The 72,089-nt window shown below is 36.3% G+C and overlaps 2 protein-coding genes across 2 annotated transcripts; one reads left to right on the forward strand and one right to left on the reverse strand.

The window, feature by feature from the left end:
• Positions 1–9,609: 9,609 nt before the first annotated feature.
• Positions 9,610–13,523, forward strand: UV8b_03744 (uncharacterized protein; the record flags this gene model as incomplete). The annotated part of the gene is made up of 4 exons (XM_043141242.1): positions 9,610–9,640; positions 9,704–9,781; positions 9,845–9,903; positions 9,957–13,523. The coding sequence occupies 4 exons, from the start codon at positions 9,610–9,612 to the stop codon at positions 13,521–13,523; spliced, it is 3,735 nt and encodes a 1,244-aa protein (XP_042997176.1).
• A 651-nt stretch (positions 13,524–14,174) lies between these two features.
• UV8b_03745 (uncharacterized protein) lies at positions 14,175–16,307 on the reverse strand (the record flags this gene model as incomplete). Its single annotated transcript, XM_043141243.1, has 3 exons — positions 14,175–14,256; positions 14,348–15,165; positions 15,261–16,307. The coding sequence occupies 3 exons, from the start codon at positions 16,305–16,307 to the stop codon at positions 14,175–14,177; spliced, it is 1,947 nt and encodes a 648-aa protein (XP_042997177.1).
• Between the last annotated feature and the right edge of the window lie 55,782 nt (positions 16,308–72,089).

The following is a 72,089-nucleotide window of genomic DNA, read 5'->3' on the forward strand; positions in this document are numbered from 1 at the left end:
ATAATGGCTATATGGTTGATATAGCAGTAGTGTATCTATTCCTTTCTATGGAAGGAAAAAGCCGTGTTTTTTAAAGTTAAAAATGCCGATGCATTTACAGCTTACTGACTAAAGCTGATTTTTAATTAATACCCCTTTAGCGGCATAGTGCTTTACACCGCTAATAATATTAATATCCAAGGTAGGAATATATAGGGCATTTTTAAGCTCTATAATACCCCATTTCGTAGGATTAATGCCCTATAGCATAGTAAATCGTACTATGCCCCAACCAGTAGGGGAAATAGGGCCGCCACTAGTAGTAATTACAGGCTTATCATTCTTCTCAAAATAGTGAAAAATAGTGAAATGCTTCTTATCATTAACAATATAACAAGTGGAACCTATATCGTAAAGGAGGGCATCTTTCGGGGTCCTACCGCCTAATTTAGCATTATAGCTTATATTAGTGGATATAGTGGAAGAAGAAGAATAGGATATATTAGTATCCTAGGTATTATAGTTGCCTATAATAAAGGCCTTAACATCTTGCTGTTTGCTGCTATTATTAGAGTCTTGTTTCTTCTTCTGTCGCTGCTTCTTTTTCCTATTATTAGTAGAATTATTCTTACTATTATTAGTAGTAGAAGCGGCATTAGTAGACCCTTTATTTTTAGAGTCCTTAGAAGCCTTAAGCTATTTAGGGTTATTATTAGCAGCCACCTTATTAGACCCTTTAAAACGCTATTCTTCTAGTAGGTCAACTATAAAATACTAGAGGTTAAATTTGCTGCTATTAATAATACCCTGGGCGCTATATGCCCTAATCATAGAGCGTTAGCGTTCTATCTAGTGGGTAAATACCCCCTCTACAGCCCAAAGATACTAATTAACTTAGTCGAAAGAGTCGATCTTAGAACCTAGAATTCTAAGGCGAGAAATATAGCTATTAAATTCGCTATTAAAAGCCTCTAAAGTGCCTTTATAACCGGTAAATATAAGGGTGTGAAAGGTAGGGTATAAGTATGCCCGCTGTACTTCTGGTGAGTGGCAATACTGGGCCACTAATAAAAGGTAAGCTTCCTCTAGGTTATTATACTAATCTATAGCCTCTATAGCTTCTTCACTATAGCTATTCTTTAGCATTAGTAGTAAAAGTGCTTGCTCAGACTTATTAAAGTGCCTTGCTATAAAGGGGTCGTTGACAAAATTAGCTATTTTAAAGGCCCTAAGTTGTATTATAAGGGCCTGCTTCTATTAGTCGAAATTATAGGAGCTTTTTAGCTTTTGGGACTCTTTAAAGCGGTTAGCAGTTTTAGCTAATTCCTTAATAGCCCTATTACTAATTTAGTTATTGATAGTTATTAGTGGCGTTGTATAAATAGGCTCTTTACCCTTATATTTTATAAGGGTAGAAAGTTAGTCGATTTCCATAATGTTAGCTTCACTATTATTATCTTTAGTGGTAGTCTTAATGGAAGGTCTAGCTTTAGTGGCTTTAGTAGGCTTCTTATTAGTAGCCTAGGTAGCCTAGGTGTTATTATTTTGCCTACTAATTAGGCCCTATATAAGGTCAGTTAGTATATTCATCTGGGATTTTATATCGTCTATATCTAGCTATAGCTGTGCATTAGTATCAACTTCAGTATCGGATTTAGGGACCTTATAGGATTCTGACTCTGCTATAGTGGGCAAAAAGGGTTTAAAAATCCATTAAAAAATAGTACCAATAGTTATAATAATAGAGGAATAATTAGTAGAAAAATAACTAGCTAAATAGCTAGCAAAATAGTCGAGTAACTAGTAAAATAGCTAGTAAAATAGTCGAATAACTAGTCGGATTGCCAGTATATATAGTGGCTAGTAGCCTACTATAAAAATAGCCGCAGATTATAGCGGCCGGTCTCAGTATAAAAGCATAGATACCGTAGGCGTTATGCAAGTCCGTATTATAGCGTTGGTATTTAAGATGCTTATATAGTGCCGTAATATAAAGGTGCCGTAAGTGCTGTAGGTGCCGTGGGTGCTATAGGTGCCGTAATATAAAAGGTGCCGTAAATACCATACCAAAAGTGCTATAAGTAGGAGAGTATAATAGGTGCCGTATAGTGCAGTAGGTGTCGTGCACTAGAGGCAAAAGTGTTATACAGTGGTATAGTGTAGTAAATATCACACTATAAAATCCGTAGGTGCCGTAGGTTACGCCGAAAGTAACGTAAGGTTACGCTAAAAGTGCCGTAAGGTTACGCCATAAGTTGCCATTAGGTACGCCATTAATTGCCGCAGGGTAATACCGTAGGTAATAAGGGTAAGCCAAAGGTAATAATAGGTAAGCCGAAGTTAATAAGGGTAAGCCGAAGATACCAAAGGATAGCTATATTAGTAGTACTAATAAGCAAAAGAGACTAAAGGGTGAATATAAAAAAGTAGGGTTAAAACAAAGAAGTAAAACCCAGGCTTATAACCTATTGCAATTCTTAAGGTCACTATAAAAGCAGAGTCTTATTAGCTAGCTAGATGGCATAAGACTGTCTGCGACTTGTGAACTAATCTTAGTATAAATACTAGATTTTTCACCAAGTCCTAAGACTATACAAATGCTATAAAGCAGGGCAAGTATAAAGGCAAGGCAAATATAAGATAACTAGAAACGCAGGGAAGGTGGAAGTTAAGAGGCATATAGTGCATTAACAGACTCGATTGTGCTGCCCTTCTACTATTTAGAAAGAAGGGGGAAAGCTATCCTATATATACACGAAGGAGGGGTAGGCCTAGGCATCCAAGGTAGCTAGTAAGAAAGCTCCCCGTAATGCTCGCTATGCTACGTATATAATACGTCAGCAAACCCACTATATCCGGCCTTTCCAACCACCCTAACCACCGCACTAGTAACTAGCCATTACGCTAGTAGACTAACCACCACGCTAGTATACTAGCCACCACACTAGTAGACTAGCCACCACGCTAGTGACTAACCACCACACTAGTAGACTAGCCACCACAGTAGTAGGCCGCCACCACGCTAATGGGCTACCACGCTAATTTAGCAATGCCACACCTTTTTAACAAGGCCTACCTTACTTGATATACAGTAAATAATCCACTGAAAATCCTTAAGGTAAAAGGCAAAGGCCTAAGGTAAGACTACCATAAGTCCAAGAGGCGGTATAAAGGCCAGAAGGTTAGTAGACCAGTAGGGCATTAGGCCAGCAGCCTAGTAGGCTACTATAGGATTTTAACAGGGTATAATATACCTATATAAGAACCCCTAAAAAACTTTAAAGATTTAGCAGCACAAAAGACATTTAAAATTAAATAGGGTGATATTCGTATATATAATAAGCCTGCCTAGCTATCGAAATAAGGTCTATCCGACTTATAAATAACGCCTAAATGCCTACTTACAAAAAAAAAAAATTCTAAATACCCTTTAAATCAAAAAAAAAAAAATAATTATAATATTGGCGCTAATATGCCCCTCCCTTAGGTTAGTACTATCTATCCCCCTCTCCGGCTCTATAGCTATATTATTCGCCCCTATATAGGCCCTCCTTAGTATTATATAGGTCGGTATACTCTAGCGGCAGCTATAGCTGCTATAAATAGCCCCTAGGATAATACCCCTAGGGGTTTAGACGCGCATATAGCGAATAGTTTAAGCGTAAATAATTGCCTATCCGCCTATAATAGGATAGTATCCCGGGAGATATACTATAGGGCAAATAAAGAGGGGGCTATAATAAGGCCCGAACCGAATACTATAGGGTATATAGCGGGGGATAGGGCGGTAGCGGCTAAGACTACTACGATAGCAGCTAAAACTACTGCAGTAGCAGCTAAGACTACTACAATAGCGGCTATAATAGCGGTATTAGCGGCGGCAGCTAATATAAAAATAGCTATAGATACTGCATATAAGCTTCTAAATAAGCCTATACTTCCTGCCTATATATAGGCAGCGCCTTAAAGTAGTATAATAATATAGGGCGAGCTGGCAGGGGTTTTAGATAAGGATATATAAGGGCCGCTAAAAACCGCTTTATATAGGAATAATACTCCTAGGCTTCTCTTTAGGTATCCTATATTATGCTTAATATAGGAGCTAGATTGATAATCGACCCGGCCTATCGGTAGGAGGGAGTTATAGCCTAAAAGATACCAGCCGATACCTCCCTAGCAGCACTATAAGACTTGAAGGTAAAACGTAAAATATAGGGGGTTATTTAGTCGGTAGCTATAATATAATACTATTAGTTATTAAAAGCTTAAAAAGAAGGCGAAAGGATAGCAGCCTAGGCTTTAGTCGTTACTATCGTAGGTTATATATACTTAATAATAGCTATCCTATCCTTATAGGCTTTCACTTATACTTAGTAGATCTATTAGAGCCTTAAATTCCCAGCTAGCTTAAAGTCTAACTATATATATAAGCTATATATACTCTAGCAGTAGGTGTATACCTTACTTTTACCCCTTTGCTTGCAAATAGGGAAAACTTTAGTCGATTATATTTTCTTATTATACTACTCGCAGAAGAACTCTTTATTATAGGCGTATTTATACTCCTTATTGGATAAATTACCCTTAAGTAGGTAATCGCCCGCAGTATATTATGGTTTTAGCCTAGTCTCTAATAAGTTAGGATATATAGAAGATAGTCTGCTCGTAGGTCGTAGGATCTCTATAATATTAGGATCCATAGGGGTATTAATACTACCTATAGTAGGACCGCTACTAAGATTCGAATCGGATATAATCAGGTCTTAATATAGTTAATCGAGAGAATTTATAAAGTTAGATCGGGTTAGAATTAATATATAGGCTTACGAAAACGGGAATAGAGTATAGTCTTATCGACGATTAGCTCTAACGTTTAAACCCTAGGCAAAAGATAATACTTATAAATTATAATGCCGATAATAATTATAGTGGCTATAGGAAGGAAGAGGGAAGAAAAAGAGGTAGGAAGAATAGGCGTAAAGGGAAAAATACCCTTGTCTAAGGGGATCTCTTACTAATAGCTAGCAGAAAATTTTTTATAATACTTCTAATTGCTATAGGCGGTTTTTAGCTAGTAATGCGATGCCAGACTTCTACATATTTCCACTATATTATACCTAGGTTGACCATTCTATGAATCCTCCAATTGCATAAGCCGAGCCCGATACCTATATAGATATATACCGCTCCTACAACTTGAGGGTATTGCGATAAAAATCCCGGCGACCTTATTAGTCTCCGCAGAGGAAGGAGGGATTATAGGATATAATTAATCTGATTGCGATATAGAGGAGGGGGGTATATTACAGGCTCGGGCTATACCCATGCTACAATATAGCTAGGACTCGGGCTGTGCCTGTGCCTAGCTTAGGCAGGGTCAGATGGGTTAATAGCACGGGGTCATAAGACCACGCTAAGACCCCGACCCGTACTATATAGGGATAAATAGGCATTCGAGAAGCCCCTATTTAGGTCCTCTCTCTTTCCTCCTTAGTCTATTTAATATATTCATTCGACGCCTATTCGCAGTAGCCTTAGGGCCAGTCCTTTACAACTAACTTAATTAATTTTAGCTTATTTAATCCCTTTAGTATAGTATAGCTAAAGGCGCTATTAAATACCCCTACGTAGCCCCTATATAATACTTATAGTAATCCTATAGTAGGAATAAGAAGCATTAGGAATAAGTAAATCTCTTAGGCCTTATAGGCTAAAATTAGTTAATAGTTATTATATTAGTAATAAAGGTTTTCTCCTCTTTTTCCCCTTTTTTGCTTTTTTTACTGCCTTTTCCCCCTTTATTTTTATCTTGCCCCCCCTCTAAAGCCTCTTTCCCCTCCCTTTAGGCTAAAAGCACTTATAGCGATATAGCGATATCCTCTTATATATAAGCTTAGTGCTCTAAAGTTAGCATTTTCCGCTCCTTTAGGTCTAATATCTTTTAGATTGCCTTAGGAAAGCTAAAGCCCCCTACTGCTATTACTACTACTACTATTACCCGACTATACCCCTAAGAGGCAGATACTTATTTAGCCTTCTACCAAAAGGCCTTATAGTTATCTACTTAAAAGATAATTAGCCGGCGACCTATACTATATATAAATTAGAAATATACTTTTACCCCCCTAGCTAGTATCTTTTATACGTTAAGGAGCTCTTATATTAAGATCCGGTTCTCTAGGGTCCGCTTAAGCGGCACATAAGTCTTACCTATAAAGGCATAAGGGTAATACGCTATATTAGTCCCTATATATATTAGTATCGCCTGAGAGTAGGTATAACCCGGCCTATACCTTATTGGCTCAAGTACTAATAATTAGGATCCTCCGATCGCATAAGGTATAGCCTATAAGGCTATATATACAGCTCTTCTAGCTATTATATAAGGGTTAGCTGCGGCCCTATCGCGCGTAAGATTCGTACTTACCCCCTTATCTAATATAGCTAAGCGTTTAGGCATTTTATCGCTATTATTATTATTGTTACTATTATTATTGCTATTACTATTGCTGCTATTGCTTCTATTGCTGCTGCTACTGTTCTGTTATAGGGGTTAGTATCGGCCCTATACTGCGATAGAGGGGTCATTACATACCTTAAAATTAGCGCTATAGAGGAAAAGAAGAAAAGAAGAAAAGGCATTAAGTCGGGGGGTATTACTAACCTATATACTAATATAGTGCCTAAGGCCGCTTACTTTAACCCTTAGAATTAGCTTACTTCCTCTTCCGACCTAAAGACTAATATATACTAAGAAGCGCTTAGGCTACTATAGATATGCGCCTAGCGAGAATATGCCTATCGCAAGTGTATTACTGGCCCTACCCCTCTGACTTTACCCTCCCTTTACTTTTTGCCCGATAAGACTACCGACTTAGACCCGATACTCTAAGACTTCTCGCTTATACTCTTCTTATATAATACCGCTAGATATAGTCTTAAGCAGTTATATACCCTACTCTTTTACGCACTAAATACCCGCCGCCCCTGCTATAGGGCGATATAAAATAGAAATTAAGAATGCCACAAGGGTTTTCCTCCTAGCTATTAGGTTCTTCTTTTCTGAATCATCCTAATAGAAGTACTAGATAGGTTATTTAGCTCTAAATAGCCTCTAGCGTAATTTAATAATAATAATAATAGTAAGTATAGTAACTAACGCTTATTTAATTCTAGGATAGTAAGAGAAATTAAAAGTAAAGGCACTGCAACGCTATACGAAAAATCACGGCTTATAATATAGGGCTATAATGATGACGAAAAACAACTAATATTAACCCAGTCCCCTATAATTTAACGGGCTAGTTAACGTTTATTAATATCTATAGCTCTATCATTATAATGCTCTTATAGCTTATTCTTATGGATAAGGGATATCATTTAAGCATCTACCACTCTTAACCGGTTAATTATTGCGAAATTACCTAAGCAAATAGCTCACCAGTATTTTAATAATACTATTATGGAAGTGGTAAAGCCACTATATAGTATAGCTGAGGCAAGCATACATTAATGGACAATTTATTTCCGGCACCATCGCGATAAATTAAGCATAATTATGTTAATATACAATCCGTATTTATTAATATCTGACAATAATGAAGATAATAATACCATAGATAATACTATAGATAATACCATACCTTTTAGTATAGTAGGAATGCAAATAGATGATATCCTTGGCCTTAGTAATATATATTTTTTCGACCGCGAAGATATAGAGCTCATTAAGGCAGAATTTAACGTAAAGCCTAAGATGAAATTATCACTTACAATGCCCCTACTATTTAACGGTTGCAAGCTAAGTATTGATGCCGATAATAGAATCATGACACTATCCCAGAAAGACCAGAGTAAAAATATTGCCTTTATCGACAAAAATACGCTTATAGCACAACAAACTTATATTAAATAACGTGCTCGTAGCGCCTATATTGCAACTGTTTGCTAACTTGTAGCATCTTATAACCTATCCGTTGCAACATAATAGCAACAGCCTGATTCTGATGATATTGCCAGACTAAATAAACGCCTTAAATGACAGCTAGAAAATCAGGACCGTGGCTTACAATATATTAATTTCGACCTTATTACAGCTAAAATCTTTATATTTGTGGATGGATCCTTTGCCAATAATAAAGATTTAAGCTCCCAGATAGGATATATGGTTATTATTGGCAACGAAAAAGATAACCCTATGGAAAACGCTTTTACGCTAACTGGCAATATTATAATATATAGCTCTACTAAAAGCAAGCGTGTAACACGCAGTGCACTTGCCTCTGAGCTATATAGTATGGTACAAGGAGTCAACATCGCATACAAATATAATTACCACAAAGCTAGGATTATCAAGAATTCCTACGGTTGTGTGCATAGATTCTTTTTTACTATACGAATGTCTTATTAAGCTAGGCACCATAAAGGAAAAGAGACTAATAATAAATATTATGGCCTTGTGATAGTCATATGAGCATCGAGAGATTTATAAGATCCGTTAAATTAACGGGAATGATAACCTTGCCAATATTATAACTAAGGAAATGCCCAATAAAGCCTTTAAGACCTTCGTCGACTGAAATAAGGCTGTTATACGTATTAAATGGTGGGTAAAGAGGCTAGTTAATATCTGACCGATTTTAGGAAGTATTAATAATATTATGTGTGGCAAGTGGGTAGATTTCCTTATGTTCAATATTGTGTATACTATACCTTTTTCCCTCTTTATTTAGTTACGATATTTAATATACCGGCTTTTATACGGTATAAGACTATATAAGCCAGCCGCGCGGCGCGATAGCGTTATTGGCAGCATAACCTTCCGAGACTGCGCCGCACTTTCTTTTCTATATATGCGCTTTATATCCTAGCAATTCCGATGTTTGCTTTTATAAAAAGAGAAGCTGCCAGTATCGGAATCGCTGTCGCAAGGTGCCCAATTGGGCATATTGCGACGGATATGCCGCGCAACCGCTGCGCAAGATGTGGCCAATGCCCGGTAGGGCACGCGGGCAGCCCGAACCGACCACGCCGGTGCATATGACCACGGCACACGCACAAAAAGGCCATATCGTGTAATTCCTCTTTTGCTTCCTTTTCCTACTTTTTTAGATAGTCATAAGTAAAGCAATAGAATCCGTTGCTTTATAACCACCCGGTACATCATACCACGCGCGCGACTCTACGTACAACTGGGTACCCCTTGATGTGACACCAACAACTAAAAAATTGCTAATTACATCCTGGTAGTAACACTAGGAAGTATATAGGGGGCTTTAACTGGTCTTATTATAATAAAATATTAGTATATTATAATTTCTTCTAATATTTAGTAACGGGTTAAAGCTGCAATATATTGCATAAAAACATAGCTAATATTTTTATAGTAGTGGGGTCGTCGGCAGACGCAGCCGTTAAACTGCATTTACCCAGTTTTCTTTTTCCTAGTTTTTTTATTTTTCCCCTAAAGAAGACCCCTTTACAATCTTCAACGCGCTTCCAGCTGATTGTTCATTACCAGTTAATGCTGCTTGACCTGATCTACTGGGAGCCTTTTGTTCATTGTACCAACTCCTCCTATCGTGTGTTTTCGTCGCCATTTTCTTTCGTCCCCGAAATCAGACGTACAAGATGGCCCCCGATGCTACAAGCGATTGCTCAGGTATCCAATCTTGTCACAGTCACGGATGGATCGTAGCATACTGATTATCCCATACTCATTTAGAATTTTGCAATCAGGGTGGTAACACCACGCACCCTTACCCCGAAGAAGCATCGGGAGACGGCGAGAATGGTACCGACTGTAAGGCGACCTCCCAGCTTAGCTACCACTTGAAATCTCACCTGTGACTAATGACTTGATTAGCTCTGATTAGCTTGGTTATAACTTTACCTGACCCTGAAGCCAAAAAGCTGCAAATAATGGTGAGTCGTTATAATTTAGCACACCAGTACATTGAGTAACACTTCCGAACTAGGTGTCTTCTCAGGAGCAAATCCATGAAGTTCGCCAGTCAATTATCGACCTCCCCGCGGCATTTCGGTTTACCTGCTTTCACCTCGAGTATCGGAGGCAAAAAATTAATGATTTCATCTCAATCGCCGATATTCCCGACCTAGACCCCGAACCAGAGTTCCTGCTAGTAGAAGACCCATACACAGAAAAGGAAGCTCGTATTCACCTTGTGAGAATTCGCGAGCTTATTGGGGCTGCCGGAGATCGTGCGGAAACATGTCAAGGTGTACTTCCCGGCCTGTCGCTGTTTGAAAGTGTCTCTCGGCAAGCTCACACTTGCCAAGACGCCCCTCTGGAGTCAGCATCCCCATTGAAGGACTACGACTTTCAATCGGAGCCTTCGCTTTGGAATCTCCTTCCAGACGCATTGCCGCCCCCCCCCAAGACCGTCAAATCAGTCGGTCTGTCATCATGGAATCCACCGCCCTGCCACTTGAGACAGCGTGGCCACCTTCTCTACGTCCTCGTAATTACGAATGAAGGGGAGCAGTTTCAAATCACCTCCCACGTGTCTGGCTTCTTTGTGAACAGGTCTTCGAACACCAAGTTTGACCCATTCCCTCGACCTGCCGCAAAAGGGCTCTCAGCTCATTCCCTGCTCGAGCTTATGTCGCTCATCTCGCCTTCCTTTGAGGAATCCTTCCACCAGCTACAAGAGTACAACAATTCGAGAGATCCTCTTTCGACTTTTCAAATAACCAACGCAATTCCATCAGCCCCATGGACAGTGCCATCTCCGTCTTCAAGTTTGTGTGCTCACGTTCCTGATCCTACTCGTCCTCAGGAGACCTATCTATTCGCTGGTATTGAGAATACCGACACCTTGCGGGATTGGAATGAGGAACTTCAGTCAGCAAAGGAGCTTCCCAAAGACACTGTGCAGGATAGAGTGTTCCGCGAAAGATTGATCTCCAAGCTCTTCGCTGATTACAATGATGCAGCAACCAAGGGCGCCGTGATGGTCGCCCGGGGAGAGATAGCACCGTTAAATCCTACTGAGTGTAGAGACGCCCAAATATTCGTGTATAACAACATTTTCTTTTCTTTTGGTGCGGATGGCGTGGGGACATTTACTTCTGAAGGCGGTGACGAAGCTGCCAGGGTAGCGACTGGCAAAGATGTTGCTGGTGTAAGGCTTGTCAATCAACTCGACATTGACGGTTTGTTCGCACCCGCCACCGTCGTCGTCGACTATCTTGGAAAGCGAATTGTCGGTCAGAGCATAGTTCCTGGCATCTTCAAGCAGCGTGAACCAGGACAGAATCAAATTGACTATGGTGCGGTCGATGGCAAGGACATCGTAACAGCAGATGAGCGCTTCGTCTCAACGTTTGCCCAGCTATCGAAGGCGCTCAAGGTGAAGAAGCATCCCGTTTGGGATAAAGACGGAAAGAGATTCAACTTGGAAGCCAGTATTGAAACAAAGGGATTGATGGGAACTGATGGACGAAAATATGTTCTAGATCTCTACCGGATTACTCCATACGACATCTATTGGCTCGAGCTAACAAAGTCTGCAAACGGAAATGAAGGTTACCCGCATAGAATGACGGTACTGCGGCCCGAGTTAGTCGATTCGTTCGCTCGGTACAAGTTGAAGCAATGGGTCGATAAGGAGTTGTCCTGCCGCAGCCGCGCACAATCAAAGTCAGACCAGCCTGCACATGATGATGAAACAAAGAGGGCCTCAAACGAAACCCTGGACACCTCACTTGATCTCTCTGGTTTCAGCTTCTCTCTGAATCCTGATGCGTTCAGCGGCCAAACACCCCAGAATGCCGAGGAGAAGAAGGAGCTGCAGGAGGATGAGGAAGAGGTTCGAAACGCAGGGAAGTACCTGCGACAACAGGTCATTCCCCAGCTTCTCCGTGAACTCTCTAGTTCTGAGATCAGTTTCCCTATGGATGGTCAGTCGTTGAGTCGCTTGCTGCACAAAAGAGGTATCAACATGCGCTACTTGGGCGTCGTAGCTTCTAGTTCTACAGAAAGTAGACTCCGCTGCCTCAAAGACATCTGCATCTTGGACATGATAGCACGCGCTTTCAAGCATGTCGCATCATCCTACCTGCGAACCCTGCCGGTTCCATTAACCTCCGCTTGCCTTTCCCACCTCCTGAACTGCCTGCTTGGTTATGACTTGAATTCTACACCTGTAGTTGACATTGACCCATCACTGCGCTTGATGTACTCCGACAGTGACCTTTCTTTTGAGTCAGCCACTCCTGGCAGTCTCCGCATGGTTGTTGAGGAGCAAGTCTTGATGCGCTTCAGATATAATTTGGCGCCGAACTGGTTCCAGATTGTTGGCAAAGTGCAGCTCCTCCGAGAAATTAGCTTGAAACTCGGCATACAGGTCCAAGCCAAGGACTACCATTTTGAGCCGAACAAGAGTATGCATAATGAAAGAATCAGTCAGTCTCTGCCGAAAATCGCTGGTGTTCAGCAGGATGGAGAGTCAAAAGACAAGAAGAAGAAGAAGAAGGCCCGCGAAAGCTCTCCTATTTCCTCCACGTCCTTTGAAGAGAATCTTACATTCACAGCTGATGACGTGGTCGACGTTGTGCCGGTTGTAAAACACTCTGCACCACGCAGTGCCTTGGCAGAGGAGGCTCTTGAGGCCGGTCGCCTGTCAATTATTCAAAAGCAGATAAAGCTTGGGCAGGAGCTCCTTCTTGAGTCGCTTTCTCTTCATGAACAAATTTATGGCATTTTACATCCTGAAGTCGCGAGGGTGTACAACAGCTTATCGATGTTGTATTATCAACTTGATGACAAAGACGCGGCTGTTGAGTTGGCCAGGAAGGCCATTGTAGTTGCTGAAAGAACTGTTGGTGTTGATTCCGCCGAAACCCTTCTGAACTATCTCAACTTAAGTCTGTTCTTACACCAAACTGGGCAGAGTAGAGCGGCACTGGTATACTCCAAACATGCATTGATGCTCTGGAAGATCATTTACGGGCCAGGACATCCTGACTCCATTACTACCCTCAACAACGCGGCTGTCATGCTGCAACATCTCAAGCAATACCACGAGTCAAGACTTTGGTTCGAGGAATCGCTCAACGTATGCGAGTCAGCTTTCGGTAAACAATCCATCAATTCTGCAACCTTGTTGTTCCAGCTTGCACAAGCCCTCGCACTGGACCATGACTCAAAGGGGGCCGTCAATAAAATGCGTGAATCATACAACATCTTCCTCAACGAACTTGGACCGGATGACAAGAACACCAAGGAAGCTGAGGGTTGGCTGGAGCAGTTAACTCAGAACGCTGTTTCCATTGCAAAGCACGCAAAAGATATGCAAACACGTCGTATTCGGTCAGGCATTCGTTTTCCTGCAACTGCCACTCCTGCACAACAGCAGACTGTGCCGCATCCTGAGCGAATTGCGCCCCCATCACATGTTGACTCGCGAAGCATCGATGAGTTGCTTAAGTTCATTGAAGGTGGCGACCATAAGTCAAACACTGTGAAGAAACGACCTGGGCGAGGAAATCCAAAACGCAGAGGTCAAGCAACAGTTGCATAAGCCATTTTCCCAAAGATCGCTGGATCAGTCGGCAAAGATAGGCATAGGATGGGGACTCCGCTGAGAATCGAAATACATGCAAGTCGCTTCCGGATTTAATTTCAAATATAACATCACTAAGCAGCACAAGTCTAGCGGAACAGTATATAACATAGATCGGGCTGAAAAGCCATGCAAACAAGTGTAGATAAAATACACTGTTTTGAATTGGATTTGGTGGATGGCGTGACTACCAGTGTTATCATAAAGTCAGGTAGCAGAAACCATCTTCCTGCTTGGATCTCAATAAGGACATCTTGGCTCATTTCATCAAAAACCTGTCTTTTCCCTTTCCAATCGTTTTATGTAATCTTGTACAATACCGACTAGGGCGGTAATGAACGGAAGCCACATATGTTGGGCATACGAGCATCATTTTGACGTGACTAACAATTGGGACGGGAAAAGAAAAGTGCCCTAGTGAAAGTATTCTTTAGACTACTTAGGTACTGAGTAGGCAAGACGAAGGGAGCCGGTCGTTCCTATTAGGAGTGTTGGAATCTTGTTCTTTGTTTGATATAGGTCGAAAAAACAACAGCGTCTCCGGAACGATGTGTCGTGGTGATGAGGGGTTCCACGGTGAAATAAGCCATTTCTCTTGCTTTTCTCGGATTACGATTGTCGCTGCATGGCGTTTGCAACAGACAATCCCCTGCCAACAGGGGCATGATAGGAGCCGATACTCTGAAACCCTCTGGAGCAGCAACTCGTTAGCTCGGATAGATGAAAAGGAGCATACGCTATATGGAGAAAAGTGGCAAAGGCGGGAAAAGGAGAGCTCTTACCTCGTTAAATCGAATCCCTGGTTTTCATCGGCCTCTCTAGGAGCCACGCCTTGTTCAAACTTGTTCGCAATTACTGGTTTCTTTGGTTTCGAAGGACTACTTGGTGGCGATTTGCTCGCCCGCGGAGGACTACTGCTCTGGGGCGGGATGCCACCAGCAAGCTTGGAAGGGCTGAGTTCGTACATTGCGGAGGGTCGCAACGGGGTGCTACTGATGTCGGCATATTTCCAGAAAGGCGCTGGTGAGCTTGTGGGCATGTGCTGGCTTGGTCGTTGGGCTGTGCTGGGTGGCGCAAGCTTTGGGTGAATTCTGGGTGGAGCTGGCGTTACCAACGACGCACTTTCATCCTGTAAATACGATAACGTGAGTGTGGGGGATTGAGGGTTTAGACTGGAAAACGAGGAATCAGGAATACTGCGATTAGACTTTCGGTGGCGAGGGAGAGGACTGCCGTCAACAGTTGAAGTGGCGTTGCGGCCTCCTGGCGGCTCTGAACGCTGTTGCGGTGTTGAATGGGTGGCCGTGACGGATAAGGGATTCGGTGGTGATACAACAGGAGACACCAAGCGTCTCCTCGCCGATATCTGCTGTCGTGTTGCCATGTCTCTGGCTCCTTGCGTAATGTAGTTTAGTTGGTTGGGCGATGATGGCGCGGATGAGCCTCGATGTCCTCCGCGGCCGATTTTGAATGCGTTCTTCACCATCTCCTCCATCGCCTCAGGGACAATTTGCCACTTCATCCCCTTTCCAGGTTCGTCCGTTGATCTAGCGACCTTGTCAAATGACTTGTTAAGGGAAAGGTTATGCCGGATGGAGTTCTACCATGGATTAGGAAGTAACGGATTAGCGCGCGCTGATCTGTGGCAGCCAACTTGCCATTTGCATGATGTCTGTATCTCCTGATTCTACTCACCTGCCAACCAGCAGCTTGCTGATGCCTGTAATATGAATAGCTGTCCGTTATGAAGGTGTAGATGCCATTCAGGTTCAGCCTTTCGTCTGGCGCATTCAAGATAGCCTGAGTAATCATCTGGGCGTAGCTGTACTGCGGTTTGATGTGCTGGTTATCATCCTGGCTCAAGTCAACACCATGTGCCCCAATCATCACTGCTGGCGTCGCAACAGCGGGAGACTTAGCGCTTGATGCTCCTCTGCTCTGGACTGGTGGCGGAGTTCCTGGCCCCTTGTATTCAGCAGACGCTGGGGTAATGGGTGGCTGTCGGCGTGATATAGGAGCCTGCACTGCCTCCGGAGTCAAACCGCAGCGCTGGAGAAAGGCCGCGTTTACGTGCAATGGGGAAATCTCGGAAGGCAGCACGAACATCATTTCAACGTTGCCAATCTCAATCACTTCACCAGAGACTAACCGATGCGAAGCCCTGGACTTAAGAGGTCGTCCGTCTATTTTGGCGCCGTTGCGACCTTTGATTTCAAGGATCCACTCCTCGTCCTTAGAGTCAAAGCATATGGATGCGTGATCTCGTGAAACCATCTTGCTTGGACCTAGGTCGATGTGAACATGAGCCCCAAAATCGGCCTGATCGTCTCCATGAGATACTTCGGAGCCACGTCCGATATTCACAGCAAGTTTTGTTATGTAGAATGTCCAGTCTTGGGCTGCAACTTTGGCATATGCCTTGACACCATCACGGTTAGCCTCGTGAATCGCATTGGCGTGATCCTTGCTAGCTTGAACTACTCGGCTCTTCAGTTGCTGAGTAACCTGGGAGACAACTTGATCATCATTGCTTCCACGAAGGTCATCATGATCGTGTGTCCGGGAGGTTGATGTTAACGAAGAGAAATGACTGCAATCGGCCGGATCTGATGACCGTGTCCTTCTGCGACGCTTGGCAGGGCGGCTGGGGGAAGGCTCCTCCAAGTCGACGAGGTGGAGGTCGTCTTTATCTCTACGCGCGTCGCGCCGACCGCGCCGGGCTCTTCTGGCTGATGAAGGCATCATTTGCACAAAATATTGCCGACTCGATAGGAACTCGGGCAGACTGACATTAAGTAGGCGAAGAGAGCAGGATAGATGCCGTACCCACTGCCGAACGAGGGAGTCGAGAGTGAGAGAATGATTCGAGAAGCAAGAAAAAGACAAAAGCAATATAATGCAGTGACCTTGAAAGTTAAAAAGGTGTGCTACTATTTAAAAGACATGTACAACTTCAAAGGCGAACGGCTTTCTCATTAGGCTCTGATCCAATTAAGGCGCACTAGTAAGCCGCCGTACGCTTTTCATTATAATAATTTATAAATTAGGTAGGAATAAGAACTTATACTATTAATATCCTTATTATTAGCGTTATTTTATATCTATAATAAGGCTTTTTTAATTTATATTATTTTTAGTGCTTTAGTTTAACATTTAAAAAAAAGTAAAAGGCAAGGAGTTTTTACATAAAAGTAAAAAAAGAAAATTAATTTATTTCGTATATTAACCTAAAGACTTTAATACGCTATATAAAGAGTTCGAAGTTATATATATATATTACTCTAGCTAAGCTATCTAGGGGGGGATGGGTCCCTATTTAGCCTAATACTAGTACCTCTATACTTAATCTATATAGGAAACCCGAGTGCCGGGAGGAAAACCTATATACTATCCTACTATCCTTAATCGGTAGTATCCCTTCGAATTCAAAGGGGATTTATTATATATTGCGAGGAGGTATCCTATCGCGCAAGACTAGGTCTAGTGGCAGGGCTAGGAAAGTATAGGTAGTAGGAATGCCTCGATAGGCGCGGTAATACATATTAATAGATATGAGGTTAGCTCTAGGGTGGGTATACATTAGATTCGGCGTAGGTAGTATTATTAGGTAGATATAGTAATAGTAAATAGTAATATTAATATCAGGTGGGCAGCGGTAATATAGTGAGTTATATGTTTTATTATTATTAACTTCATCTAATATAAGTTAAGGCAATTAGCGGACGGTCGAGTGATCTAATATAGGCATATAGCGGTATAAAGTCTCCTTTACCTGCCTTACCTTTTTATTTTTTTTCCTCCTCCCTTTTTACTCTTTATTAAAAGTTATTAAAAATTTTCCTTTACTCCCTTATATATAACTCTGCCTCAATTACGCTACTATAGCTTTTATATACCCTTTATTCTTTAAGATATTAAATATTCTAGAGTTAGGTCCTAGTTTAGCCTAAAAATAGCCGTATCGTCCCTATATATACCGCGGTGCCAATATAGCCGCTTATTATTATAACTAATAGGATAAGAGGTTCTCTTTAATTATTATCTGTCTTTTGCTAATAGTAGGTAGGGCTTAGGGGTGCCTATTTCGCTTATACTTTAAAGTAGAAGCCTTATTATATTCTCGAATATAATGCCACAAACTATAAACCAGTAGAAAGTATATTAGTATTATAAAAGGCCTTTACTTGCAATTAGGAAATAAATATAGCAGCTTATTAGTATCTCTTAACTTTACAGCTAACTTTAGTAGGTACATAAAGATAAGTACTATAAGGTCTAATAAGCCGTATATCGGTCTATTGCGTTAGCTAATTTAGTTCCCTAAAAAAGCTAAATAATTCCGCCTTTATAATATAAATATTAGTACCTATAGTCCTAATTATACTTCCGGCTGATTTCTTTAGATTTATTAAAAAAAGAGTTTTAGCTTTAGAATAAGCCTATAATAAGGGGCCCTTACCTCTCTCTATATTTAAAAAACCTTAGCCTCCTACTACTACTAGTAATATTACTACTAGCAATAGAAGCTTTATTAGTTCTATTATTATTATCGATAATAAGCTTACTTTTAGGCCGGCTATTAAGAGGGAACCGCCTTATAGCGAAAGGGTCTTGCTAATCTAATTAGAGAATCCTATATTGCCTTCTTTTAGTAAATTATAGTAAATAGTTGCATTTTTAAAGTTTATAGAATCCTAAGCGGAATTATAGCTAATAGCTTCTGCCTCTATGGCGCTATCTATACTGCTATTATTAAAGCTCTTTCCGCCTATTATACTATTGCCGCTTAAGTAAGCTAAGCTAATAGTTCTATTGCTATTTTCCCTTTACCTTTAGGCTAATATCCCTACCTTTTTCCCTTTTAAGCAAAAAAAAGAAAAGCTAAAAGCAATAGAGCTATCTATAAAAGAGATACTAGGTCTATATACTAAGGTTAAATAAAAGACTCGTTTAATTATAATATCCTTTTCTTTAGGGGTAAAAAAAAAGGAAAAAAGAAAGCAAAAGTAGCTCCTAATAATAATTATAATAATAATAAGGGTAGTATAAAGTAAGTAAAGAACTAGAGAGTTAAAGATACTAAAAATACTAAAGGTCTAAAGCCGTTAATAATATAGGTAGCTTATATAGAAAGGATATATTTTCCCTATCTAAAAGGTTAATCGTATTTTTATTTATAATTATCTATATATATATATGTATTTTAAGGTTAAGGTGCAATTATATTAAATTATTACTAGAGCTAAAGTCTATATAGGCAGTAAGTATAATAACTAGGGTGAATTATTCAAGCCGGTAGGTATTAAAGACCTATTTAATAACCTATTTAGCCGAGTTTTTATTTTTAAATACTTAGATAATATTATACTTATTTAGTATAAAGCGGTCTTAGATATAAAAGGGAAAGTTTCTAAAATAATTATTATACTCTAGGATTATATATTTAATATTTTTTATATTAGGTCTGCATTAATAGTACGGGTAATAAATAGATAAGACCTTTATTTTATATAGGAACTTATTAAGGCCTATTTTTTTTATTTTAAATTAGGTAAAAAAAGAGGATTAATATTTATAAAGGTTTTTATAAAGGTTTAGTATCTTCTTTATAGAAGTAAAATCAGGGGTATATTTAGTAGTAAAGCGGTTTCTTAATAGGTATTATATTTAGATAAATCGCTATTTAGATTATTATCTTTTTATCCATTTAAGAGCTAGAGTATATATAGGAAATATATATATATATATATATTATACTAGCTAAGCTATCTAGGGGGGGATGAGTCCCCATCTAGCCTAATGCTAGTATCTCTATGCCTCATCTATATAGGAAACCCGAGTGCCGGGAGGAAAACCTATATACTATCCTTACTCGGTAGTATTCCTTTAAATTTGAAAGGGATTTACTATATATTACGATAAGATGTCCTATCGCGTAAGACTAGGTCTGGCAGCAGGGCTAGGAAAGTGTGGATAGTAGGAGCGCCTCGATAGGCGCGGTGGCTTGCGTTAGTAGTCATTGGTTATTAGTTATTAGTCCTTGGTCTTTAGTCTGGCTCTAGGGTGGGTATGAATCGGATCCAGCGCGGGTAGTATTATTAGGTAGGGGTGGTAATAGTAATATTAATATCGGGTAGGCGGTAGTAACGCGGTAAGTCGCGCGTTTTATTATTATTAATTTCGTCTAGTATAGGTTAGGGCAGCTAGCGGACGGTCGAGTGATCTAGTACGGGTATATAGCAGTATAAAGTCTCACTTATCTGCCCTACCTTTTTGTTTCCTCTCCTCTTCCCTTTTTATTCCTTATTAAAAATTACTAAGAATTTTCCTTTATTCCTCTATATGCAGCTCCGCCTCTATTGCACTACTATAGTTCTTATGCACCTTTTATTCTTCGAGATGCCTACCGTTCTAGAGTTAGGTCCTAGCCTAGCTCAAAAATAGCTATATCGTCCCTATGTATACTGCGGTGCTAATATAGCCGCTTATTATTATAATCAATAGGATAAAAGGTTTTCTTTAATTATTATCTGCCTTTTTGCTAATAGTGGGTAAGACTTAGAGGTGCCTATTTCGCTTATACTTCGAAGCGGAAGCCTTATTATATCCTAATGTGTAATACTACGAACCGTAAACCGGTAGAGAGTATGCTTACATTATAAAAGGTTTATACTTACGAGTAGGAAGTAAGTATATTAGTTTGCTAGTATCTTTTAACTTTATAATTAACTTTAGTAGGTAGATAAAGACGAGTACTATAAGGCCTAATAGGCTATATACCGGTCTATTACGCTAATTACCTTAGTTCCCCAAAAGGGCTAAAACGATTCTACTATTATAATACGAATAATAATGCCTATAATCTTAATCTTACTTCCAGCCGATTTCTTTAGACTTATTAAAAGGGGGGTTTTAGCTTTAGAGCGCGCTTATAGCGGTAAGCCCTAGCCTCTTTTATCGGTTAAAGAGCTTTAGCCTCTTACTACTATTACTAGCGATAGGAGCCCTATTAATTCTATTATTATTCTATTAGATATCAATAACGAGCCTATTTTTAGTCTAACTACTATAGGGGAACCGCTTTATAGTAAGGGGATCTCGCTAACCTAGTCTAAGACTCCTATAATGCCGTCTTCTAATGAATTATAGTAAGTAGTTGCATTTTTAAAGTTTATAAAGTCCTAAGTAGAATTGCAGTTAATAGTTTTTACTTCTAAAGTGCTATCTATACTATTATTAAAGCCTCCCTTATCTACTACTTAATCGGCGCTGCCTAAATAAGCTAAATTAGTAATTCTATTATTATCTTTCTTTTGTCTTTAGGCTAATACCCTTACCCCTTCCCCCTTTAAAAGGAAAAAAAAAAGGTTAAAAGCGGCAGAATCGCCTATAAAAAGAATACTAGGTCTACCTACTAGGGTTAATTAGAAGATATATTTAAGATCTATAGTATCCCTTTCCCTAAAGGGGAAAGGGAAAAGAAAAGGGAAAATAAAGATAGCCCCTAATAATAATTATAGTAATAAAAAGGGTAATATAGAGTAAATAGGAAGCTAGAGAGTTAAAGGTACTAAGAATACTATAGGTTTAGGGCCGTTAACTATATAGGTAGCTTATATAGAAAGGATATATATTCCCTATCTAAGAGGTTAATTATATCTTTATCTATAATTATTTATATATATATATGCATTCTAGGGTTGGGGTGTAATTATATTAGGTTGCTATTAGAGCTAAAGTCTATATAGGCGGTAAAGGCGATAGCTAAGGTGAACTATTTAAGCCTATAGGTATTAAGGACCTATTTAATAACTTATTTAGCCAAGTCTTTATTTTTAAATGCTTAGGTAATACTACGCTTATCTAATATAAGGCGGTTTTAGATATAAAGGGGAGGGTTTTTAAGATAGTTACTATACTTTAGGATTATATATTTAATACTTTCTATATTAAGTCCGTATTAATAATATAAATAATAGATAGATAGGACCTTTATTTTATATAGGAACTTATTAAGGCTTATTTTTTTTATTCTAAATTAGGTAAAGAGGGAGGATTTATATTTATAGAGGTTTTTATAAAGGTTTAGTATCTTTTTTATAAAAGTAAAATCGGGAGTGTATTTAATAGTAAGGCGGTTTTTTAGTAGGTATTATACTTAAGTAAGTTGCTATTTAGATTATTATTTCTTTATCTATTTAAAGGCTAAAGTATAAGTAGGGGATAGTTTATTATCTTAAAGTAAAATCGAGTCTTTAAGGGCTATATAGTTTAGTATTCTATTTTCGGTCGGTCGCCTTTATCTATAAGTAGGTCTTTATTATAATTGAGCCTAGATAATAGTATATATATTAGAGATAAGGTCGGCTATACTACTTTCTTAAGTTCTAATGAGAAATTATTATTAAGCCTAATTAAGGTAGAGATCAAGTGGGGGGATTACTACTTTAGTTTCTACGATTATATTAGGTATTGCTTAGTAGGCTCTTATAACTATATAGAGGCACTTTAACTATTTAGCGGTTAGGCTATATATAATGCCTTTTGCTACCTCTCCTAGTTTGGTAGGAGTATATTAGATTCTAGCTCTAAAGGCGATTATAGTTCTAGTGACTTATATATATAGTAGTCGCGCTTTGCGGAATTAGTAACCCTATATAGAGGTCGCTAGAGCGATAAGGGCGAGCTTCTGCCTTTCTAGTTTCTTTACTATTCATGCCCTATAGTTAGACCAGCTAAATTTATAGTTAATTTCTACTTTAAAGAATCGGGCATATTATATAGGCTGGATAATTGTATTACTAAGTTGTATTATTAAGGTATCCGGTCGGTATTATTTAGTAAAATATATTAGCTTACTTTTTGCTAGGTTGAATTTTAGTCTGGCTTCTACTGACTACTTTTTGTAGATCTTTTATACTTTCGAGAGGGTTATAATTATATCCTACATTATTTTACTATATGCGATTATATTAATATCGTCTGCAAATCCTAGGGTTAGCAAATTATTTACTACTTTAAGTCTATAGTATAGGGGTACAATATAGAAGAGGAAAAAGACTAAAAAGATTAGGGAGCCCTAGCGTACTCCTACTATAATTAGGAAGCATTAGATAGGTTAGCCTTTAAAGAAGATTTTAGCTAAATATAATATAATAAAGCCTTAGACTTAGGCTGCTATCTATCGGGGGGTGCCGCTTTAGAGGAAAAGGTATATAAATTTAATATAATTAACGGTATCAAATGCTATAGAGATATCTAATTATAGTAGCGATACTATTCCTTTATATTACTAAGTGGCTTTAATTACTTCTGCTAGGGTATATAGTGCTATATCTATTAATCTATTTACTTTATTGCCTATTTATATATCTAATAGTAATTTTCGTTCTTCTGTAATTACTATTAGTCTCTTTACTACTATAGCTTTAAGGACTTTTCTAAGGAGGTTTAAGAGGGATATTAGGCGTTAGGCTCTAGCTTTTTAGTATTCTTTAGGTATTTTACCAGGTTTTCTTAATATTACGACTTTAGCTTCTTAGAACTATATTAGGTAGTAACTGGTTCTATATATAGCATTAAGGAGTATTATTAAGGCTCTAATAACCGGTTCTCTATAGGCTTTAAGGAATCTTATTGGTATACTATTAGGGCTTAGTATTTTCTAGCTAGCTATATATCGGAGAGTATTATAAATATCTACTTTAGAGAATTCGTCTTTAGGGGCGAATATCGTATTAGTAAGGCAGGGGAATTATAGGTCTAAGATATTATCAAAAGTGGCTATTAATGTTATAAAGAATCTTTTTATTAGTACTTTTACTTTAGAGGAATATATTTTTACTTCTTATATTTAGGCTTTTTTGCCTTAGAGAAGTATAAGGATTTCTCTTAATTCTAAAGGGAGTCTACTATATAACCGGGCCCATTTCTCTAGGGACTATAAGTCTATATTTTTCGTTATCGCTTTATTAATAGCTTCTCTCTATATTTAGCGCCTTTCCTATTAGATAACCTTAATTTAGTTTATCTCTGCTCTTTATACTATTAACTAATTAAGGCTCATATAGTCTTTTCTCTAATTTCTTATAGCCTTATGGGCCTCTTTTATAGCCGACTATACTTCTTAGGTCTACTATAAGGCCCTTTTTAGCGGTTTAATTCCTCTCTTAGGCACAGTAATATTAGCGATAGCCTATAGTTAGGTTATAAGCTATTAGGCAAAAGCGTCGATTTCTATAGAAAACTAGGGTAGGTGTAAAGCGTATAGAATAGCTATTTTAACTTTAGCTTTAGCTTAAGTAAGGATTTTATTAAGTTTCTTCTATTAATATATTAGTAGTAGTTTATAAAACTTATTTAGTCCTATTTTACTTAGATTACCTAAAGGATATAATTAGATCTAGTAATATTTACCGCCCCTATAAACTCTATATTAAGATCGCCTATACTCTATATATAGTCGATAGTATTATTATATTTGTCTAGGGCTTATTTAGTTATCTCTCCCTATAGTATTATAAGGGTTAGCTTTTATTTTAATATAAGTTCGAGGAGGGTATTATAGCCTAAGGAGGTTTTATAAGAGCGGTCCTATATAGAGTGATAGATATTAAAGTTACTAGTAAAAATACTATAGGGATGAGGGGGGGTTTAGGCGAATTCTTAAAGGGGGATGGACTAATTTAGGGAAGGGATTAGAGAATAAATAGAATAGATATTAGTATTTTAAAGTATAATACAGTATTAATCTATATCTAAGTCTATTACTTAAGAGCTAGAAGTATATCTTTTATAGATATAGATTGCTATATATCTACTATAGGCGGCTACTTAGTATCTGCCGAGGCTAAAGTATAAAGGGAGTCTATCTAAAGCTGCGAATTCCTAAAGGGCGATAATATCCGGTTTAGATTTATAGTTAAAGGCGAGGTACGCTAATAGTAATTTCTTTTATATATTCTAGTATAGTACCTCTATTATTAGTATTAAGGCTAAGGGGTTAGGGCTTTTAGTATATTAATATCAGTAGGCTTAGATAAATTAGGTTAGAAGAATACGGCAAGATTATTATTACTATTAGTCCTCTTAGGGGCAATAAAGCTTTCTTTATATAGTCTACTATTTTATTTTTTTTAGGGAGTCTTTTCTTAGGGAGTTACTAGTGAAGCGTCTATAGCCCCTATCCTTTAAGATAAAAGGGGAAGGCATTAATAAAGTGCTAGTATTTATAAATTATATTAGTCTAGTGCTATAAGCCTATCTTACGATTATTATTATTATTAAATTACTCTAGGGGGCTATTCTAAGCTAGAAATGCCTATCTAATACTCCGGCAGATAATCCAGAAGGGAAAAACCTAAGGACCGGGGGGAAAACCCTTCTTACTAATATAATTATAACGACTAAAAAGTCAGGCCTCTAGGGGGGCCGACGGGTTTCCGGCATATAAGAAAAGTAGGTATACTATCGCTTAGGATTATACCTAGCGATAATACTAGGAAGAGTATAAGAGCGATCTAGAAAAAGTAGGTTTAGAAAAAGGTAGGTTTAGTATCTATAGGGGAGAGGTAGTCCTAAGTCGGTATATTATAAATCGAAAGTAAAATAGAGGTTATATAGGCGGGGCAGCGCCAGCTGCATAATATACGCGCCGGCTATATAGCGTATATATCGCGCAGGGGTATTAGATTAAGAGTAAAGGAATTTTCTATTATTGGGGCTATATTAGCGGCAAATTAGCTATAGGGGGGGTACTTAATGGAAGGCAAGCGGTATTAAGTCGGGGATTAGGGTAAGCTTAATATAAAGAGAAGGCGTAAAGGCCTTTAGTCAGGCGAGGATATAAAAGTATAAATACCCCCCGACTTTTTAATCCCTTTTTCTTCCTTTCTATAAGGCTATTATTTTTTCTGTATATAATCCCCTTAAGCCCCATTCTCTAGTGCTATAGGGATGATGCTAACCTATACGGTAGGGCGATAATAATAGCAATAGTAGCAGCATTAGCAATAGCGGCAATAATAGCAATAGCAAAAGCAACGGCAGTAGCAGTAGTATTAGCATTAGTAGTAGTAGCATTAGTAGCAATAGTAGTAGTAGCTATAGTAGTAGTAATAATAATAATAATAGTAGTATACCAAAGAAGTTAGTGTTTTTAGATAAAGGGGTGGGTATTCCCTATTCCTACTATATTAGTATTACTAACCTATCTTTATTAGCCTGGCGAGCTATAGGGATAGCCTTACAACCCTTATTTTATATAAGCCGAAAATCCTAACTATTAATATTACTTTTAGTAAGGTAAAACCCGACCAATTAACCCCTAATCCAACCAATATTTAAATAATAGTAATATAGTATAGTACCGTATAGGGCCTAAGGTAGTATATTTCGAGTATATTATAGTAGGGAAGACCTATTATCTTTTTAAGTAGACTCTTAAAAACCAGAAGTCTCTTTATGCCCTCTTAAGTACTTAGGAGGTATTAGCCGCAGGGGGGGAGGTATATATAAGGTATAGGGGCTATATAGGATAGGTACTAATATAAATAGGTTAATAACTATTATGCCCTCTAATTAAAGGTATAATAGGCATCGACTGCCTATAGTAGGGGGAAGGCGGCAATAATAGCAATAGTAATAGGGGGGAGTATTACTCCTAGGGTGACTTAAGAGGCATTAGACCTTAAGGAGTATAAGGTAGAGGTATTAAAGGGTATTTAGGCCGTATTAAAGCTATTTATCTCTTAGGGGCAGAAAAGGGCGGTAAAGGGGGAGGGGAAAAAGGGGGAAAAAGAAGGGGGGCTATTATAGGGGCTAATAAAAGAGGGGAAGGGGGGGGGAAAAGGGCTCTAATATTAATATTATAACTTTAGAGTAGCTAAAAATTAAATACTTTTATCTGCCTACTATATCTCCTTTCTCTTATATTAGGTTATTATTATTAGATATTAGGGGCGGTATTAGGTAATCGGAATTATCTTAAAGCCTCTATAGGGATAGGTTGCTAGAGTAATTAGGTAAATTAAAACTAATCGAGATAATCGAGGCTAAAGATTTAATATTTAAATCGGCAGGTAAAGCTTAGCTTATTTTAAGCGATAGAGATCCCTAGGCAATCTTAAAAAAGGCTTAGGCTGGTCCTATATAGCTATTAGCGCTATCGTCTATAATATAGGTAAGAAAGGATTAAATAGTAATAGTCTTTAAGGGCCTCTTTATATCGGCAGAAAGGCAAAAGCATAATAAAGATTTAGCGCTAGTAAAAAAAGGAATTTAGCCCGATCTTTTCTATATAAAGCTAAGTAAGTATAGCCGATTTATATTTAAAGAGGCTATTATAAAGTTTAATTATTATAGCTATAGATTAAAAGTCTAGGGCCCTCTCTACCGCTATAGGCCCGTATTACCGCTATCTTGCTTTTATAGCGGCTTAATATTTAGATTATTTAGTAAGCCACTCTTTTGCTAGGCATTCCTTAGCTATTAGCTACTATAAGTCGAAGTCTAAAAATAAGATATATATCTAAAGTCCTTTATAATTACTCCGCTAATAGTATTAAAATATCGCCGCTACTATAGTAAAAGCGCGGTTAATTCGCTCGGCTATTTTAGTCTTTACTATCCTTTCTAAAAATCGCTAGTAGATATAGTTTAGGTATAAATCGATAGGTAGTATAGCTACCTTAATCTTAAGGATATCTATTAGTATAGCCTTAAAGGCCCTAATAACGGTTCGAAGGCAGGATAATTATTCTATAGTTAGCGATTTTATAATACCTTTTGCTACCTTATTAAAGGCAATAAAGGTATATTAGACTCTTACACTAAAGGCAATAGTAGTGCGAATAACCTATATATAGATTAATCGGGCCTCCCGATATTAATATCCCTATATAGAGGCTACTATTGCTATAAGGGCAAGTTACTATTATTTAAGCTTTTTAGCTATCTTTATATAGTATTTATACTATTAAAATTTATAGTAGATTTCGATCCTTAGGAAGTAAGTATACTATTTTAGCTAAATTATTATAATCCTAAGTTAGATTGGCGTTTTATCTGCCTTATAGGCGTATATAAAATAGATAAGCTTATTTTTCCTTAGGTTAAAATTAAGCCCGGCTTACTTAGACTACTTATTATAGATCTTTTATGCCTTTTCGAGTAAGGCTTAGGTCTCCCTTATATTCCTCTTATATACTATAATATTAGTATCGTCTGCGAATCTAAAGGTAATAATAAAAGCTACTTCCTTAAGCCTTTTATAAAGTAGTATAATATAATCTAGAAAAAGGATAAAAGAGAAAGGGGACCCTTATAAAACCTTAATATTAATAGATAGGTTATTAATTAATTTACCTTTAAAGTAGATTCGCACTATATAAAAGGCAGTAAAGCCGCAGACCTATACCGCGATCTATAGTAGTAGTCTCTTTTCTAATAATAGGTAGATAAATTGAATATAGTTTACTATATTAAAGGCTATAGATATATCGAGCTAGAAGAGTAAAGCAATCCTACTATAGTACTATACTATATAAATTATTTCTATAAAAGTGCTAAAGACTATATCTATAAAACGATTAGCTTTATTTCCTATTTAAAGATCTAAAAGTAAATTACCTTCCTTAAAAGCAATAATAAGCTAGCGTACTACTATAGCTTTTAAGACTTTACTAATTAGATTACATAAGGATATTAATCTCTAGCTTCCTACTTTAGAGTATTCTTTTAGTTTTTTTCCTAGCTTTCTTAGTATAACTATATAGGCCTCCTAGAATTAGGCCGGGTAATACCTAGTGCGGTATAATTTATTAAAAAGGTAGGTAAGAGCTGCAATTAGGGGGGGGCTATATACTTTAAGGAATCCTATAAGTAGCCTATCCGGTCTTAAGGCCTTTTAGCTAACTATATAGTAAAGGGCGGTATAAACCTCTTTATATATAAATCTTTTATATAGTAGGAACTCTATATTAGCAAGCTAGGGGAAGGTCAGGTCTAATATATCTTTAAATATTATATAAGACTAGGGAAAGAAATATTAAGTAAAGACCTATACTTTTTTGTTATATATAGTTACTAAAGGGTAACTAAGGCTAGCGCGCTTAAGTAGTAGGATCTCCCTAGACTTAAGGGGGAGGCTACTATATAATCTAGCCTATCGTTCTAAAGACTAAAGGTCTATATTCTATACTATAGCTTTCTTTAATACCTTTTTTTAGGAGCGTTATCTCTCTTCTTATACAACCTAGGTTTAAATAGCTTTTGCATCCTAAGCGGCCCTATAGTTTTCGGGGGTATAATATAATGCCTACTTCCGGTATGCTTTTTTTATAGCAATAGCGGCTATTTTAGTGCAGTTATTCTATTATAGTTCTATAGTAGGGGCTCTAGGGGTTTTCTTTAGGGCTATAATATCCGTAATCTCTTTAAGTTAGCAAATAAGCTATTTGGTATATATATCTATTTCTTTAGGAAAGCTAAACGGGGCTATAGTAGCAGCAGGCATAAAGCGGTTTTTAGCTTCTACCTAAATAAAGTATCGGTCGAAAGACTTTTAGCTATTTTTCAGGGGGGCTTAAGCGGTATATAGGTTGCTAATATCGATATAGATAAGCTATAAGATATAATTAGACTTAGCAAAGTCTATATTACCAAGATACTTAATAGTAAGGTCTTATATAACCTAGGCATAATCGATAATACTATTTCTTTTACTTAGCGCTTACTATATGATTTTACTGTAAGGGGTCGTAAGGCTAAATCTCTATTGTATTATAAAGTTGAAAAGGGTATTAATATTAGGTAAGATTCTATCTAGGCTATCCTATAGGGGATAGTATATATTAAAGTCCCTAATGAATATACTTTAGGACTAGAGTAGGAGCTATATAAGGTCTATAAAAGGGGTAGTCTAATTATATTTATAGCCTAGGGAGTAGATAAAATAAATATTAGTTTTAAAGAGGCAGACCTTATACTTATTAGGTCCCTTTTTAGTAGTCTATATACTAAGACTATACCGCTTATAAATATATATTGCCGCTCGTCTATAGTATGCTATTAGTATATACTTATTAAGGCTTAGGCTCGGTAGGGCTTAGCTAGGCATAGCAGGTTCTTAAATCGCTATAATATTAGGTTTACTTTAGTAGTAAAACACTATTTATATAAGGGAGGTTTTCTTTTATATATTCTAGTAGAGGATTAATATTATACGGATAGACGCATAAGAGTCAGTAGCGGCAGTATATTAGTAATTGTAGTAAAGTTAGATATCGGGGCTAGGGTAGGTGTAAGCTTTAAGGCCGATAGGGGCCTAATCTATCCTATTATTAGAGCTGGTTATAAAAATACAGTAAAAGTATAATTTAGTCTAGTATTAAATACTCTTCTAAAGGCAAAGCCCCTTCGGCTTAATCTAAGGCGGCGGCTATACTTATATAAGGAGAATTCTTTTAATATAATACGCTTAATAGGTTCCCTTAGGGGCGAGGCATTAATTACTTAGCATCGGTTCTACTCTACAATAGGGGTAGTATTTATAAATATTATAAGGGACGCTATAAAGAGCCTAGGTCGGCTCGCATAGGAATTCCTAATAGACTCCTACTATTTATTTAAGGTTTTATAAAGGTAGGACTATACTAGGTGCGGTCCTTTATAATTAAAATATAATTCCCTTTATCTATAGGAGACTATTAAGTAGGCCTACTCCCCTTCTAGGTGCCTTTCCGCGCTATATCGGCCGCACCATAAGGCCACTATATAATAGGCAGCAATATATCCGAACTTAAAGTAATTATAGTATTATTTTAGGTATAAGGCATTATTATAGGGTTTAGCTTTGAATATCTCTGCCTAGTAAATAATACTAGACTTATAGAACTTATTAGCGAGATCGATAGAGTTTACGCCTATAATTAGGGGCGCCTATATAGAGGTCTTATGTAAGCGGTAGGGGGAGGCTTTAATAAAGCCTTTGCTATTTGCTTTAGTGTGAAGGACTGACCCTAGGGCGGCTGCAAATAGGCGTCGATGATATATATTAAATAGACTAAAGAGGAAGGAGAAGGATCCAAATAGGAACCTTCTATCTAGTCTATTTATATCCTAATTGTGATACGTATTAGAGTCCTAGTATAGTCCTATAACTCCGTCTGTCGCCCTTCTTAGGCTAGACGCAGGCGCAGCCCGAGTCCTAGCCATATTGTGGCGCGGGCGTAGCCCGTGCCCGTAATATACCCCCCTCTTCTACCTTAGAGTCGGAAGAATATTATCTAAAGTCATCCCCTTTATATATTGCCCCCCAATTAAAACCTCTCGTAGCCCTCTAAAATAACCTTAATTAGATATATAGGATATTAATCAGACGCATAGATATACCAATATATAACCGATGTAAATATAGCGGGGGCCAGAATCGGTATACTCTAGGTAGATATAATAGAATCTTATCAAAGCCGGTTATAGTGCTATTAGCTAAAAGGAATTATATTGTAGCTATCGCGGAGTAGAAAAATTTTATTATTAGCCGTCGGTTAGGAATCCGTCTGCATTAAAGCTTCTTCCTTTATCTACTTCTTTTTTGCATTTCTTTCTCTTTTTCTTTATCCCTATACCTACTATTATTAAGGCTATTATTCCTAATAGTAAGTCTATGGCCTTACTACTATTGTGAGGATTATCCCTACTAATAGAGTTACGCTATTGAAAGTTCCTAGCTTATTTGTGTTAGGTCCGCATAGTGAATCGTCTAATACTAATAGGTATCTAGGTCTCCCCCCGTTTGCTATTACGTTAGATTTATCGCTATATTATCTAGAGGACTAATAGATAGGAGTATACTTATTAGCCGGAACCCTCTTATAACCCTATCGGGTCTATTTTAAGCGTCTGCCGGAGACCCTAGAAGTGCTAGGCGCAGAGGAGGTTTTTAGCTAGAAACGCCATCGCGGCCGCTATAGTTTATACCCTTTTTAGGACGGTCGCGTATTTCCCCCCCTAGCTCTAAGCTTATTATTATTTCCGATAATAATAAGAGTTCGGTAGAGTCCTTATCGCCTAATGCGGGGGCCTTATTATCCCCCTCGCGTTCTTAAGGTCCTCCCGCCCCTTTTTATATAGGAGTCCTATTATCGCCTCCCTATATATTATCGTCGTTAGGAGTAATACTAATAAAGGCTTCTTCTTCGATAGCTATTACCCTAAAGATCCTATTAGGAGTACTTTTAGCTCTCTCCTTATTAGTTATTATGCCCTAGATACCTTTATGCATTAGGAAAATACCGCCCTCGCCTATTATTAGATCGTTATATTAATAGTTATAAAAGAAATACACTATAGGAGAGTTCCTCATCTAAAGGGATTCTAAGGGATTAAATACTAATAATATCGAGGAGGTCGAATATACTTATATTGCCTATATGCAGTATACTATAGATACCGGAGAATATATTGTTTGTATATAGGCCGGTCGCTCTTAGGCTTATATTCGATGCTATTAGAAATATAAGATATATATTTAGTGCGAGTATATAATATCGATAAATCCCTAATTGCGGCAGGTGATAAAGCGTATTATTTATATAGCGTAAAAGAAATAAAGTATTAAGGAAGCTGCCTATCTAAAGGTAAAAGATATCCTAGGCCGAAAAGCCTATCTTCGCCTTAAGTTTAATATACTATATCGTTAATAGGATAAACTATAGGCTATAGCGTAAGAGTATATTATAATAGCCCTTTTTATATACGCTTTAGCTGCTAATATCGGTAGGTCGATTCCTACTACTCTTATAATAACTATTATTCCTTCTGCTTTAGCTATTAAGTCCTAATAGGCTGGCGGCAACTCTATAGCGCCTATTATATAACTACTCGCGGAGTAACAATAAAATACACAGATTATAGTAGAGGCGATAACCAGTTTCGTATATTAGGTCGCCCCTATTATACCCGCGCCCTATACTCCGCCTACTTCCCCTTAATTAGTATCCCTATCCTATACTAGAATAGCCTTACTTTAGGCCCTTATACCGATAATCGCGCTATAAGCTAAGGCCGGTCCTATTACTGCCGGCCTGGCATTATAAGTATATCCCTCCGGACCTATTATACCCTATTATAGGTACCTAAGCTATACTCTTCCTAGTTAGTATCCGCTAATTATACTATTAATACTACTACTGCCTTTCCTACCCTATTATCTTATAGTCCCCCCCCTTCCCCTATATGCCCCCCTACTAAATCCTACGGGGGGGCAGGGGAATGCCGATAAAGGTAAGGGTAGCAGGGGAAGCAGGAATTAATAAATATAGGGATAGGGCCGGAGTTACTAAGAAATAAAAGATAAATACTAAAACTTATTAGATTACTTTACTAGAAAAGAAAAGGATTAGTTTTTTTTTTTTTTTTTATATTATTAGACGATATTAAGGTTATAGGTCTAAAATCTAATCCTAAGGCTATATAAGTCTATTATATATCTAAATATCCCTCTATTTAGCCTTAAATGCCTTTTATACTACTATCTTTAAGAAGTTCTCTAGGGGTTCCTATATAGGTAAGTTATATCCTTTCTATTTTATAAGTATATTATAGTTCTACCCCTAACCTTAAGTATTCTTTATAGTTAAAATCTCTTCTACTTTATATTCCTTATATAGCCGATTAGAGTCCTAAGGTAGTATATATAAGGGATTAGGTTATATATTAGTTACCTTTTAGCTTAATAGTAGGTTAGAAGCCGCTTATTTAATTAAATTAATATAGAAAACTAGGTAAATACCTTATAGGATATTAAGTCGAATATTAAGTAGAGATAGTATAGCTATAACTATATATTTTATTAAGACCTAGTCGAGCTTCTTATAAGGCCGGTTTATTTTAATATTACGTAAGGTAAGCTATATTTAATCCCCGATTTAAAAATATTCTACTAAATAGTGCGAATGGTTAGTTGCATCCTATTGCTGCTATTATATAAAAGCAATAGCGGTTTAAGCTACTTTTTATCCCTTATAGAGTATAGCTAAAAATAAGGCGGCCTGCCCTTTTAGGGTCATTAAACTTAGTATTAAATCTAGAGGCGATATAACTATTAAAATATTAAATCTATTAAGGAGCCGATTAAGACTAAAACCGGTTACTAATAATATGTAGTTATTTAATACTAATTGGTATACCGGAAGGTATTTTGGCTAATTATATTAGTTAAAGGAGACTATAATATATAAAATAGCCTAAACCTTTTAGTTTATTTATTTTATACTGCTATCGGTCTAGGGGTGATATAAAGTCGAGAGGAGTTATTCGGTCCTAACTAAATTATAAAGTATAGTCTAAAATTATCCTATTTAGTCGGATCTTTAATTACTAATAATTTCTTTAAAAAACCTATAGAAATGCCATTAGTACTATTAGAACTATTCTATATAGTCTTCTACTTTTATAAAGTATATTGCCTTAAGCTGGATATACTTCGATAGGCGATTAGTAATAACTATAAGGAATTATAAATTAGATATATTGCATATAGGAAGATCTATTATAAAGTCGATAGAAATCTGCGATTAAAATTGGTCTAGGATAGGTAATAGCTATAATAGGCCTTAGCGCAATTATCGGCTCTTATATACCCTACGGTATTAGCAATTTTAGATATATCTTGCTACCGCTAAAGATATATTATTAAAGTAGTAGTCTTAATATAATAATTAGAATATAGTATTTTTCCCTAGATAGCCTAAAGTAGGTAATTTATAGTATTGCTATATAACTATAGTAGTTAGGGGTTTAAAAGAAGGGAGCTATATCTGCCCCTAGTAGAGAAGCGCGCTATAGGCATTTAGGGTGTAATCTATAATCTATTCCTTTATTAAAGCCTTAGTTGGAAAACGTCTTTCGCCTTTTACTACTATTACCTAGTATACCCTATATATTTTATCCGCAGCTATAGCCTAATCCTAGAGTGCCTAGAGGTAAAAATCGGCGAAAATACGCAAGTTATTAAATAAGCTAAATCCTAAAGGTATAGCTATAGGAATTAATTCGGTAGTCGAGTTTAAGTAGAGTACTAAAATTAATAGTAGTTTTAAGATCTAGCTAATCTTTAGTATTATACTATTAACTTCCTATTTTTATCGAGATAGAGTATTAGGGTATTAAGCCTATAACTTTAGTTTATACTAAAGATAGAAATTAAAGAGTATTAATATTTCGGCCTATTTAGCCTACTATTCTAATATCTTATAGGGTTAAGTAAAGTACTCTAGATTCTTATAGTTTATAAAAATAGTAAATAAAGAGGCTATCGATTAGAGTTTAGCTAACTATACCTTATGTCACGGGCTCGGGCTACGCCCGCGCCATAATGTGGCTAGGACTCGGGCTGCGCCCGCGACTAGCCTCAGGAGTATCGGCACGGGGTTACGAGGGCTCGCTAAGGACTCGGCCCATACTACGTATAGACATAAATAGGCTACTTAGAGGCCCCTATTCGGGCCCTCTCTTTTTCCTCCTTAGTCTATTTAATATATTCATTCGACGCCTATTCGCAGTAGCCCTAGGGCCAGTCCTTTACATTTAAATAGACTCTCTCAGCCTTGCTGTTATAACCTTACATTATGGAGCCGATAATGCAGGCTATATAAAATATCGAGATAAGTATACCTGGAGAAACGGGTATAGACAACCCGAGACCACGATGCTCCCGACGTAATATATATACCCGAGTGGAGCAGCTCGCATCGGGGTTACAATAGATAGAGGCGTAGATGTAGACTAATGCGCAATACCTTGCTACTATTACCGCCTTGCTGTAGACCCTCCTTGCGAACCAGTCAAATAGCTCCTAAAATGCCACCCAATTGGCCCCGGTCGTATAATAAAACGCCCCCCTCCCTACGGCTTAGGATACCTAGCTAAAACGCAAGCCGATCCCGATAGGGGACCCCTTTAATGGCAAAAAGGCTATATTTATAGCCTAGCAGACCTTTATGCAATATAAGCTTGAGGTCGATAAGGAATTTATTAAGGACGAGAAGACCTAATAGATATTTATCTTTTAGAACCTTTTGTCTATAGTCTAATTATAAGTCACGGCCTTTTTCGAGAATAATGCAGCTTATAATTATAATATAATAAAGTTCTTTAAATACCTCTAATATCTCTTTAAGGACCCGCACTAATAGGATCGCGCTATTACTAAGCTTAAGCATTCTTTATGCTAAGGCCCTAAGGAACCTTTTGCCGCTTTCTTTATACGATTTAAGGAAAAACTTATACTTATTAGCGGTCTCGGTTGGCCTAAGGAAGTTAAGCTTAAATACCTTTAATTGGCGCTTAATACTTGTATAGCTGATAAGATTATTAGCCTTAGGGTCTCCTATTATAACTATTATTTAGCGGTAGACTATTACCGATAAATTGCTATTAATATTAAGACTAGCTTAATTATTAATCACTATATGGGTTCGACCTATTCCCGACCGATATATGCCTGGGATTCCGAGGGCGATATATAAATATTAGGTATTAATAAGCTGGACTCGAAGGGTAATTAATGCGCGCCTAAGGCGATATAGGTCTCTAAAGAATAGCATAAAGATCGTAAAAAAAAAGGTCTTTATCTTTAATATAGCTCTCCCAATTATCAGACGTTTATATGCCACCTATTGCTAGTAATCCGACCTAATGCAGCTAAAGTGGCCTTATTTGACTTATAAGTCGTAGAGGTCGAAAGTAGTAATAAAGATTAGGAAAAAAAATAGCCTTTAAACCTAGTCTTATTAGAGGGCTTAAAATGCGCATATAGACCCTAGCCTAATTATAGAAAGAATTAGAGGAGATCGTAGAATGAATAGATAGATACCCCTTTTTAATACCGATCTTATATAAATCCTATACTTTTATTAATACCTTAATCGACTCGGGATATGACTGCTATAGCGCTATAAGCGAAAGGATAGTATAACGGTTAGGCCTCTAACCTATCCGCCTACTATAATATAAGGAAATCGGAACGGCAGTAGATATTCGGAGCCATTTAGGAGAATATAAGGTAATATATTCCTTTATTACTTATATTATCTATATAGCAATTGATATCGATAAATAGCTATCTACGGTTATACTTTATATTATCCTAGGCTTTACCTATGATATTATCCTTAGGATGCCTTAGATAGAGCATTATAATATTATACTGTAGGCAAAGTAATACTAATTGAAGATTGGATCGGTAGGTAGCTTTATTATTAAGGAATCGACGAAAAGGCGATAGGGTCTAACTATAGTAAATATCCTTAGCTCGGTCTTCTATGGTATATTAAAGTAAGCGAAACGCTCTAGGGACCGATCGACTTCCTTTATTGCGATAAGCTTATAGGAGATAATATATATCCTCTGCGTTATACTATTACCTTATTAAGATTCTGCCCTACGATCGTAGGAGCTATAGGTATTCCTAATAGAATTATAGGAATTCGCCGACCTTTTTAATAAAGAGAAGGCTTTTAGTCTCCCTTTGCACTAGGGTATATTAAACTATTATATCTGGCTTAAAAAGACTGTGGATGGGAGCTAGCTAGACTTACCTTAGGGCCTATTATATAATATGCCACGAGATTAGTTACTTAAGGTTTGAAGATAAGTAATTAACCTAATAGATAAAAGATAAATCTACGCGAGCTCCTTATCGGCAGCGGCATTAGTCCTACTAGCTAGAAAAGGGAATAGCGGGTGGCGTTTTTATATCGACTACCGGGCCCTTAATAAGGTTACGGTCTAAGACTAATACCCCTTCCCCTTAATTAAAGAGACCTTACGATCCTTATCTTAGGCGAAATAGTTTACTAAGGTTGATATATACGTAGCATTCTATAAGATATATATTGTAAAGGGCGATAAATATTTAACCGCATTTTGCATATAATTCGGATTATTTAAATAGCTTATTATACTATTTGGCCTGACTAAGGCCCCTACGACCTTCTAAAGATATATTAATAGGGCCTTAGGGAATACACTAAGAGACTTTATAACTGCCTATCTTAACGATATCTTAATCTATACCGGGGGAATAAAGGCGGACTATATAGGGCGTATTAAGGAAGTCCTTTGATGATTATAAAAGGCCGGCTTAAATTTAGATCTTAATAAGTGCGACTTTATAGTAAAGGAGGTCTAGTACCTAAGATATATCGTAATAGCTGGAAAGGAAATCTATTTAGACCCTAAAAAGATTAAAGCTATTTAGAACTAGGAAGTACCTATAAAATTAAAAGGCGTTTGTAATTTCTTTAGTTTTACTAACTTCTACCGCGACTTTATTTTAGACTTCTCCTGCCTTATCGACCCTTTAGTTAGGTTAATAAAGAAAGGGGTCCTATTCTAATAGCTAAATAAAGAAAAGGCGGCATTCTAAGCGCTTAAGTAGTATTTTGTATCGTCTTTAGTTCTTGCCTAATAGGACCCTAATAAGAAGACGGTCCTTAAGGTAGATAATTCTAATATAGCCCTTAGCGGCTATCTATTGTAAATCGGGGAGGATAGTATACTCTACCCTATCGTATATTATTCCGCTTGCTTATTGGATGCAGAATAGAACTATACTATATACGATAAGGAACTCTTTGCTATTATTTCTTACTTTAAGGCGTAATTAGTAGAACTTCGCTTAATAGTCTCCCCTTTTACTATCCTTACCGACTATAAGAACCTAAAGTACTTCGCCTGATTATAAGAAATATCTAAGCGATAAGCCTAATAGGCTGAGACTTTAGCGCTCTTTAACTTCTATCTTCAGTATAAGCTAAGGTTATAAGCCTAATGCCCTAATATACTTTCTCGATAGGAATAAAAGGCAGATAGGGCAGAGCTATAAATCGGCTAGATCCTAAAACTACTATCTATTTTAGCACTTAATATAGATAAGATAGAAGGCAAAATAATACTAACCTCGGCCCTATAGACCACCCTACCTTACGGCCTATATATCTTCACTAACTCCTACCTCTAAGCTATTTAGGATTAAGTAATATCTAAAGATAGTATATATTAGGCCCGATAGATAGTAGTTATAAATAGGAAATAACGATTTCTAGTAGAAGCGGCAATATAAGAATAAATTGCCAATTATACCCTAAATACATATAGTATACTCCTTTACTAGGCATAGGTATAGCTCCTATCGTTTAAGCCCTTAACTACCATAATAATCTAATACTGCTATAACTCGCCTATTACGGGCCACCTAGGGAAAAACACTACCTTTTAACTATTGCGATAGGATTATTACTTCGATAATATATCATCTAAGGTAGCGAGATATATTCAGAATTGCCGATACTGTAGGGTATATAAGAGCCGCTAATTACGCCAGGGCCTATTGTAACTACTACTAATTGTAGACCGCTTCTAATTATAGATATCGGTCGACTTTATAACCGACCTTTTTGCCTGTAATGCCTCTGACCCGCGATTCCTTATAGTGATTATAGACCGCTTATCGAAGTATATCCAGCTTAAGGCTATATACTTAATGAAAGCAGAAGACTATATAGAATGCTTCTAATAGTATTAGTAGTACTTTTATAGCTTCCCTAGGGAGATTATTAGCGATCGAGGTTCGGATTAAATAGGCCAATTTTAGTCTATACTATATAAATCAGTTAGGACTAAGTAACTTCTATTAATAGTATACCACCCCTAAACCGATAGCGGCATAGAGCGAATAAACCAAGAAGTATAGGCGGTCCTCTATATTATAGTTTCTTTTAATTAGTACGATTGGCTATATTATCTTGTGGTATATCAACTCGCATTAAATAACTAGATATTATCTATTATTAGGTTTAGCCTAAATCGGTTGCTTAATGGGTTTGATATTCTAATTATTACTTTGCCTCTAGAGGTAACCCTAAGCTTAATTACCCTAAAGGGGCGTATAGCTCTCTTTCTTAATAACCTTAAAGAGGGATAAGAATTAGCCTAGGCTACTATCGCCTTTGCATAATAACGATAGTAAGATACTATTAACTATTTATAATACCTGGCCGAGTGTTTTTAAGTTAGTAATTAGGTATAGTTAAACCTTTAGAATATTAAAATAAACCGCCTATATAAGAAGCTTAATTAGGTCTCTACTAAATATACCGTTATTGCCGTCTTATTACCACTTAATATCCAGCTCGATATCCTATAAGGTATTTATCCGGTTTTCTATATTAACTTAATTAAACGAGTTGCTTTTAATCTATTACCTAGTTAAGTAATAACCGATATATAACCTAGGCCCCTACTTATCCTTCTCTAAGACTTTACGAACCTATATAAGGAGTATAAAGTTAAAGAGATACTTATAGTAAAGAATGCATAAAGCTAAAGATAGAAATGCAATATATTCGTAAAGTAGAAAGGGTATAATTTACCGATATAAGAACCCCTAGAAAACTTCGAGGATACTACCGCATAAAAAATATTTAAGGCTAAATAGGGGGATATTAGGACTTATAATAGGCCTAGCTGGGTCCTAAAACGAGGTCTATTAGACTAGTAAATAACGCTAAATGCCTACCACTATAAATAAAATATAAAATAATAAAAATACGCAAAAAAAAAAAAAATATAATATAATAAACTAAACCGGGGCCGATATAGGCTTAACCTTAATATACCCCTTCTTAGGGCTACTCTTTATCTCCCTAAGCCTCCTCTTGCTCCTGCAGTAATATATAGGCTAGTAGCAGTAGGGGTCCTTATAAGATAAGATGCGTATATAGGCTATATATTAGACGGGGATAGTTCCCTATATATCTATAATATAATGGAATCTATAGGATACTATAAGGCGAATACGGCGGGGGCGCATTAGGAGACGACGAGACCCTTTAATAAGATAGGGCCGGATGATATAATATCTATAAAGGCGGCCGCGATAAAGACGGCAAGGGCGCAGGGGGCTATAAAGCGGGGTCTACCTACTACTATAGGGGTTGTACTAGATAACCTTATGCTAGCGGTAGTAGAGCCTCTGCGTAATACTAGCCGCCTTAGTCGTATGATAGTTCCCCCCCTATATAATATATAGGGAGGGCGGGCCGAGATAAGGGCAGGGGTAATTAGGGACGTTAAGCTTTAACCTAGTACTGCTCTATCCTGGCATAATATTCCCGGGCTTCTACTTACGTCTCCCTTATAATATTTAGAATGGGAGCGAGATCTATAATAGACCTAGCCTAGCGCCGCGAGGGTATTAATGCCGTAGATACGGTAGAAACTATACCGGTAGCATCCTTTAGCCCGAACGCTAAACGCGGGGCGCTAGGGGCTACCTACTCGGCAGTAAAGGTATAATGCTATTAATTATTTAAAGCCCGAAACTTAAGGGTAAGGATAGCGGCATACGTTTTCTATATATCTATCTTAGGATAAGCGGGCTCTACGATAGCCCTCCCCTCCTTTACTACTTCAATCTAGCTGCGTAAGATATATTATAGTGTAGGGTTCCCCGCGAGATGCTGATTAAGCTATACGTAAGATACGTAAAAATTAGTATAGCTTTTGCACCCTTTGGCTCTCCTGTAATGCTTATATACGGGCAATTCTCCGGTTGACTATATACGCTTGGTGTATCTATTATATAGAAACTCTTTGTCCTTTATATACTGATACTCCTTATCTAAGGAGTCCCCCTCTAGGAGATAATCGCCGGCGGCGCGGTATGGCTTCTAGGGATAAGTAGGGCTCGATCCCTCCCTAGTAGGGGCACTTCTAATAGCAGATGAGGATATATTTAGGCTCTAAATAGGGTCAGCATAAGACACTCGCGATAGAGGTAAAGACTTAAGACTTACTAATAGGCTTCACGATAGGCTAGATTGGGTCTCGCTACAAAAAGAGTTAGCAGCTAGTTGCAATAAAGATAGAATTTAGTAAGGAATACTAATGCGAGTAGGATGGAAATAATACTTTAACCGATTAGCATATAATATAGGCTTAATACGGGATAAAACTTACGATAATAGGGACCTTCAATACTTATTAATAGCCTTAATAAGAAGAAGGGAAGAAGGAAAAGAGCCCTAATGAAGAAAAATAAAAACTATAGGGAGATTTCCAGCCGGTAGCTAGCAAAAAATTTTTTCATAATATTCCTAGCTATATCGGTTAACCTCTAGCTAGCGGCACGACGATAAACTTCCACGCGCTTCTACCATACTATTCCCAATTAATGACTATACGACTCCTGTCAATTATACGGCTATATCCGCTACGGTTATAGACGAATCCTTCCTATACCTGGCAATTAGCCTATATATGGATTTAAGGATATCGCGATGTAGTAATCGGCGATATGATTGGTCCCTAGCGGAGGATTGATTAATAACGGAAGGCGATTTTTCCGACCCTGAGGCGGAGAAGGGGGGTATGTTACGGGCTCGGGCTACGCCTGTGCTATAATATGGCTAGGACTCGGGCTGCGCCTGCGATTAGCCTTAGGAGTATCGGCACGAGGTTACAAGGGCTCGCTAAGGACTCGGCCCGTGCTACGTATGGATATAAATAGGCTACTTAGAGGCCCCTATTCGGGCCCTCTCTCTTTCCTCCTTAGTCTATTTAATATATTTATTCGACGCCTATTCGCAGTAGCCCTAGGGCCAGTCCTTTACACCTTAAGATAAAAAATAATAGTAAAAAGCTCCTTATTATAAATTATATAGTTCTATTTAGTATCTATTAGGCGTATAGAATAGTATATAATAGGGTGGAAGATTTTATTCTCCCTAATTTAAGAGAGACAGCTATTAAAAGTAGTACTAAAATTATCCGCTTTAAGAATTATCTCCTTATTAGGGTCCTATTAAGCGAGAACTAAATATAAAATAAAGTAATACTTAAGCGCTTAGAATGCCTCCTCTTCTTTATCTAATTATTAAAAAGGAACCCCTTTTTTTATTAACTTAATTAAGGGTTCGGCGAATCGGGAGAAATTAGGGATAAAATTATAGTAAAAATTTATAAAGCTAAGGAAGCTTTAGACCCTTTTTAGTTTTATAAGGGCTTTCTAATTTTAGATAGCCCTAATCTTTTCGGGGTTTAGGTAGATCTCTTTTCCTACTATTATAATATAACCTAGATATTAGACTTCTATTATAGCAAAATTATACTTCTCTAAGTCTAGGTTAAGACCGGCATTTTAAAATCGTTAGAGTATATCCTTAATGCATCCTATATAGTCCTCCCTTAATTCTAAGGTATAAATAAGGATATTATTAAGGTATATAGTCGTAAAATCCCTAAGTATATTCCCTAAGGCCTTATTAATATATCGTTAGAATATTATAGGGGCTTTAGTAAGGCTAAAAGGCATTATAAGCCACTCAAAGAGACTAAATCGCATATAAAATACAATAAGATATTTATCGCCTTCTATAATATAGATTTTATAGAATATTGTGTATATATCGACTTTAGTAAACTACTTTATTTAGGATAAAGATTATAGGGTCTCTTTAATTAGTAGGAAAGGGTATCGATCTTAGGCTATAACCTTATTTAGGGCTCGATAATTTATATAAAAATACCACCCTTTATTCCCCTTTTTAGCTAAAAGGACTAAAGCTACTACTAATAAGGAGCTCGCCTAAATCTATCCCTTATCTATAAGGTCGGTTATTTATTTTTGAACCTTAAATAGCTAATCCTATAGTATATTATATAATAGGCCCTAAGGTAGGTCTAGTATATTTCTATTTAGGGCCTTCTTAAGCCGAATATAATAGTCTAATATACCCTAGTATAGAGGAAGGCTAGAGGCCTTTTCCTTATTAAATAGGTCGCTAAATTCCTATAACTCTAAGGGTAGTACCTATAGCTTTTATAGAGATAGTATAGGGTCTTAATATAGTAAAAGCATAATATAAAGGATATACATTATCTTTTATAGGCTTATAGCAATAAAAGGGGTCGATTAGTCTTTAGAACGCTTTACCCGCTAAAGTATATTATAGAAAACTAAACTAAGAATATTAACTATAGTAGGGCTAGACTGCTATATTATTAATTCCTAAATAATAAGATTGCTTACCGCTTTAATCTTTATCTGATATCGTTTTGCTTATAATATTATATTGCAGTATTCTATCTAAGGAAGACCTAAAATAATATTATAGGTAAGGCCTAGGATTACATAAAGTATAACTATAAAAGGCTAGCTATTAATATCGATATCTATACGAACGATATATATAATAGAGGAAGTCGCTTCCTTATATTCCCCTAAATAGCTCTAAATCTCTACTGCCGTTCTAATTATCCTATATTATAATAGGCAGATAAATTAGAGACCTAACTATTATACCGTTTTTTCGCTTATAGTGCTATAGTAATTATAACCCGAGTCGATTAAAGTATTAATAAAAGTATAAGATTTATATATTATTAGTATTAAAAAGGGGTGCTTATCTATATATTTTATAATCTCTTTTATCTCTTTTATATAGGGTCTTTTTCGTAATCGATTGGGGTTCTAAGTATATACTTTAAGCCCTCTCGCGAGATTAGGCTTAAAGGCTAGTCTTTTCCCTAAAAGTTATTACTATTATCGTCTTTAGCGGCCTAAGAGTCTACTATAGCCACCTTAATTATTCCCGGTCTATAGGCCTTTTGCAAATAATATTTCTATATATAGTGGGTAGAAGCACTATAATAAAGGTATAGATCCTTCTCTTATCACTCATTTAGAACCTCTTATAAAACTTATTTAGCTATATATTGCTTACTCTTTAAAGCAAGCTAGTTAATATTTATTATTTATATATTACCCTTTACGTCCCGGTTATTATTTTATCGGTTATAAAGAGGGCTAAGGTAGCGCTTAAACGTTAGGCTAATCTTAAGGTTAATAGCAATCTAACGGTAGCGGTTAACTACTAAGTAGTAGTTATTACGGGAGACCCTAAGTCCGATAATTTTATTAGCTATTTTAGCATTTAATATAGAGTAGAGGTATTTAAGTTTTACTTCCTTAGGCTAGCTAATTCCTTTTATAAGCACTAGCTTTTCTTTAAATTAGACGAAAAAGGCAGTAAAAGGTTCTTTAGGGCCTTAGCGTAAAGAGTACTTAAGTTCAGTAATTATATAGTTTTATTAATATAAATCTTTAAAGAGATATTAAAGGTATTTAAAGAACTTTATTATATTATAATCGCAGGCCTTACTATTCTCGAAAAAGGCTATAATTTATAATTAGACCGTAAAAGATAGGTTCTAAAAGATAAATATCTACTATATCTTTTCGTCCCTAATAAAATCCTTATCGACCTCTAGCTTATATTGTATAAAGGTTCGCTAGGCTATAAATATTATTTTTTTGCCGTTAAAAGGGTCTTTTATTGGGATCGGCTTATACTTAGGTTAAATATAAGCCGCATCGAGAGTAGTAAGGGGGATAAGTCCGCCTTATTGTATTACTAGGACCGGTTGGTATTCTGGTTGGGGTTTACTTACCTGCTCTGCGAGATAGGCCTATAAAGAGTTTATCTGCGATTAAATCTATTGCATTCCTTTAGAAAGTTGCTATATTTGGGTGTGTGTATTACGTCGGGGGCGTTACTGCCTTATGCTATCTGCCCCTATCTTATTAGGCATACTCATTTCGATATCGTGTAACGCTTATATTATTAATTCTATAATATAGAGTTATAATAGTAAGGCTGAGAGAGTCTATTTAAATATAAAGGACTAACCCTAGGGCGGCTGCAAATAGGCATCGATAATATATATTAAATAGACTAAAGAGGAAGGAGAAGGATCTAAATAGGAACCTTCTATCTAGTCTATTTATATCCCAATCGTGATATATATCGGAGTCCTAGTATAGTCCTATGACTCTATCTGTCGCCCTTTTTAGGCTAGACGCGGGCGCAGCCCGTGTCCTAGCCACATTGTGGCGCGGGCGTAGCCCGAGCCCGTGACATTTAGTAAGGTTTTAGTAGATTTCTTTAATTACAATATTAGCTATATTATTAGTAGGGAAACTCTTAATAATAAGGCTAAATAAGCATTAGTTTAGTTCCGCCTCTTGCCTAAAGGCAGGTTAAACCTAGATTATATCGGCGATAAGACTTTTTACTACTTTTTTTATAAAGATAACGATAGTATCGCCGCTATATAGTTTATATGCCGCAACCGCAGCATTCCTAATAGTTTATTGCAATTTTCAAGGTCACTATAAAAGCAGAGCCTTACTAGCTAGCTAGATAGCACAAGACTGTCTGCGACCTGTGAACTAATCTTAGTATAAATACTAGATTTTTCACCAAGTCCTAAGACTATACAAGTGCTATAAAGCAGGGCAAGTGTAAAGGCAAGGCAAATATAAGATAACCAGAAAACGCAGGGAAGGTAAGAAGTTAAGAGGCATATAGTGCATTAACAGACTCGATTGTGCTACCCTTCTACTATCTAGAAAGAAGGGGGAAAGCTATCCTATATATACACGAAGAAGGGGTGGGCCCAGGCATCCAGGGTAGCCAGTAAGAAAGCTCCCCGTAATGCTCGCTATGCCACGTATATAATACGTCAGCAGCCCCACTATATCCAGCCTTTCCAACCACCCTAACCACCGCACTAGTAATTAGCCACCACACTAGTGACTAACCACCACGCTAGTGACTACCCACCACACTAGTAGACTAGCCACCACACTAGTAGGCCGCTACCACACTAGTAGGCCCACCACGCTAATTTAGCAATGCCACACCTTTTTTAATAAGGCCTACCTTACTTGATATACAGTAAATAATCCACTGAAAATCCTTAAGGTAAAAGGCAAGGGCCTGGGTTGGTAAGACCACCGTAAGTCTAAGAGACGGTATAAGGACTAGAAGGTCAGTAAGCCAGTAGGGCATTAGGCCAGCAGCCTAGTAGGCTACTATAGGATTTTAACATAGTTGCTCTATTAATAGTATCTATAATTTCAATTAGTATTCGGTTATATAAGACCTTACTAATAATATTGCCTTAAATTAAAATATCCCTATAGATATATAGCAGGACTAGGAGGGGAGCGATAGTATATTAGGGTGGTATAGTAGCGGCAGCGTATCCTTATGCCGCGATATTTGCCTAAATAGTAGCCGGTGCCTATTTTAGGATATCCTAAAAGGCCAATTTAATGGCTTTTTCGATAGTCTTTAAAATTATATTAGTAAGGGTGCCAATAGGGTCTAGGGTGGCCTTACTATAGGCTGTATTAGCTATAATTTCTATAATTTCTCGTATTTATCTTAGTACTATTAGGGGGATATAATCCTAAAGCTTTTTCATCGATTCTTTAATTATAATAGTAGTAGGTTGCTTTTATACCTAGGTAGGCTCGGTCTCGGTCTAATTGTGTAGTATACTATTTACAATTGTAATAGTTAGGTTATAGCGGCTGTATATAATGCCGCCCCTATTCCCTCCGTCGATATCTATTACTTTATTCGCGCCCGCCGCGCCTACTCCCTGGATGTAGTGCGCTATAGGTAAGGAGGGGTAAATAGACAAGAGGAAGCGATTAGGAATATTAGAATTAATTTTAGAGGCGGTTCCGTACCGCTACCTAGGTGCGGGCGAAATCGCGAAAGTTTTTAATGCCTATCTTACGATATCCTATTGCCTATTCGCTATAGGGTAGAATCGAGACTAAGCCGGATAGGGTCCCTAGTAGTTAAGATAGTACTCTCTTTTATTACTAATAATACTAAGGCAGTCTTTATCTCTATTAGGGTGTCTCTCTATACTATATTATCCGCATTAAGGGGTATTTATGCAGTAGTTTACGATATATCCGAATTTAAAGTATTAGTAGTACTATCTTAGGTAGATAGTTTTATTATATGGTTTAGCCTTAAAGATTTCTATTTAATAGATAACTCTAGTCTTATAGAGTCGGTTTACTGCTTCTATATTAGTGACTTTAATAATTAGGGGGGCTTTTATTACTTCTTTATAGGGTTTCTTTATAGCGATTCTACTAATGCCGGGGCCGTTATCTTAAGCTAGGTTTAATTTAATATCTTTAATAGGGATATTCTTAGAAAATTAAGTAGGAAATCTATCACGGGCTCGAGCTACGCCCGCGCTATAATATGGCTAGGACTCGGGCTGCGCCCGTGCCTAGCCTAGGCAGGGTCAGATAAGTCAACGGCATAGGGTCACAAGACTACACCAGGACCCCAACCCATACTATATAGGGATAAATAGGCATTTAAGAGGCCCCTATTTAGGTCCTCTCTCTTTCCTCTTTAGTCTATTTAATATATTTATTTAATGCCTATTCGCAGTAGCCCTAGGGCTAGTCCTTTATATTGAAATAAACTCTCTCAGCCTTGCTATTATAACCTTATATTATGGAGCCAATAATGCAGGCTATATAAGATATCGAGATGAGTACACCTAGAGAAACGGGTCTAAACAACCTAAGACTATAACGCCCCCGATATAATATATATACCTAAGTGGAGCAACTTGCAATAGGGTTATAATAGATAGAGGCGCAAATATAGACTAATGCATAGTATCTTACTGCTATTATCGCCTTACTGTAGACTTTTTTTGCGAATTAGTCACATAGCTCCTAAAATGCTACCTAACCGGCCTTAATCGTATAATAGAACGACCGCCTCCCTACTACTTAAAATACCTTGCTAAAACATAAGCTAATCCTAATAAGGGACCCCTTTAATAGCAAAAAGGCTATATTTACAGCCTAGCGGACCTTTATATAATATAAGCTTAAGGTTGATAAGGATTTTATTGGAGATAAAAAGACCTAATAAATATTTATCTTTTAGAACCTATCGTCTATAGTCTAATTATAGGTCATAGCCTTCTTTAAGAATAATATAGCTTATAATTATAATATAATAAAATTCTTTGAATACTTCTAATGCCTCTTGAAGGACTTATACCGGTAGGATCGCACTATTACTAAGCTTAAGCACTCTTTATACTAAGGCCTAAAGGAACCTTTTGCTGCCTTCTTTATGCGTTTTAAGGAAAAACTTATACTTATTAGCGGTTTCGATTAGCCTAAAGAAGTTAAATTAGAATACCTTCGATCGGCGCTTAATACTCGTATAGCTAATAAGATTATTAGCCTTAAGGTCTCCTATTACGATTATTATTCGGCGATAGACCGCTACTAATAAATTGCTATTAATATTAAGATTAGCCTGATTATTAACTACTAACCGGGCTCGGCCTATTCCTAATTAATTTACGCCTAAGATTCTAAGGGCGATATATAAATATCAGGCGTTAATAAGTTAGACTTAAAGGGTAATTAGTATATATCTAAAGCAATATAGGTCTCTAAAGAACAATATAAGGATTATAGAAAGAAAAGTCTTTATCTTTAATATAGCTCTCCTAAATATTAGATATTTATATATTACCTACTGCTAGCAATCCGACTTAATATAACTAAAGTAGCCTTACTTAATTTATAAATCGTAGAGGTTAAGTATAGTAATAAAGACTAGGAAAAAGTATAGCCTTTAAACCTAATCTTATTAGAGGACTTAAGATATATATATAGACCCTAGCCTAATTATAGAAGGAATTAAAGGAGATTATAAAATAAATAGATAGATACCCCTTTTTAGTACTAATCTTATATAAATCTTATACCTTTATCAATACCTTAATCGACTCGGGATATAACTACTATAGCGCTATAAGCAAAAAGATAGTATAATAGTTAGGCCTCTAACCTATCCGCTTGCTATAATATAAGGAAATCGGAATAGCAATAGATATTTAAAGCCGTTTAAAAGAACGTAAAGTAATATATTCCTCTATTACTTATATTATCTATATAGCAATCGATATCGATAGATAGCCGTCTATAGTTATACTTTATATTATCTTAAGCCTTACCCGCGATATTATCTTTAGGATACCTTAGATAGAGCACTATAATATTATATTATAGGTAAAGCGGCGCTAATTAAAAATCAGATTAGTAGATAGCCTTATTGTTCAAAAATTAATAAAAAGATAATAGGGCCTAGCTATAGTAAATATCCTTAGCTTAGTCTTCTATAATATACTAAAGTAGGTAAGGACTAATTGACTTCCTTTATTATAATAAGCTTATAGGAGATAATATACATCCTCTATATTATACTACTACCTTATTAAGACTCTGCCTTATAATTATAAGAGCCGTAAATACTCCTAATAGAATTATAGGAATTTACTAACCTCTTTAATAAGGAGAAGGCTTTTAGTCTCCCTCTATACTAAGGTATATTAGACTACTATTATTATTATTATTAAATTACGCTAGAGGCTATTTTAAAGCTAAATAACCTATCTAGTACTTCTATATAGATAATTCGGAAAGGGAAAAACCTAATAGCCGGGAGGAAAACCCTTCCTACTTTCTTGATTTCTGCTTTTTATCGCCCTATATTAGGGGCGGCGGGTATCTAGTACGTAAGAGAATAGGGTGCGTAACCGCTTAGGACTATATCTAGCGGTATTATATAGGAAGAGTGCGAGCGAGAAGTCCCGGAGTATTAGGTCCAAGTCGGTAATCTTATCGGGTAAGAAGTAAGAGGAGGGTAAAGCCGGGGGGGTAAAGGCAGCAGCGCGCTCGCGGTAGGCATATTCTCGCCGGGCGCGCATCTATAGTAGCCCGGGCGCTTCTTAGTATGCATTAATTTTTAGGTCGGAAGAGGAAGTAAGCTAATTCTAAAGGTTAAAGCGGGCAGCCTTAGGCATTATATCAGTATATAGGTTAGTAATACCCCCTAACTTAGTGCTTTTTCTTCTTTTCTTCTTTTCCTTTATAGCGCTAATTTTAAGGTATATAATGACCCCTCTATTGCAGTATAGGGCTAGTGCTAACCCTATTAGCAATACGGCAGTAGTAGTAATGATAATAGCAGTAATAATAATACTAATAATAATAAAAATAATAATAGCGAAGCTACTTAAGCAGTTAGCGATACTAGATAAAGGGGTAAGTATAAGTCTTATGTGCGGCGGGACTATAGCTGACCCTTATAATATAGCCCGGAGAACTATATGTATAGCCTTACGGGCTATATCTAATGCGCTTAGAGGATCCTAAGTATTAATACTATAATTAATAAGGTATAAACCGGGTTATACCTGCTCTTTAGCGAAGCTAATATAGGTAAGGACTAGTATGGCTTACTATCCCTATGCCCTTATAGGTAAAATATATATATCCCTAGAGAGGACCCCTAGGAATTAAGTCCTAATATAAGAGCTCCTAGATGCATAAGAGACTATTACTAAGGGGATAGAGATATATTTTTAATTTATATATAGCGTAAGCTACCGGCTGACTATCTTTAGCTTTAGGTAAATAACTATAAGGCCCTCTAGCAGAGGGCTAAATAGGCATCTACCTCTTAGGGGTATAATCAGGCAGTAGTAGTAATAGTAGTAGCAGCGGTAGGGGGCTTTAGCACTCCTAAGGCAACCTAAGAGATACTAACTCTTAAAGAGAAGAAGGTCCTCGCCTTAGAACGATAGGCCTACACCTAAAAGGATATCGCTATATCGTTATAGGTTTTCCTAGCCTAAGAGGAGGGGGGAGAGGGGGCTTTAGAGGGGGAATAGACTAAGGATAAAGGGGGGGAAAATAATAAAGAGGGCAAAAGGGGGGAGGGGGGGGAGAATGCCCTTATTACTAATATAATAACTATTAACTAGTTTCGGCCCGTAAGGCCTAAGAGATTTACTTATTCCTAGTGCACCTCATTCCCATTATAGGATTACCGTGAATATTATATAGGGGCTACGCAGGGGTATTTAGTAGCGCCTCTAGCTATACTATATTAAAGGGATTAGGCGAGCTAGAATTAATTAAATCAATCGATACTAAGTATCTAATAAGTAATTACTTATATAAAGTATAATTTATTAAGTATAATAAATATACTATATTAGTCGCGAAGCAAGCTAGGGCTAGGACTAGGCCTAAGGAGTATACGCCTTTATCTATAGTACTTTAGATAGGAAAAGATAATATAATAAAGGTCTTTTAGGCCTTCCCTATAGTAATAGAGAGGTAATAATACTAAGGGAACTTATTAGAGGCAAAAGAAGGAGTTAAGGCCGATTTTTTCTATATAAAGTTAGGTAAATATCGCCGATTTATACTTCTATAAACCTTTATATAATTAGATTATTTTCGCTATAGATTAGAAGTCTAATGCCCTTTTAGCCGCTAGGGTCTTATATTAGGGGCATCTCGCCTTTATTACTGCCTAATTGCTCTATTATTAGTTATATTAATCTTTTATTAATCGCTTTTTAGCCGAAAGCTAGCTAGGGTTAGAATTGGGGAATAATATATAGGCTAAGGGTCTTTAGTAACCTTTCCTTTAATAGCATTAAAGTATTACCGCTACTACTATTAATATATAATTAATCCTATCGGTTATACTTATCTTTTCTATTCTTTTAAGGAACCGCTAGTAGATATAATTAAAATAGAAGTTAATTAGGGGTATAGCCGCTTTAATCTCGAGGGTATTTAGTAGTATAGCCTTAAAGGCCCTAGTAATTATATAAAGGTAGGCTAATTATTCTATAGCTAGGGATTTTATAATGCCTTTTGCTACCCCTTTAAGGGCGGTAGGGGTATATTATACCCCTACGCTAAAGGCAATAGAGGTTTAAATAACCTGCATATAAATTAGGCGTATTTCCCGGTATTAGTAGCCCTAGGTTAAAGCCGCTATTACTATAAGCGCGAATCGCTACTATTTAAATTTCTTTACGATTTTAATATAGTATTCCCTCTATTTTAGCTTATAGTAGATTTCGACTCTTAAGAATCTAATATACTACTTTAGCTAGATTATTACGGTCCTAAGCTATATTATAGTCTTATCCGCTTTATATATATAGGTGAAATAGATAAGCTTACTTTTGCTAGGATTAAAGTTAAGTCTAGCTTATTTAGATTAGCTATTATAGATAAGCTATACTTTCTCGAATAGCACCTTTATCTCCCTTATATCTCTCCTATAGGCTATAATATTTATATTATTAGCGAAGCCTAATATAATAATTAAGGCTACCTTTTACAGCCTTTTATAGAGTGGTATAATATAAATAAGGAAAAGGATAAAGGAGAAAGGGGACCCTTATAATACCCTAGTAGTAATTAGCAATTTCTCTATAAGCTATCCTTTAAAATAGATCTATATTATTTATAAATCGGTAAAGCTATATACCTATACTATAAGCTATAGCAGGAGCCTTTTATTAAAGAGTAGGTAAATAAAGCAGGTATAGTTAATTATATTAAATGCTGCTAATATATCTAATTAAAAGAGTAAGGCGATCTTACTATAATACTAGGTTATACGAATAATCTCTATTAGTATGCTTAATGCTATATCGGTTAACTAATTTGCCTTATTACCTATTTAAAGATCTAAAAGGAGGTTACCCTCCTTAAGGGTAATAGTAAGCCGCCTTATAACTATAGCTTCTATAATCTTCCCTATTAGGTTAAGTAATAATATTAGTCTTTATCTTCCTGCCTTTAAGTATTCCTTAGGCTTTTTCTTAGGCTTCTATAGTATTACTACTTTAGCCTCCTAGAATTAGGCCGGGTAGTACCTAATGCGGTATATTTCGTTAAGGAGGTATATTAGGGTTTAAACGAATAGAAGGCTATATACTTTAAGGAATCCTGCCAAGAGCCTATTAAGGCCTAATGCTTTCTAGCCTGCTATATTACGTAATATAATGCGTATTTTTTCGTAGGTAAAGGAGTCTATAAAGGGGAATATAGTAGTAGTAAGCTAAGGGAATATTAAATCGGGGATATTATTATAAGTAGCCTAAGAGGTAGGGAAGAACTATTAGGCGAGTATTTATGCCTTTTCTTCGTATATTATTGCTTTTAGGCCTAGACTGCTTTATTCTAGTGGGGGGATCTCTTTTAATTTAAGCGGGAGGCTATTATATAAGCGAGCCTATTTCTCTAGAGACTATAGGTTAGCATTCTATACGGTTGCTTTATTAAGGGCCTTTTGTTATAATTGGCGCTATTCCTCTTAGATAATATAAGATTAAATCGCTCCTGCTTTTTAGGCGGTATTAAGGTTCTCTAGGGTATAGTATACTGCCTATTTTCGGTAGGCCTTTTTTACTACTATTTAGGCCATCTTAGCGCAAGAGTTCTACTAAGGCTCTATACCGGGAGCTTTAGGTGCCCTCTTTAGTGCCGCAATATTAGTAATACTCTAGAGTTAGCCAATAAGCTATTCGGTATATATATCTATCTTAGTAAGGGAGCAGAATAGGGCCCTAGTATAGTAGATAATAAGTTAGTTTTTTGCTTTAGCTTAGGCGAGGTATTAGTTAAAGGATTTTTAGCCGTTCTTTAAAGGGGGGGCTTTTATATAATAGTTATCGGTCTTAATATATATAAGCTAGGGGATATAGTTAAACCTAATAAGGTTAGTATTTCTAAAATATTCAACTATAATATCTAGTATAACTTATATATGGTTAATAGTATTGCTTTTCTTTCCTAAGGCCCTCTTTATTACCTTACCGCGAGGAGTAACTAGCTTAAGCTACTATTATATCGTAAGTTTAAAGAGAGTATCGATATTAGGCGAGGTCTAGTCTAAGCTATCCTAAAGAGGGTAGTATATATTAAAGTCCCTAATAAAGGCACTATAGGGGCAGGGTAAAAGCTTAGCGAGCGCGATAAAAGGGGTTATCTAATTTAATTTATAGCTTAAGGAGTAGATAGAGTAGATATTAGTATATAGTAGGGAAATTTTATACTAATCGGTTCCTTTATCGCTAGACTATATACCAGGCCTATCTCTCACGCACCGGATACCCGCCGCCCCCGATGCGGGGCGACAAAAAGCAGAAATCAAGAAAGCAGGAAGGGTTTTCCTCCCGGCTACCGGGTTTTTCCCTTTCCGAATTATCTATATAGAAGTACTAGATAGGTTATTTAGCTTTAAAATAGCCTCTAGCGTAATTTAATAATAAATAATAATAATATATACCAGGCCTATGCCACTTATAGATATATATTGCTATTCTCCCACTATATGCTACTAATATATATCTTCTAAAACTAGGGCTTAGTAAGGTCTATTTAGGCATAGCGGGTTTTTAGATCGCTATAATATTAGGCTCGCATTAATAATAGAGTACTAGTCTTATAAGGGTGGTTTTCTTCTATATATTCTAATAGAAGACTATTATTATATAGATAATCGCAAAGGGGTTAGTAGCGGCGGTATATTAGAGGTAGCTATAGGTTAGGCATCTAGAGCAGGCGCGGTTATACTATAGTTTTATATAGGGGCGGCTTAGAGGAAGGCAGTAATATTACTATCGGCCCTAATGTAGGGGGTCCTATTAATGCTTCCGACCGGTCGGCCTTATTTCCAAAGGGAGGGCTCGTATAGGGGAGATCCGCTAATTATATAGTAGCAGCCCTAGTCCGCGATTAGGATAGTATTAGCATCTAATACTATATATAAGGCGAAGAGCCTCAATCTATCGCTATAGGAATTTCTTGCTTTTTCCTATTATTCGTTCGCTACTTTATAAAAGCAGGACTACGCTAAGTATAATCTATAATAGTTAAGGTAGGATTTATATTAGTTCTATATAGTAGCTAGGCAGCTTTAATCACTATTTAGGTAGCATTCGGAGCTATACCGGCCGCAGTAAGCTGCCGCTATACAGTATATAGCGATATAGCCGAATTTAAAGTAATTATAGTACTAGCGAGGATATATAGTATCGTTATAAGGTTCGGCTTTAAATATCTCTATTTAGTATATAATACCGGCTTTATAAAGCTTATTTATAAGGTCGATAGAGTCTACCCCTATAATTAGGGGCGCTTATATTATAATCCCTTTAGGGCAGCGATGGGAGACCCTAATAAAGCCCTCTCTATTAGCTTTAGTAAGATTCGACTAGATATCTTCTATCGCGGCATTTATAGTATAGTAGGTCGGGAAGCTTTTAATAATAATACTAAATAAGTATTAGTTAGGTTCCGCCTTTTGGCCGAAAGCAGGGCATACCTAAGTCGTATCTATAGTATACTTCGCTTTTTCTTTTTTAAAGGTAATAATTATATCGCTATTATAGAGCCTATAGGCTATAATTACTACTCCCTCAGTAGTAGCCCTATTAACTATATTAACGATTTCGATTAAGGTATAGTTCTAAAGGATTTCGCTAATAGTATTTCCTTTAATAAGGACTTTATAGTAGATATAGAGGGGTACTATAAGGGGAGCTAGGCTGCATTAGGGTAGTATAGCGGCTATAAGCCCTTATGCAGCGATAGACGCCTATATAGCAGGGGCTATAGTAGGTTTTAGGAGATTTTATATAGCCTTATTAACTATAATCTCGATCGTCTATATAAGGGTTCTAATAAGGGTGCAGATATTGCCTAGGTCGGCCTCTTGCTAGGCAATCTCTATTATAAAGTTTATAGCCTCTCGCACTCTTCTTAATACTACTAGGGGAATATAGTCCTAAAGCTCTTTTATAAAATCCATAATAATATCGGCTATTAATCGCTTCCGCCCTTAGGCAGGTTCGGTCTTAGACTAGTTGCGCTATATGCTATTTGCGATTATAGTATTAGGGTTATGGCGGCTATATGCTATGCCGCCCCTATTCCCTCCGTCGATATCCATCACTTTATTTACGCCTATTGCGCCTACTCTCTAGATGCGATGCGCTATAGGTAAGGGGGGTAAACGGACGAGAAAAAGCGATTAGAAATATTAGAATTGATTTTAGAGGCGGTTCCGTGCCGCTACCTAGGTGCAGGCGAAATCGCGAGCTTCCTTCACGTTATCGAGGTAGGCAGTTATATTAGACTACTATATCCGGCTTAAAAAAAACTATAGATAAGAGCCAGCTAGATTTACCTTAGGGCCTATTATATAATATACTACGAGACTAATTACTTAAGGTTCGGAGATAAGTAATTAACCTAATAGATAAAGGATAGATCTTTACGAGCTCCTTATTAATAGTAGTATTAATCCTATTAGCTAGAAAAAGGAATAGTAAGTAGCGTTTTTATATTAACTACTAGGCCCTTAATAAGGTTATAATCTAAGACTGATACCCCCTCCTTTTAATTAAAAAGACCTTATAATCCCTATTCTAGGCGAAATAGTTTACTAAAGTTAATATACATATAGTATTTTATAAGATATATATTATAAAAGGCGATAAATATTTAACCGCATTTTATATACGATTCGGACTATTTAAATAGCTTATTATACTATTTAGCCTAATTAGAGCCCTTATAACCTTTTAAAGATATATTAATAGGGCCTTAGGAAATACACTAGGAGACTTTATAACCGCCTACCTTAACAATATTTTAATCTATACTAGGGGATTGAAAGCGGACTATATAAGGCGTATTAAGGAAATCCTTTAATAATTACAAAAAGCCAGCTTAAATTTAAATCTTAATAAATATAACTTCGCAATAAAAGAGGTCTAGTACTTGGGATATATCGTAATAGCTAGAAAGGAAATTTATCTAGATCCTAAAAAGGTTAAGGCTATTTAAAATTAGGAAGCACTTATAAAATTAAAAGGTATTTATAGTTTCCTTAGTTTTACTAACATCTACTACGATTTTATCCTAGATTTCTCCCGCCTTATCGACCCTTTAATTAGGTTAATAAAGAAAGGGGTCTTATTCTAATAGTTAGATAAAGAAGAGATAGTATTTTAAACGCTTAAGTAGTATTTTATATCGTCTTTAGTTCTCGCCTAATAAAACCCTAAAAAGGAAACGGTCTTTAAGGCAAATAATTTTAGTATAGCCTTTAATAGCTATCTATTATAGGTCGGGGAGGATAATATACTTTACCCTATTATATACTATTCCGCTCGCTTATTAGATATAAAATAAAACTATACTATATACGATAAAGAACTTTTTACTATTATCTTTTACCTTAAGGTATAATTTGTAGAACTCTATTTAATAGCCTTCTTTTTTATTATCTTTATTAACTATAAGAACCTAAAGTACTTCGCTTAATTATAAGAAATATCTAAGTGATAAGGCTAATAGGCTAAAACTCTAGCACTCTTTAACTTCTATCTTTAGTATAAGCTAGGGTTATAAGCCTAATGCCCTAATATACTTTCTCAATAGGAATAAAAGGTAAATAGGGCAAAGCTATAAATTAGCTAGATCTTAAAACCGCCATCTATTTTAGCACTTAATATAAATAAAATAGAAGGTAAAATAAGACCAATCTTAGCCCTAAAGATTATCCTACTTTATAGCCTATATATCTTTACTAATTCCTACCTTTAAGCTATTTAGGACTAAGCGATATCTAAAGATAGTATATATTAGGCCTAATAAATAGCAATTATGAATAGAGAATAACAATTTCTAATAGAAGCGGCAATATAAGAACAAATTGCTAATTATACCCTAAACGCATATAGCGTACTCTTTTACTGGGTATAGGTATAGCTTCTATCAATTAAACCCTTAACTATTATAGTAATTTAATGCTGCTCTAACTCGCCTATAGTAGGCTACCTAGGGAAAAATACTACCTTCTAACTATTGCGATAGGATTATTACTTTAATAATATATCGTCTAAGGTAATAAGATATATTCGGAATTGCTAATACTATAAGGTGTATAAGAGCTACTAATTACGCTAAGGCCTACTATAACCGCTACCGATTGCAGATTACTTTTAGTTATAGATATCGATCGATTTTATAACTAACCTTCTTACCTATAACGCCTCCAATTTACGATTTCTTATAGTAATTATAGACCGCTTATTAAAGTATATCTAGCTTAAGGCTATATACTTAATAAAAGCAGAAGATTACGTAAAATACTTCTAATAGTACTAGTAGCGCTTCTATAGCTTCCCTAAGGAAATTATTAGCAATTAAGGTTCGGATTAAGTAGGCTAATTTTAGTCTATACTATATAAATTAGTCGGGACTAAGTAACTTCTATTAATAGTAAACTACCCCCAAACTAATAGCAGTATAAAGCGAATAAACTAAGAGGTATAGGCGGTCCTCCGTATTATAGTTTCTTTTAATTAGTACGATTAGCTATACTATTTTATAGTATATTAACTCGTATTAAATAACTAGATATCATCTATTACTAGGTTTAGCCTAAACCGGCTACTTAATAGGTTTAATATTCCGATTATTACTTTACTTTTAAAGGCAACCCTAAGCTTAACTACCCAAAAAGGTATATAGCTCTTTTTTTAGTAACCTTAAAGAGGAATAGGAATTAGCCTAAGCCGCTATCGCCTTTATATAATCATAATAATAAGATACTACTAACCGTTTATAATGCCCGGCCGAGCGCTTCTAGGTTAATAATTAGGTATAATTAAACCTTTAGAATATTAAAACGAACCGCCTATATAAGAAGCTCGATTAGGCTTTTACTAAATATACTATTATTACTATCCTATTATCCTTTAATATTTAGCTCGATATCCTATAAAGTATTTATCTGGTTTTCTATATTAACCTAATTAAATAAGCTGCTTTTAATCTATTACCTAATTAGATAATAACTAATATACAACCTAGACCTCTATTTATCCTTCCTTAAGACTCTACGAACCTATGTAAATAATATAAAGTTAAAAAGATACTCGCAGTAAAAAACGCATAAAGCTAAGGATAGAAATATAATATACTTATAAAATAAAAAAAGTATAATTTACCGATATAGGAACCCCTAGAAAACTTCGAGGATACTACTGCATAAGAAATATTTAAGGCCAAATAAGGGGATATTAGGACTTATAATAGGCCTAATTAGGTCCTAAAATAGGGTTTATTAGATTAGTAAATAATGCCGAATACTTATCTAAAAAAAAATAAAAATAAAAAATTCTAAATACCTTTTAAATCAAAAAAAATAATAATAATATCGGCGCTAATATGCCCCTCCCTTAGGTTAATACTACCTATCTCCTTTTCCGGCTCTATAGCTATATTATTCGCCCCTATATAGGCCCTTCCTAGCATTATATAGGTCAGTATACTCCGGCAGTAGCTACGGCTACTATAAATAGCCCTTAGAATAATACCCCTAGGGGTTTAGACGCATATATAGCGAATAATTTAAGCGCAAATAGTTGCCTATCCGCCTATAATAGGATGGTATCCTAGGAGATATACTATAAGACGAATAAAGAGGGGGCTATAATAGGGCCTGAACCGAATGCTGCAGGGTATATAATGGGGGATAAGGTGGTAGCAGCTAGGACTACTGCGATAGCAGCTAGGACTATTATAGCGGCAGCTGTAATAGCGGTATTAGCGGCAGTAGCTAATATAAAAACAGCTATAGATATTACGTATGAGCTTCTAGATAAGCCTATACTTCTTACCTATATATAGACGGCGCCTTAAGGTAGTATAATAATATAGGGCGAGCCGGCAGGGGTCTTAAATAAGGATATATAAGGGCCGCTAGGAACCGCTCTATATAGAAATAATACTCTTAGGCTTCCCTCTAGGTATCCCGTATTATATTTAATATAGGAGCTAAATCGATAATTAACCTAGCCTATCGGTAGAAGGAAGTTATAGCCTAGGAGATATTAGCCGATACCTCTCTAGCGATACTACAGGACCTAAAGGCAAAATATAGGATATAAAAGGTTATTTAGTTGACGGCTATAGTATAATACTATTAGTCGTTAAGGGCCTAAAAGGAGGGCGAAAGGATAATAGCCTAGGCTTCAGTTATTACTATTACGGATTGTATATACTTAATAACGGCTATCCTATCCTTATAGGCTTTTACCTATACTTAGTAGATCTATTAAAGCCTTAGATTCCCAGCTAGCTTAAAGTCTAGCTATATATACAAGCTATATGCACTCTAGTAGTAGGTATATACCTTACTTTTGCCCTTTTGCTTGCAAATAGGGAAAATTCTAATTAATTATATTTTCTTATTGTACCGCTTATATAAGAACTCTTTATTGTGGGTGTATTTATACTCTTTATCAGACAAATTACCCTTAAGTAGATAATCGCCTATAATGCGTTACGGTTTTAGCCTAGTTTCTAATAGGTTAGAACGCGCTAAAGATAGTCTACTCGTAGGTCGTAGGATCTTTTTAATATTAGGATCCGTAGGGGTATTAATACTACTTATAGTAAGACTGCCACTAGGGTTTGAATCGGATATAATTAGGTCCTAATATAGTTAATTAAGAGAATCTATAGAGTTAGATTGGGTTAGAATCGATATATAGGCATATAAATAATAGGAATAGAGTATAATTTTATCAACGATTAGCTCTAATATTTAAACCCTAGGCAGAGGATAATACTTATAGTTATAATACTAATGATAATTATAGTAGCTATAGGAAGGAAGAGGGAAGAAGAAGAGGTAGGAAGAATAGGTATAAGGGGAAAAATACCCTTACCTAAGGGGATCTCTTACTAATAGCTAGCGGAAAATTTTTTACGATACTTCTAACTGCCGCAGGCAGTCTTTAGCTGGCGATACGATGCCAAACTTCTACGTATTTCCACCATATTATATCCAGGTTAACCACTCTACGAATCCTCTAATTACACGAGCTAAGCTTAATACCTATATAGATGCTATCAAACGGTTTTCGCCTGCTAAGATAATATAGTATGCAAAGGATAAAGGCAGTGGAATGGTAAAATCGCAGTAAGGTAAAGGCACAGATAAGATACGAGACTAAGGCGTAGAGACAATCTGATATGCATTAATTCTGCATACTTGCTTACGTGCCTACATTCATACTTCCTTCCCACTATTTGAGTAGGAATATCTAGGGATTTAAATACATAATATTCCAATATAGAACATCCCTAGTGAAATCAATCTAACGTAAATATCGTGACCATACTGTGATATCATAGATATGTGGCGAAATGTGCATTTGTAGTGCATCGAGATTTGCGACGATAAAGTGGTGTGATCAATTTGTGATGCATCATACATTTGCGCGTAAGGGAATGTGTATAAGTACTAAGTACTCAACTTTACTAGCAGCCGCCATATAAATATAAGTACTGAATACTTAATACCTTTTTCAATCTGATGATGCGGCGATGCGTAGGAATTATCGGCGATAGATATCCAAAAATAATAAAATAAAATAACAATAAATAATTTCATTCTGACAGATGCATACCGCTCCTATAACTTAAGGGTATCGCGATGAAAATCCCGGCGATTTTATTGGTCGACACAGAAGAAGGGGGGATTATAGGATATAATTAATCCGATTGCGATGCAGAGGAGGGGGGTATATTACAGGCTCGGGCTATGCCCGCGCTATAATATGGCTAGGACTTAGGCTGCGCCCGTACCTAGCCTAGGTAGGGTTAGATAAGTTAACGGCCTAGGGTTATAGGACTACGCTAAGACCCCGACCTATACTACGTAGGGATAAATAGGCATTCAAGAGGCCCTTATTCGGGTCCTCTCTCTTTCCTCCTTAGTCTATTTAATATATTTATTCAATGCTGTTACAATTCTGAGGGTAAATATAAAGTGAAGCCGGTATAAGGGCAAGACAAATATAAATAACCAGAAACGCAGGAAAGGTGAAAAGAGTCAAGAGGCATATAGTGCATTAACAAGTTCGATTGTGCTACCCTTCTACTATCTAGAAAGAAGGGGAAAAAGCTATCCTAAATATATCTAAGAGAGAGGGTAGGCCCAGGCATCAAAAGTAGCCAGTAAGAGAGCTCCTTGTAATATCCATTATACCACGATATATCCAGCCTTACCATATATTTAAAAAATAAGGTCTGATACGTCATATCAAGCCTTACCAAATATTTTAAATAATGCCCGGTGTGCCACGTAATATCCAGCCGTATTAAATATTTTAAATAATGCCCGGTGTGCCACGTAATATCCAGCCGTATTAAATATTTTAAAATAAAGCCCGGTGTGCCCACGTAATATCCGGCCGTATTAAATATTTTTTAAATAAGGCCCGGTGTGCCCATGTAATATCCGGCCGTATTAAATATTTTTAAATAAGGCCCGGTGTGCCCACGTAATATCCGGCCGTATTAAATATTTTTAAATAAGGCCCGGTGTGCCCACGTAATATCCGGCCTTACCAGATATCTTTTAAATCAGGCCCGGGACGTCATATGCCGCCTTACCATATATTTTTTAAAAAATAAGGCCCGATACGTCATATCAAGCCTTACCAAAAATAAGGCCCGATAAAGGCCTACCTTATTTGGTATACAGTACTAATCCACTGAAAATCCGGAAGGTAAACGGTAAGGGCCTAAGGTTGGTAAGACCACCGTATGTCTGGTGGGACAGTCGTAAGTCCAAGAGACGGTGAAAGGGCCAGCAGCCTAGTAGACTACCATAGGATTTTAACAAATGCCTATTCGCAGTAGCCCTAGGGCTAGTCCTTTACAGAATCCTTTAATAATAATACTAAAGGTGCAGATATTTGGTGCAACTTTTATGCCGAATATAAAGGGGATCTATATGGTTTCTATAATAAAACGGGATATAGCTTCTGTAAAAGTAATAACTGTATCTCTACTATAGAGTCGGCGGGCTGCAATAGCATTAATACCTCTGGTGGTAGTATTTACCGCTTTTATAATCTCGATAGGGGTTCTCTATTGTAGGTTCTCGATAATATTATCTCCTTTACTTATTATTTTGCGATAAATTCTCAGCGGTATAGGTAGGGTAGTCGGTCTAGGTAGTGCAATTATTAGTATACTTTTAGTAGCGATATTAGCCTAAATCGTTCTAAAGGGGGTCTTTAAGGCAAAAGCTTTATTTATAGCGCTTTCTACTACTTTTTCTAGATTATCAGTTATAATAAGGTTTAAGTTTGAGTTTAGGGCGGGATTAGTTCGGTTGATGCATTTAATGCTATCGACTAGGCTGGTAATAGCATTCTATATATTTCCTAGCGTAGCTGCCAGGATATAGTCTGCGATCTTTTAGTAATACTATTTAAGCAATTTAGTTTCTTCTCGGGTTCCTATATTAGTTTGTGCGGCATTGCCGCTAATTCGTCTATGGTTATCATTAGCGATAGTAATATAGTGGTTATAGTAGCTCGACTCGAGTCTACCTCTATTTCCTCTGTCTAAATTTATAATTTCTACCGCCTCGACCGCGCCTTCCTCTTAGTGCTAATACGCTATCGGCAGATGGGATAAAACGAGGTAAGGAATTGATCTAGCAACTTTTTGACTGTTTTAGGGGTGTATTCGCGCCGGTACTAAGGTGCGGGCGAAATCGCGAAAACTTCTGTGTTAATATTAATATACTATTATATATAGGAAATAGTTTATTGTTTTAAAGTAAAATCGAGTCTTTAAGGGCTATATAATTTAGTATTCTATTTTTAGTCGGTCGCTTTTATCTATAGGTAGGTCTTTAATATAGCTAAGTCTAGATAATAGTATATATATTAGAGATAAGATCGGCTATATTACTTTTTTAGGTTCTAATAAAGAATCATTATTAGGCTTAATTAAAATAAAGGTCGAATAGAGAGACTACTACTTTAGTTTCTATAATTACATTAAGTATTATTCGGTAGGCTCTTATAACTATATAAAGGCATTTCGACTATTTAGCAGCTAGACTATATATAATGCCTCTTACTATATCTCCCGGCTTAATAGGAGTATACTAGATTCTAGCTCTAAAGGCAATTATAATTTTAATAACCTATATATATAATAGTCGGGCTTTATAGAACTAGTAATCTTATATAAAAGCTGCTAGAGTAATAAAAGCAAGCTTCTACCTTTCTAATTCTTTTACTATTTAGGCCTTATAGTTAGATTAGCTAAATTTATAATTAATTTTTACTCTAAAAAATCGAGTATATTATATAGGCTAAATAGTCGTATTACCAAATCGTATTATTATAGTATCTAGTTAATACTATTTGATAAAGTATATTAGCTCGCTTTTTACTAAATTAAATTTTAGTCTAGCTTTTACTAACTATTTTTTATAGATCTTCTATACTTTTAAAAGGGTTATATATATATATATATATATATATTACACTAGCTAAGCTATCTAGGGGGGGGATAAGCCCCCATCTAGCCTAGTGCTAGTACCTCTATACCTAATCTATATAGGAAACCCGAGTGCCGGGAGGAAAACCTATATACTATCCGTAGTCGATGGTATCCCTTTGGAATCAAAGGGGGTTTACTATACATTATGAGGAGGTATCCTATCGCGCGAGACTAGGTCTAGCGGCAGGGCTGGGAAAGTGTGGATAGTAGGCACGCCTCGATAGACGCAGTGATTTGCCTTAGTAGTCATTAGTCATTAGTTATTAGGCATTAGTTAGGCTCTAGGGTGGGTGTGAATCGGAACCGATATAGTCAATATTATTAGGTATAGGAGGCGGCGGTAATATTAGTATCGGGTAGGCAGCGGTATCGCGGTAAGTCGCGCGTTTTATTATTATTAGCTTTATCTAATATAGGTTGGGGCAGCTAGCGGACGGTCGAGTAATCCAGTGCGGGCATACAGCGGTATAAAATCTCCCTTACCTACCCTACCTTTTTAATTCCTTTCCTCTTCTCTTTTTATTCCTTATTGAAAATTGCTAAGAATTTTCTTTTACTTCTCCGCTTCGATTATGCTATAGTAGTTTTTATACATCCTTTGTTCTTCGATATATCTACCGTTCTAGAGTTAGGTTTTAGCCTAGCTCGAAAATAGCTATATCGTCCCCGTATATGCCGTGGTGCCGATATAGCCGCTCGTTATTATGACTAATAAGGTAAGAGGTTCTCTTTAATTATTATCTATCTTTTTCTAATAGTAGGTAGGGCTTAGGGGTGCCTATTTTGCTTATACTTTAAAGCGGAAGCCTTATTATATCCTAGTGCGTAATACTATGAACCGTGAACCGGTAAAAAGTATACTTATATTGCAAAAGGCCTACGCTTACAAGTAGGAAGTAAGTATATTAGTTTGCCGGTATCCCTTAACTTTATGGTTGACCTTAGTAGGTAGATAAAGATGATTACTATAAAGCCTAATAGGCTGCATATCAGTCTATTGCGCCAATTACCTTAGTGCCTCAAAAGGGTTAAAACGACTCTACTATTATAATATAGATAATAGTGCCTATAGTCTTAATCTCGCTACCGGCCGACTTCCTTAGGCTTATTAAGAGAGGGGTTTTAGCTTTAAAGCGCGCCTATAGCAGCAAGCCCTAGCCTCTTTCGTTAGTCGAGGGAACTCAGCCTCCTACTATTATTGCCGGCAATAGAAGCCCTGCCAATTCCGTTATTGCATTAGATATCGATAATAAGCCTACTCCCAGGCCTGCTACTATAGAGGAACCACCTTATAGTAAGGGGGTCTCGCTAATATAGTCTAAGACTCCTACGATGCTATCTTCCAGTAAGTTATAGCAAGCGGTTGCATTTTTAAAGTTTATAAAGTCCTAAGTGGAGTCTTAGCTAGTAGTATCTGCCTCTAGAGCGCCAGCTATACTGCCGTTAAAGCCTCCCCTGCCTACTATTTAGTCGGTATAGCCTAAGCAAGCTAAGTTAGTAGTTCTATTATTATCCTCTCTTTGTCTTTATGCTAATATCCCTACCCCCTCCCCTTTTAAAAGGAAAAAGGAGGGGTTAAAGATAATAAAATCGCCTGCAAAAGGAATACTAGATCTAGCCGCTAGGGTTAAACAAAAGATGTATTTGAGATCTATAGTCTTCTTTTCCCTAAGGGGGAAGGGAAAAAGAAAAAGGAAAGCAAAAGTAGCCCTTAATAATAGCTATAGTAATAAAGAGGGTAATATAGAGTAAGTAAGGGTCTAAGGGGTTAAAGGTACTAAGAAGATTAAGGGTCTAAATCTATCGACTATATAGGTAGCTTATATAAAAAGGATATTCTTCCCCTATCTATATAGTTAATCGTATCTTTATCTATAATTATCTATATATATATATATAGTCTAGGGTTGGGGTGTAATTGTATTGGGTTACTATTAGAGCTGAAGTCTATATAGGCGGTAAGTATAATAGCTAGAGTAAATTATTCGAGCCGGTAAGTATTAAAAACCTATTTAATAACCTATTTAGCTAAGTCTTTATTTTCGAATGCTTAGGTAATACTACGCTTATTTAGTATAAAGCGGTCTTAGATATAAAGGGGAGGGTTTTTAAGATAGTTACTATACTCTAGGATTATATATTCGATATTTTCTATATCGGGATTATATCGGCAATACAGATAGTAGATAGATAAGACCTTTATCTTATATAGGAACTTATTAAGGCCTATTTTTTCTATTCTAAGTTAGGTAAAGAGGGAGGACTTATATTTACAAAGGTTTTTATAGAGATCTAGTATCTTCTTTATAGAGGTGAAATTAAAGGCATATTCAATAATAGGGCAGTTCCTTAGCGGGTATTATATTCGGGTGAGTTATTACTTCAATTACTATCTTTTTATCTATTTAAGAGCTAGAGAGTAAGTAGGGGATAGTTTATTATCCTAAAGTAAAATCGAATCTTTAAGGGCTATATAATTTAGTATTCTATTCTCGGTCGGTCGCCCTTATTTATAGGTAGGTCTTTATTATAGCCGAGTCTAGATAATAGTATATATATTAAAGATAAGATCGGTTATACTACTTTCTTAAGTTTTAATAAAGAATCGTTATTAGGCTAGGTTAAAGTAAAAGTTAAATAGGGGGACTACTGCTTCGGTTTCTATAATTGCATTAGGTATTACTTAGTAGGCTCCTATAACTATATAGAGGCACTTCGATTGTTTAGCGGCTAGACTATATATAATGCCTTTTACTACTTCTCCTGGCTTAGTAGGAGTATACTAGATTCCGGTGCTAAAGGCGATTATAGTTCTAATAACCTATATATATAGTAGTCGGGCTTTGCGGAACTAATATCCCTATATAGAGGCCGCTAAAGCGATAAGGGCAAGCTTCTACCTTTCTAGCTTCTTTACTATTTAGGCCCTATAGTTAGTCCAGCTAAATTTATAATTAATCTTTACTCTAAGGAATCAGGCGTATTATATAAGCTAGATAGTCGTATTACCGAATCGTATTATTATAATATCCGGTCGGTACTATTTAGTAAAGTATATTAGCTCGCTTTTTACTAGGTTGAATTTTAGTCTGGCCTCTGCCGACTATTTTTCGCAGATCTTCTATACTTTTAAGAGGGTTGCGACTATATCCTATATTATTTTGCCGTATGCAATTATATTAGTATCGTCTGCGAATCCTAGGGTTAGTAAGTTATTTATTGCTTTAAGTCTATAGTATAGGGGTGCGATATAGAAAAGGAAAAGGACTAGAGAGATTAGGGAGCCTTAGGGCACTCCTGCCGTAATTAGGAATCTTTAGGTAAATTAGCCTTCAAAAAAGATTTTAGCTAAATGCGATATAGTAAAGCCTTAGACCTAGGCTACTATCTATCGGGGGGCGCTATTTTAGAGGAAGAGGTATTTAAGTCTAGTATAGTTAATGGTATTAAATGCTATAGAGATATCTAGTTATAGTAGCAATGCTATTCCTTTATGCTACTAGGTGGCCTTAACTGCTTCTATTAGGGTATATAGCGCTATATCTATTAATCTATTTGCTCTATTGCCTATTTATATATCTAATAGTAATTTCCATTCTTTTGCGATTATTATTAGTCTTTTTGCTACTATAGCTTCGAGGACTTTACTAAAGAGGTTTAGGAGGGATATTAGGCGCTAGGCTCCTACTCTTTAGTATTCTTTAGGTATTTTACTAGGTTTTCTTAATACTACAACTTTAGCTTCCTAGAACTATATTAGGTAGTAACTAATTCTATATATAGCGTTAAGGAGTATTATTAAGGCTCTAAGAACCAGTTCTCTATAGGCTTTAAGGAATCCCGCTAGTATATTATTAGGGCCTAATGCTTTCCAGCTAGCTATATATCGAAGGGTATTATAGATATCTACTTTAGAGAATTCGTCTTTAGGGGCGAATATTATATTAATAAAGCAGGGGAATCGCAGGTCTAGAATATTATTAAGGGTGGCTATTAATATCGGGAAGAATCTTTCTATTAGTACTTCTGCTTTAGAGGAATATATTTTTACTTTTTATATTTAGGCTCTTTTGCCTTAAAAAAGTATAAAGATTTCTCTTAATTTTAGGGGGAGTCCACTATATATTTAGGCCTATTTCTCTAGGGATTATAGGTCTATATTTTTCGTTATAGCCTTATTAATAGCTTCTCTCTATATCTAGCGCCTTTCCTATTAGATAACTTTAGTTTAGTTTATCTCTGCTCTTTATGCTATTAACTAATTAAGGCTAGTATAGTCTTTTCTCTAATTCCTTATAGCCTTATAGGCCGCTATTATAGCCGACTATACCTCTTAGGTCTACTATAGGGCCCTTCTTAGCGGTTTAATTCCTCTCTTAAGCGCAGCAATATTAGTAATAGCCTATAATTAGGTTATAAGCTATTAGGCGAAAGCATCGATCTCTATAGGGGACTAAAGTAAATATAAGGCATATAGGATAGCTATCCTAACTTTAGCTTTAGCTCGAGCGAGGATTTTATTAAATTTCTTCTATTAGTATATTGGCAGTAGTTTGCAAAACTTATTTAGTCCTATTTCTATTTAGATTACCTAAAAGATATAATTAGATCTAATAATATCTACCGCCCCTATAAACTCTATATTAAGGTCTCTTATACTCTATATATAGTCGATAGTACTATTACGTTTGCCTAGGGCTTATCTAGTTATCTCTCCCTATAGTATTATAAGGGTTAGCTTTTATTTTAATATAAGTTTAAAGAGGGTATTATAGCCTAGGGAGGTTCTATAAGAGTAGTCCTATATAGGGTGGTAGATATTAAAGTCACTAGTAAAGATACTATAGGGGCGAGGGGTAATTTAGGCGAATTTCTAAAAGGGGATAGATTAATTCAGGGAAGAGATTAAAGAGTAAATAGAGTAGATATCGGTATTTTAGAGTATAATACAGCATTAATCTAGGCCTAAGTCTATTGCCTAGGAGCTAGGAGTATATCTTTTATAGATATAGATCGTTATATATCCGCTATAGGTAGCTATTTAGTATCTACTAAGGCTAGAGTATAAGGGGAGTCTATCTAGGGCTGCGAATTCCTAGAGGGCGATAATATCCGGTTCGGATTTATAGTTAAAGGCGAGGTGCGCTAGTAGTAATTTCTTTTATATATTCCAGTATAGTACCTCTATTATTAGTATTAGGGCTAAGGGGTCGGGGCTTTTAGTGTATTAGTAGTAGTAGGCTCGGATAAGTTAAGTTAGAAGAATATAGCGATATTACTACTACTATTAATCCTCTTAGGGGTAATAAAGCTTTTTTTATATAATCTGCTGATTTATTTTCTTAGAGAGTCCTCCCTTAGGGAGTTACTAGCGAGGCGTCTACAGCCCCTATCCTTTAGGATAAGGGGGGAAGGCATTAATAAGGTGCTAGTAGTTACAAACTATATTAGTCTAGTGCTATAAGCCTATCTTGCGATATCCTATTGCCTATTCGCTATAAGATAGAATTAAGACTAGGCCGGATAGGGTCCCTAGCAGTTAAAGTAGTGCTCTCTTTTATTACTAATAATACTAAAGTAGTCTTTATCTCTATTAGGGTATCTCTCCGCGCTATACCATCTATATCAAAGGGTCTCTATATAGTAATTCGTAATATATCCGAATTTAAAGTATTAGTAGTACTATCTTAGGTAGATAGTTTCGTCATATAGTTCAGCCTTAAAGATTTCTACTTAGTAAATAACTCTAGTCTTATAGAGTCGGTTTACTGCTTTTACGTTAGTTACTCTAATAATTAAGGGGGCTCTTATTACTTCTTTATAGGGTTTCCTTATAGCGACTCTACTAATATTAGGGCTATTAGCTTAGGCTAGGTTTAGTTTAATATCTTTAATAGGGACATTCTTAGAGAATTAAATAGGGAATCCTTTAATAATAATACTAAAGGTATAAATATTTAGTACAGCTCCTATACCGAATACAAAGGGGATCTAAATAGTTTTTATAGTAAAACAGGATGCGGCTTCTGCGAAGGTAATGATTATATCTCCACTATAGAGTCGGCAAGCAGCAATAGCATTAATACCTCCAGTAGTAGTATTTACCGCTTTTATAATCTCGATAGGGGTTCTCTATCGTAGGTTCTTAGTAATACTATCTCCTTTAATTATTATTTTATAGTAGATTCTCGGCGGTATAAATAAGGTAGTCGGTCTAAGTAGTACAATCGTTAGTATGCCTTTAGCAGCAATACTAGCCTAAGTTATTCTAAAGGGGGTCTTTAAGGCAAAAGCTTTATTTATAACACTCTCTACTACTTTTTCCAAATTATTAGTTGTAATAAGGTTTAAGTTCGGGTTCGGGGCGGGATTAGTTTAGTTAATACATTTAATACTATCGACCAAGCTAATAATAGCGTTCTATATATTTCCCAGCATAGCTGCCGGGATATAGTCTGCAATCTTTTGGTAATACTATTTAAGCAATTCGGTTTCTTCTCGGGTTCCTACATTAGTTTATGCGATATTACTATTAATTCGTCTGTGGTTATTATTGGCGATAGTAATACGGTGGTTATAGTAGCTCGACTTGAGTCTACCCCTATTTCCTCTGTCTAAGTCCATAATTTCCGCCGCCTCGACCGCGCCTTCCTCCTAGTGCCGATACACTATCGGCAGACGGGGTAAGACGAGGTAAGGGATTAATTTATCAACTTTTTGACTATTTTAGGGGTGTATTCGCGCCGGTACCGAGGTGCAGGCGAAATCGCGAAAAGTCCTTTTTAAAAGGGTTATAATTATATCCTATATTATTTTACTATATATAATTATATTAGTATCGTCTGTAAATCCTAAGGTTAATAAGTTATTTACTACTTTAAGTCTATAGTATAGGGGTATAATATAGAAGAGAAAAAGGATTAGGAAGATTAAAAAACTTTAGGGCACTTTTATTATAATTAGGAATTATTAAATAGGTTAGCCTTTAAAGAAGATTTTAGCTAAATGTAATATAGTAAAGCTTTAGACCTAAGCTACTATTTATTAGGGGGTACTATTTTAAAGGAGGAGGTTTATAAGTCTAGTATAATTAATAGTATCAAATGCTATAGAGATATCTAATTATAATAGTAATACTATTCCTTTATATTACTAGGTAGCCTTAACTGCTTCTACTAAGATATATAGCGCTGTATTTATTAATCTATTTACTCTATTGCCTATTTATATATCTAATAGTAATTTTTATTCTTCTGCGATTATTAGTAGTCTTTTTGCTACTATAGCTTTAAGTATTTTTCTAAAGAGGTTTAAAAGGGATATTAGGCGCTAAG

Source organism: Ustilaginoidea virens, chromosome 3 (assembly GCF_000687475.1).
Source record: "Ustilaginoidea virens chromosome 3, complete sequence".
Lineage (NCBI taxonomy): Eukaryota > Fungi > Ascomycota > Sordariomycetes > Hypocreales > Clavicipitaceae > Ustilaginoidea > Ustilaginoidea virens.